The 71241-nt window shown below is 43.1% G+C and overlaps 2 protein-coding genes across 6 annotated transcripts; one reads left to right on the top strand and one right to left on the bottom strand.

Moving 5' to 3' along the window:
* Positions 1-10535: 10535 nt before the first annotated feature.
* On the bottom strand, positions 10536-24565 carry LOC118004963 (zinc finger protein 709-like). 4 transcript variants are annotated; one of them, XM_034996555.1, is made up of 4 exons: positions 24396-24565; positions 13489-13615; positions 13231-13303; positions 10536-12482 (listed from the first exon to the last, which is right to left on the bottom strand). In XM_034996555.1, the coding sequence occupies exons 1-4, from the start codon at positions 24396-24398 to the stop codon at positions 10907-10909; spliced, it is 1779 nt and encodes a 592-aa protein (XP_034852446.1). In that variant the 5' UTR covers positions 24399-24565; the 3' UTR covers positions 10536-10906. The 4 variants fall into 4 exon arrangements, with proteins under 4 accessions (XP_034852446.1, XP_034852444.1, XP_034852443.1 ...); XM_034996553.1 differs by lacking the exon at positions 24396-24565 and adding an exon at positions 18794-19560 and having other exon boundaries at positions 10536-12479; XM_034996552.1 differs by lacking the exon at positions 24396-24565 and adding an exon at positions 18794-19559.
* A 9431-nt stretch (positions 24566-33996) lies between these two features.
* Positions 33997-68025, top strand: LOC118005131 (zinc finger protein 791-like). 2 transcript variants are annotated; one of them, XM_034996887.1, is made up of 4 exons: positions 33997-34031; positions 63756-63882; positions 64065-64125; positions 64736-68025. In XM_034996887.1, the coding sequence occupies exons 1-4, from the start codon at positions 34014-34016 to the stop codon at positions 66387-66389; spliced, it is 1860 nt and encodes a 619-aa protein (XP_034852778.1). In that variant the 5' UTR covers positions 33997-34013; the 3' UTR covers positions 66390-68025. The 2 variants fall into 2 exon arrangements, with proteins under 2 accessions (XP_034852778.1, XP_034852779.1); XM_034996888.1 differs by lacking the exon at positions 33997-34031 and adding an exon at positions 45262-46040.
* The last annotated feature ends 3216 nt before the right edge of the window (positions 68026-71241 follow it).

Here is a 71241-nt window from a genome sequence, read left to right as displayed (position 1 = left end):
CACTCATGGACCTGTGACCCTTGCTTACAAACACACTTAAGGGTGGCTCAGTTGTTAAGCGACTGCCTTCGGCTCAGGTCATGGTCCCAGGGTCCTGGGATCGAGCCCCACATCGGGCTCCCAGCTCAGGGGGAAGCCTGCTTCTCCCTCTCCCACTCCCCCCCGCTTGTGTTCCCTCTCTAGCTGTCTCTCTCTGTGTCAAATAAATAAATAAAATCTCCACACACACACACACACACACACACACACACACACACTGAAAAAGACCTCACCTTGGGGCTCTAGGGTGGCTCAGTCTGTTGAGTGGTGGGATTCTTGGTTTTGGCTGGGTTCCTGAGATCCAGCGGGGAGGCCGCTCCACGCTCAGGGCAAGTCTGCTTGAGATTCTCTCTCTACCTCCCTCTCTATCCCTCCCCTTACTCTCTCTCTAAAATAAATAAAATCTTTAAAAAAAAAAGACCTCACAACACGCAATAAAGAGTCTGGTTCCATTTTGATCTTTGATGACAGCTCTGAGGCTCCACCCATTCCTTCTCCACTCCCTCCCCTGTGGGACTGTTACCTAATTCAACGAGTCCATTCCCTCCCAGAGTGTGAGGCAGTAACATGTCCCAGACGTACAGTCTGGTGTAGAAGACTTTTATTTACAGCAAATAAAGAGAACACTGGGAGTATTTCCCAAAGCAGTGTTTTAATGCAATTATCTTTTATTTAGTGTGCTGAGGAGGCAGGGGCAGGAAGCTTGCATATGCGTGAGGGAATTTACACATATTCTATTACTTAGGCATTTTAGGTTTATCACGCATGCTTAGTGTGTTCACATGCTAGTACATAGGTCGCAGTTCAAAAAACGGTGGAACACCCCTGCCCCTGGAAGATTTTAGTATTAGCAATGCACTAAAGGTAACTTAGGCAGTTGCTCGGGACTTCTGCGCATGCTTCAGTTCTGGTCTGGCTCAAACTGGTTGTGCCTTAGTTTTCGCCCAGGACCGGTGATTCCTCTTCTAATGGTGTCAGTGAGTTTTTTAAAATTTTCATGTGTTTTTTTCCAAGTTGGGATCTTGCAAAACATCTCATGAAAACAGTTTTATATACCTCAGAGTAACGGTCTACACAGTAACTGAAGAATTCCATGGGCTCCGGGCACCTGGGTGGCCTAGTCGGTTAAGTGGCAGCCTTCTGCTCAGGTCATGATCTCAGGGGCCTGGGATCGAGTCCCGCATGGGGCTCCTTGCTCAGCAGGGAGCCTGCTTCTCCCTCTGCCGCTCCCTCTGCTTGTTCTCTCTCTCCCTGATAAATAAAATCTAAAAAAAAAAAAAGAAAAGCACTCCGTGGGCTCCCACGCACTTGGCTCTGGTGGCAAGTTTGAACCCCACAGCCCGAGCCTTGGCACACAGACTCTTCAGTGACCATTCATAAGCTACTCTTCTCTGACCAACCAGATGTTGCAAGTTGTGTTCAATAAAGCCCTAATGCATTTATTTACTTGAATAGCTTTAGTGAGATAGAATACAAACACCATAAAATACATCCCGTTAGTATGTACAATTCAGAGGTTTCCAGTATATTCACAGATAATGCACAATCAGCACCACAATTTTTCAACATTTTTGTCACCTCAAAAAGAAAGTCCTGTAGCCCTTAGCTTTCACTTTCCCATCTTCCCATCTTCCTACCACTTAATCTTACTACCAGAAATGTTAGTCCTACCACTTTGTTTTTCTTTTTCAAGAGTACTTTGGGTATTCTGATTCCCTTGCAATTCCATATAATTTTAAAAACCATCTTAACAATTTATATAAGGGGGATAAGCTGGGATCATGATAGGTATTGTGTTGAGTCTCTAGATCATTTAGGGGCTAGTGCCATTTCAACAGTGTTAAGTCTTCTGATCCACTTTCCCATTGATTTACACATTTATTAATTTCTTTCACTCATGTTTTATACTTTCTGAGTATTCATTTTTTTAAAATTTTTTATTTATTTATTTGAGAGAGCGAGAATGAGAGAGAGCACATGAGAGTGGGGAGGGTCAGAGGGAGAAGCAGACTCCCCGCTGAGCAGGGAGCCCGATGCGGGACTCAATCCAGGGACTCCAGGATCATGACCTGAGCCGAAGGCAGTCGCTTAACCAACTGAGCCACCCAGGCGCCCTCTGAGTATTCATTTTGTACCTCTTTTGCTAAATTATCCCTAAGTATTTTATTCCTCTTGATTTCATTGTAAGTGCATTTCTTAATCTCATTATTGGATTGTTCCTTACAAGTGTACAGAACTACAATTCATTTTTCCATATTGATCTTATATCCAACCAACTTGCTGAACTCAGTTATCCATCCTAAGAGGGTTTTTTTTTAGTGGGTTCTTTAGAGTTTTCTAAAAATAAGATATATCAATAGGAAGAGAGATAGTTTTACATCTTCCTAACCAATCTTAATGCATTGTTTCCTTTTCTTGGGTAATAGTTTTGGCTAAAATAGCCAGTACATCCTCAAACATAAGTGGCAAGAGCAGATATTCTTTTGTTCCTTACTTTCAGGGGGAAGCATCCAGTCTTTCATCACTAAAAATAATATTAGTTTGGATTTTCCACAGATGCTCATAATGAGGTTAATTTCCTTCTTTTCCTGATATACGGAATGCTTTAATTAAAAAAGCGTATTGGATTTTGCCTTATTTTCTCTGAGGCTATTGAGAAGATCTTGCCATTTTAGTTTTTACTCTGTTGATATCCTTCATTATAACAATAATGGATTTTCAGATATGAACCCAAGTTTTCATCTTTGGATTAAATCCCACCTGGTCATGTTGTAGAATTCTCTTATATAACGCTGGATTGGGTTTGCGGGTTCACAAAATAAGTGTGAGGTATTCTCTATAACTTTTTTTGTACTTATCCAATTTTTTTCTTTTCTTTCTTTTTTTTTTTTTTAAGTAGGCTCCACATCCAACATGGGGCTTGAACTCATGACCCTGAGATCAAGAGTCACATGCTCTACCAACTGAGCCAGCCAGGTGCAGCTGTACTTGTACAATTTTTTAAATTGAAGTATTGTTTATATATAATTTCAGGTGTAGAACACAGTGATGCAACAATTACATACATTACAAAATGCTCACCCAGAAAGGTGTAGTTACCATGTGTCACCATACAAAGTTATTGACTTATTTCCCTATGCTGTACTTTTCATCCCACTGACTTATTTATTTTGCCACTGGAAGTTTGTAGCTCTTAATCCTCTTCACTTATTTCACCTGTCCCCTCAACCCCCTCTATTCTAGCAACCATTGGCTTATACTTTATGAGTCTGTTTCTTTTTTTTTTTTTTTATGGTTGGTGTTTTATTTTTTTATCTTTATTATCTTTTTAAGATTTTATTTATTTATTTGACAGAGAGACAGCGCGAGAGGGAACACAAGCAGGGGGAGCGGGAGAGGGAGAAGCAGGCTTCCTGCTGAGCAGGGAGCCTGAATGGGGCTGGATCCCAGGATCCTGGGATCATGACCTGAGCCGAAGGCAGACGCTTAACGACTGAGCCACCCAGGTGCCCCTATGACTCTGTTTCTCAACAACAAAAAAAATGTCTGTTCATTTTGGTTTTTTTTTTTACATTCCACATATAAGTGAAATCGTATGAGATTTGTCTTTCTCTGACTTATTTCACTTAGGATAATGCTCTGTATGTCCATCCATGTTGTCATGAATGGCAAGATTTCATTTTTTATTATGGCTGAGTATTATTTCATTGTGTATATATGACACATCTTTATCCATTCACCTATTGAAGGACACTTAAGTTGTTTCCATATCCTGGCTACTGTATTTTTTTAAAGATTTTTTATTTATTCATTTGAGAGGGAGAGAACAAGAGCATGAGCAGGGGAGGGGGTCAGAGGAAGAGGGAGGGGCACACTCCCCGCTGAGCAAGAAAGTCCAAGGCGGGGCTCGATCCCAGGACCCTGAGATCATGACCTGAGCCAAAGACAGACGCTTCACTGACTGAGCCACCCAGCCGCCCCTCTGTTTTAATTTTTAAAAGAGATGTGAAGGATTGGTATTAAATAATCTTTGAGTATTTTGGAGAATTCTGTGTTGAAGCCATCTGGGCCTAGGCTTAATTTGTGGTGGTTCTTCGTTTACTAATTCAACCCCCTCACTTGTTACAGAGATGTTCAGATTTCCCATTTATTCTTGAGGTAGTTTCATTAGTTTGTTGATTTAAGGAATTTGTCCATTTCATCTGAGTTATCTAATTTGTTGCTATACAATTGTTCATTAAATCCTTTTATCATCCTTTTCTTTCTGTAATGTCGGTAGCAATGTCCCTCTTCCTGATTGTACGCATTTGAATCTTTTCTTTTTATCTAGATCAGTAAGTGATCAATAAATCGATAAATGTAACTCTAAGTGACCTATAAATCAATATGGGTAATGTGAACAAATATGTGGATAATACAGACTTTTTTTTCATGAATTGTTTATTGTGATTATCAAGTTTAGAAACTTAGCCTGAGATGTAGACATGTACCTAAAGACACTCCCAGCATGTCTTCTGGCATTGGCATCTAGTTTCCCCATGCTCCTGTAGATAACAACATAATCTGTTTCTTGTCTTTTCAGCGGTTATGTAAAAAGGAGCAATTTAAAGTACATATTTTTCTTTCTTCTCTTTGATATGCAGAGGTGACGTGGTTTACATTTTGAAATAAACTTTGCTCTCCTGTTCATTTAAGACTGTATCTTGCACCTGTTTTAATATCCATGGTAGCACAGCGCCAGCACATGTGATAGAGAACATGGGACAACTGCTCTCTGTCCTTAACCAGGCCATCCCTGATCAAAGACAGGACCCAGTGGGCAGGAGGATTAATTATACTTCAGAAAATCATGCTGGAGGAGCTCCTGGCCAACAGTCTACTTTATCTTCACATTTTTACAGACCTTTAGGCCATTGCCCATGATCTAGCTGCCTGGCACCAAGAACTCCTTATCTAAGGTCACCCCTTTGGGATAAAGGACTCTAGGATAATTATGCCCCGTAACGACTCGAATACAACAGAGGGTCACATATGTCTTTGCACATAATAAAAGTCAAACTGGACAGACTCATTTCAATCGTCAGGCTAATAAATTACTTCAATTTTTGGAAACATATACTGACACTTCAGTTCCACTCTGGAGCAGAGAAAACAAACGGGAGCAAAGTGAGGTGGGCTGTGCAGTATCAACTTGGTGAGGTGCTCCTGTAAGCCATGGGGGTATGTGAATGGCTTATTTGAATAACTCCATGGACAAACATGGTAATGATACCCATTATGCTACTAACACTAAAATACTAGTCTGTAAAAGTATACGCCGTACCATATTGGATGATTTTATACTATATACAACATTATAATACAGTACACAAATACTTCCTTTTAATGTACATGAAAAAAGCCACAACAAAATACTAGTAAACTGATTCCAGCAATATATAAAATGACCTAAACATCATGACTACTTGGGATTCAAACCATGGAAGCAATGTTGGTTTTACATCTGAAAATGAATTAATGCAACGAACCATTAATAGAATAAATGTCAAGAACTACAGAATCATCTCAACTAACACAAACAAGCATTTGACAGAGTTCAACCTACCTTCACAAGGAAAACACTCAATAAACTGTGATAAACTACCTCAAAAAGCTATGTCAGCATGAAATAGGTAATCAATGAAAAACCCAGAGCTAACAAATACTTGATGGTGAAAAAATAAAAGTTTTTTTTTTTAAAAGATTTTATTTATTTATTTGAGAGAGAGAATGAGAGAGAGAGAGCATGAGAGGGGGGAGGGTCAGAGGGAGAAGCAGACTCCCTGCCGAGCAGGGAGCCCGATGTGGGACTCGATCCCGGGACTCCAGGATCATGACCTGAGCCGAAGACAGTTGCTTAACCAACTGAGCCACCCAGGCACCCAACAATAAAAATTTTCTAAGATCAGAAAAAAGACAAAAAAGTTTGCTCTCACCAGTTCATTTCAATGTGTAATAGAGGTGTTACAAGGGCAATTAGGCAAGAAAAAAAAAAATGAAAGCATTCCAGGTTCCAGACAACATATATGCATACCTTCCCAGGCTGACGTATGGAATCACAGACTGTCGTGGCACATTTGTGTGGACACACAGACACCCAAATTCACGAACCCCCAGAGATAATGGCCCAGAGGCACCCAGCCCAGGCCCTCTGTACTCCCCTGAAGCTTTCTCTCCCTCCTTAGGACTAAGCACCACCTGATACATTACGTATCTTACTTGCATGTCTTGTTTCTGGTCTCCTAGAATGTCAGCCTCAAGGGGACAAGGATATTTGCTTCATATCATTCACTGCAGCACCTACTAGAGAGCCTGTTACACTGGAGATCGACCCTTATTGACTAACTGGCCTTACAGACACTCACACACCCCAACCTCATCATAGGAACCATGTCTGCTTGTCTTGATCATAGCAGAGTGAATTGTTCTCATCTCCTTCCCATGTGACAGAGAGGTCTCACCTGGCCCCCAAACAAACCCCCAAAGGAGGATCCATGTGCCCCTCCTGATGGTCCAGTGACTTCACACTTCCTGAGCAGAAACCATACAAGGCCATCTCTAAAAGAACACAACTCAGGGGCGCCTGGGTGGCTCAGTTGTTAAGTGTCTGCCTTCGGCTCAGGTCATGATTCCAGGGTCCTGGGATCAAGCCCCACATCAGGCTCTCTGCTCAGCGGGAGGCCTGCTTCTCCCTCTCCGACTCCCCCTTCTTGTGTTCCCTCTCTCACTGTCTCTCTGTCAAATAAATAAATAAAATCTTTAGAAAAAAGAAAAAAAATAAAAATAAAAGAACGCAACTCAGGAGCCTCAAGAGGTGAGTTGGGGCCCATGACAGCTGGAGCCACCGTGTGCCAGCCCCTCATGCTGCTATAATTGCATCCAGAAACACACCCCTCATGACATTACATGTCCTCATTTTGCTTTTTTTTTTTTTAAGATTTATTTATTTATGCTAGGGTGGGAGGGGCAGAGGGGGAGAGAGAGAATCTCAAGCGGACTCCCTGCTGAGCACAGAGCCCCATGCGGGGCATGATCCTATGACCTGAGATCATGACCTGAGCCGAAACCAAGAGTCAGACGCTTAACCAACTAAGCCACCCAGGTGCCCCGCATTTTGCTTTTCTTTGGTGGATTCATGGAGGGGAGCACAGATTGGTATCTCCCCCCTCAGCTGCCATGTCCTCTGCTGAGTTTTCCTCAGTATGGTATCCATGTCCGCCTGAGGTCTCACCTGTGTGCAGACCTCGCTCTGGTCAGCCGTGTGGGCCCGTCCTCACTGAGGCCACGATGTCTATCCTAGTTAACGTCTGCTGGTGGGGAGCGTGGCAGCCTCAGGACCTAGACCCCAGGTCTCACAGCCACAGAGAGATCACTTTGTAAGCTCAGGAAAGCACTGGATGCTGTTGCAAGACCATGTCAAGATGTTCCACAACCCGGGCGCCTGGGTGGCTCAGCTGGTTGGGCGACTGCCTTCGGCTCAGGTCATGATCCTGGAGTCCCGGGATCGAGTCCCGCATCGGGCTCCCCCTGCTCGACGGGGAGTCTGCTTCTCCCTCTGACCCTCCTCCCTCTCATGCTCTCTGTCTCTCATTCTCTCTGTCTCAAATAAATAAATAAAATCTTTAAAAAAAAAAAGATGTTCCACAACCCATTTCTGCCTCTTCAAGAATCAGACGGTGTGGCCTCTGACAAAGGAGGGCACCACCTCCTGCACCTGGAGCTTTCGGGAAGGAGGGAAACCGCCGTGTTCCTGCCACTTTTTTAACATTGGACCCTGTTGCATTCTGGGGGCCATGTTTAAAAAGGGAAACTCAGGGCTATGGAGGGTCTGTCAGAGACCTCCATTTCCCACAGACCACCAGCCAGAACTCTGTAGAGTGAGTCCTATTCCAGAAAAGGGTAGGCCTGGGCCTTGGGGGGTTAGCTCCAAACTCACTCTGGAGGGAGGCTCTTAGGCGAGGGAAACTGGGCTTAGTCAGCATATGGGCAGCTGAAACCTCAAGGTGGCCTGGGCCACAGAACTCAAGGCGGGAGGTTTAGGGACAGCAGGGCACCTGATGTCCTCGTGGGACTAGAACAAAGCAGGGTTCTCTTTTTTGACATCCCTGGAGGTTTTGAGACTATTGTGAAACGGTGCTTGTTGGTGCATAGCTGATGTTTATGGGGCAGTAGGGATTATTATGCTTGAGGGGCCTGTGCCTCCTGACCTGCGTTCTGGGTTCTTCCACAGCTTCACTTCACAGTCACCTGGGGTTGCAACCAAGAACATTTCCAGAGTAGTACAGGTGTTGCATTAAACTTAAACCTGGGGGGCACCTGGGTGGCTCAGTCGGTTAAAATCCAACTCTTGATTTCGGCTCAGGTCATAATCTCAGGGTCGTGAGATCCAGCCCAAGGTGGTGCTCTGTTCTGGGCATGGAGCCTGCTTAAGAGTCTCTCTCTACCTCTCTCTATATATAATATATATAAAATATATAATATAAATTATATATTATATACGTATATATGTATATATATATTATATATATTTATATATATATATATGACTTAAACTTGTTTCTCAGCAACCTGGCACAGAGAAGGCAAGAAGGTAAGAAGGTAAGAGATGGGAAACTTAACATCTGGAAATGGCCTCAAGACCCACTCTCGGAGGACTTGATGCTGATAACCAAAGATTAGATTAGGATAAACCCAGGCAGCTCCCACCAGCATCTCTGTTACATGCACTTTTGTTTCAGGAAACAGCATTCTCAGGATATGATCTGAGAATCCTGCTGTTAAAGGTGGCACCAGGAGAGTCTTACCACTTTCTTACCAGTTACATGTATGACATGAGGGTAAGTGTAGGCCTGTAGTGTGTTTTCTAACTCTAGGCTGTGTTCCAAGACAGGTCTATAGTGGCCTATGTCCTTCTTCCCCACTTCTTAGACTACTTCCTAAGAAGGACCCCATGCTGGAGGATGTACTGCACACAAGAAATCAAAGTTAGGGTTTTAACATTTTCCTAGCATGTGAAACCATTTTTACCATTTTCTATTAATTGCTTTTAGTAAATATACACATATAATTTAAGAGTAGTTATGTATTTTCTTTTTTCTTTAAGATTTTATTTATTTATTTGACAGAGACAGACACAGCGAGAGCCGGAACACAAGCAGGGGGAGTGGGAGAGGGAGAAGCAGGCTTCCCACGGAGCAGGGAGCCCGATGCGGGTCTCAATCCCAGGACCCTGGGATCATGACCTGAGCTGAAGGCAGACAGTTAACGACTAAGCCACCCAGGCACCCCTATGCATTTTCACAAATGCATAATTATAACACTCTCAAGAAAGAGAACACTCCATCATCCCAAAAGTACACAGTCAATAGTGGTGTTAACAGAAAAATATGTTTACTATACAAATTAGACTTTATATGAATAAAATCTAGAAAAGAGGGGAGTAGCACTTCAGAGAACATTCTCAACCATAACAATCTAAATCTGTGGATACCTGAGGGCTTGCAGGAAAATTTAAACCCATGCTGGATCTTTGATGTAGAACTCTGGAGACAAGTGTAGAAGCCTACTGCTCAGATCAAATGGAAGTCAAGCAGTTGTTGGTGGTTTTCAGATTATTCTTGATTGCCAGGGGAAAAAATGAGGAAAACAGGCTGGGAGCACATGTCTGTGAAGGTGTATGCTTCTACCTACCTCTCTACAGGTGGCTGAGAAATGTGCTTAATCCTATTTCACTTCTGTATTCCAAGTTTCATGTACATTAGGCTTTGGTGAATTCTAACATGAAACCATAAATGCAACAGATTCTAGGAACAGTAGTTCACATTACTGACTTTGACATTAACAGCACCAAGGAGGGTCATCTCCAACTCTAGATTTATTATTCTATCTCACACAGGCCTCTGTTCTTAATGTAACTCTATACTCCAAGTCCCGGCCATAACCAATGACAAAGAACAAAGGACAAAAGAAGAAAATAATAATTCATGTGAGAATATACTGTATGATGAACTTTGCATACTCACAACTATATGGCAACTATTTAGGAAAACAGAATAAGGCTCTTCAGGCCAATGAGAAGGGAACTTTCTGATAATAAAGAAATGCAGAATATAGAAATAATGGCTAAAGCATATTGAGTACTTGCCCCACAGGAGGGCACCAGGGAAAGGGAAGTATGAAAGTGTTACTTCTCAACATTCCTTTCCTTACAGAATATTAAATATAAAAATTAAACTTACTTGCATATTAGAAATATACTTCAATTACCCATGGACCCAACAGACTTCAAAATAAGAATACAAAAATATTACTAAGGAAAAATTTACTTTCTAAACTTAGGAACTCTCGCTTTAAAAGTACCTACATAATTATCTCACTTCAGTATCTGCTTGCAAAAGTAAGTGGAAGTCCATGGTACAAAGAATTACTTTAAGAATGAATACCTGATAAAGACCATATAACATTACATTTCTTTAATGTTGTAGATTTTCAGAAGTATTCTACATGAATTCATGTTCACAAAGCTTACCCATATTACTTATTTCTTTCCCATATAATTTCCACACTACCTTGAAAATATCTGTAAAAATTATAGTTTTTGTTAGCTCTATAGTATGAATTCAGTGAATAATCTAACCTGGTTTTTCCGTGATGTGAGACAAATGAAGATTTCCTACATTGTTTACCACCAATGGAATTCTCTCCACTGACTTTTTTGGTAAGTTCTGAAAAAAACAGGCTTTCCTACATTCCGTACATTTCTGTAATTTCTCTCCAGCATGCATGAAAGACTATACAACAGATGACAGCTTTCTTACATTCCTTATTTTCACAGACTTTCTTTCACATGAGTTCTTTCATGATTTCGTAAAGAATTAACAAGACTGAAGCCTTTACAACAAGTTTTACATTGATAAGGTTTCTCTCCAGTGTGAGTTCTTTCATGCGTTCGTAATGAACTGGGAGAAATAAATGCTTTCTTACATTTCTTACATTTGTAAGGTCCATCTCCAGTGTGGATTACCATGTGTGATCGAACACCTGAGCGAAAAATGAAGCCTTTCCCACATTCCTTACATTCATAAGGCTTTTCTCCAGTGTGAGTTCTTTCATGTTTTTGCACATAATAGTGACTGCTGAAGGCCTTACCACATAGTTTACATTCATAGCGTTTGTCATCAGTATGAGATCTCTCATGTTTGCGTAAGTTACTTGAATATCTGAAAACTTTACCACATTTTGTACATTCAAAGGGTTTTTCTGCACTATGTGTCTTTTCGTGTATTCGAAAGGACTGGGGACAACTGAAAGCTTTTCCACATTGCTTACATTCATATGGCTTGACTCCGGTGTGAGTTCTTTCATGAATTCGAAAGTAATTGGGACAACTGAAAGCTTTCCCACATTCCTTACACTTATAAGGTTTCTCCCCAGTATGAGTTCTTTCATGATTTCGAAGGGAACTGGGATAACGGAAAGCTTTACCACATTCCTTACATGCATGAGGCTTCCTTGCAGTATGAATTCTTCTGTGTTTTCCAAGGGACCTGGGAGAACTGAAAGCTTTACCACATTCCTTACATTCATAGGGCTTTACTCCACTGTGTGTCATTTCATGACTACGACAATTTTTGGGACACCTGAAGGCTTTCCCACACTCCTTACATTTATAGAGTCCATCTCCACTTTGCTTGATCATGTATCGTCGAAATTTGGTAAGAGAATGCAAGGCTTTCCCACCTTCCTTACATTCATAGGGTTTCTCCCCATTATGACTTCTCTCATGTTTACGTAAATTACTTGAATAACTGAAGGTTTTACCACATTTTGTACATTCCTTAGGCTTTTTGGCACTGTGTATCCTTTCGTGTATTCGAAAGGACCTGAGACAACTGAAAGCTTTACCACATTGCTCACATTCACTAGGTTTCTCTCCAATATGAGTCCTTTCATGTTTACGTAAGTTACTTGAGTAACTAAAGGTTTTACTACATTTTGTACACTTGTAGGGCTTTTCCCCACTGTGTGCCCTTTCATGAATTTGAAAGTAATTGTGACAAATAAAAGCTTTCCCACAGTGTTTACATTCATAGGGCCTCTGTCCGGTGTGTGTCCTTTCATGCATTCGAATGGATTGGCGATGCTTGAAGGATTTCCCACATTCCTTACATTTATAAGGCTTCTCTTCACATTCCTGATACTCATATGGTTTGTGGCCAATGTGAGATCTCATGTGCTTGTTAAAGGATGAATGATACATGAAGACTTGTCCACACAAAGTGCATTTAGGTAGTTTTATTCCAGTAGGACTTTTCTTCTTCTGATTACGATATGGAATCTGGCTGAAGATTTCTTCATACTGACTACATTCTTTACTTTTACAGAGCCTTTCTACCATTTGACTGCTGTAAAAAATGGGAAACATATTAATAGCTTTGTTATTTATTTTGTTATTTATTAATTATGACAGTGATTTTTTTACCACCTTCAAGGAAAATGTAGGTTTTCTGCATATTTTGATTGTTTGAAAATGAACATACTGACAGCTTTACAACAGGGCTCCATCTTAGCTATTATCAAAACAGTAATATTCATAAATACTATTTCTACATGCAGTTTCCAGATATACTGTTTTTCAGAAACTGTACATCTCGGTCACATGTGAGAAAAAACTTTTGGTGAAAATATCCTAAGGATCAATGAATTTAAAGCTGGGCTGATTTATTTGCTTGTTTTTTTTTAAGATTTTTTTTTTTTTTTTAGGAGCGCCTGGGTGGCTCAGTCGTTAAGCGTCTGCCTTTGGCTCAGGTAAAGCGTCTGCCTTTGGCTCAGGTAAAGCGTCTGCCTTTGGCTCAAATAAATAAAATATATTTTTAAAAAAAGATTTTTTTTTTTTTAAATTTATTGACAGAGACTGTGACAGCGAGAGAGGGAACACAAGCAGCGGGAGTGGGAGAGGGAGAAGCAGGCTTCCCACTGAGGAGCGAGCCCGACGCGGGGCTCGATCCCAGGACCCTGGGATCATGACCCGAGCTGAAGGCAGATGCCTAAAGACTGAGCCACCCAGGCGCCCCTATTTGCTTGTTTTTAAAATTTCATGACATCTCTAGATTCTCTAATGAAACCTTGTTTTCTCATGAGAATGCTACTCACCTTAGATCTGTCCCACGATTTTCATTCTGATCTTCACTGTCATGGATTTCCCATTTTTCTTCTGAAATACACACTAGGAAAAAGCAGTATATATTATAAAAATTTATAGAAAAATTGTTAGAATTCTAGGTCCATGATGAGTTGTGACCATGGCAGGTTTATTAATGAAAATATTCCCTTTCCATTTTTTTCCCTTGAAATAGCAAGTTACATTGGATCTCTAATTGATTTAGTAAGTAAGAATGTTGTCATTCCTACCTATTGAGGCCAGGTTCCTGAAGGTTTCCTGCATCACATCTCTGTAGAGTTTCTTCTGGGACGGATCCAGGAGAGCCCACTCCTCCATGGTGAACTTTATAGTCACATCCTCAAAGGCCACTGAGTCCTAAATAATCCCATATATATGTATATAGGATGGGTGAGATGGACCACTGAAGACCTATACTCGATTTATAAGTAGTTCACATATGATTTCCAGAGCCTAAGTAAACTGGGGGGACAAAGGTATTTCTTTCCTTCCTGTTCCAAAGGTGGGGCATTGTAAGGATGATAGGGTTTGCTCACTCCTGAGCAAATATGTGGTATTTGTTCCAAAGCCACTTCTCCAATTCTATGTCACCAAAAAGGTGTCCAACAGTTCACTTCTAACATAAACTACCCAGAATTTAAGTCAGATTCATAGTTTAAGAAGTCAGTCCCAACACTGCCCCTATTTGTGATACCAGCTACAAATGGGGAGCCAAGTTTACTATTTCAACAGCCAACTACAAATTCAGATTCCCTCCACACTCTGTCTTGTTAATTTACTGAAATGATTTTGAGAAACTTAGCAAAATGCTTTATTTACCATTACCAGTTTACTGTAAAGCATACAACGCAGGAACAGAGAAAAGTTGCAATGCATAGGACGAGTTAAGTTGGTGGTATGGGTAAGGGTAATGGAGAAGGGGATGTGCAGAGTTCCTACCTCGCTATGGACACACCAACCTCCCAGCACTTGGATGGATTCACCAATGCACAAACTGTCAGAATCCTGTCTTTAAGAGTTCTGATGGGGGCGCCTGGGTGGCTCAGTTGGTTAAGCGACTGCCTTCGGCTCAGGTCATGACCCTGGAGTCCCGGGATCGAGTCCCACATCGGGCTCCCTGCTCGGCAGGGAGTCTGCTTCTCCCTCTGACCCTCCTCCCTCTCATGCTCTCTGTGTCTCATTCTCTCTCTCGCAAATAAATAAAATCTTTAAAAAAAAAAAAAAAAGAATTCTGATGGAGGTTTCATTACATGGACACAATTTACTAAATCATTGGCCATTGGTGATTAACTCAATTTCCAGCCCCTGTCCTATACCCAGCAGCTGGGAGCTGCAGCTCAACATTCTAAACATTTAATCAAAGCTTGCTATTTCAGGGGGCACCTGGGTGGCTCAGTTGATTAAACGTCTGACTTTGGCTCAGGTCATGATCCCAGGGTCCTGGGATCTAGCCCCACTCAGGCTCCCTGCTCAGCGGGGAGTCTGCTTCTCCCTCTCCCTCTGCCCCTCCCCCTGCTCCTCCTCGCTCTCTCTTCCTCTCAAATAAATAAATAAATAAATCTTTAAAAAAAAAAAAAAAGGCTTGCTATTTCAGGTATCCAAAACCCCATCATAAAAGCTACCTAGTAAGTGGCCAAGAGTTGCTTCATTAAACAAAACACACTTTCACCATTAACACTCAAGTAATCTCAAGGGATTCAAAAGGATTTTTGCTAGGAACTGAGGACACTTACTGTATATCTTTCTCATTATATCACAGTAAGTCAAGCCCAGGGACAAGGGCCCACTAAAAGATTGAGAGCAAATCACTGAGGTAAGAGAATACCTCCCCACTGACCCCATGTACCTCTACATCAACTGGGATGTTATTTAATATAAGTGAACTATTCTGAAAAAACTACATGCTTTCTGGTAACCTCAGGATGAAGGCAAGAATGTCCCCTCTCACGACACTTAGATGACATTATACTGGAATTCTTAGCTAATGCATTCAGACAAGGGGAATAAAAGGTAAATAATGAAAAATCAAAGGTATACATTTGGGGAAGCAAGAAATAAAACTGTCTTTGTATCATGACAAGATTGTCAATTGATAAAATGTCAAAAAAATCCCAAATAACAAAGAAAACCCCATGAACCAAGAGGAAAAAAAAAAAGATAAAAAGCTAGGGGAGCCTGGGTGGCTCAGTTGGCTGAGTGTCCATCCAACTCTTGGTTTCCGCTCAGGTTGTGATTACAGGGTCATGGGATCAGGCCCGTGGGGCTCCACGCTCAGCAGGGAGCCTGCTTTTCTCCCTCTACCCCTCCCCTCCCCTCCCTTGCACTCTCTCTCTCTCTCTCTCTAAAATAAATAAATCTTTCTAAAAAATAAATTTAAAAGTTAAGGGGCACCTGGGTGGCTCAGTCAGGTGTCTGGCTTCAGCTCAGGTCGTGATCCCAGGGTCCTGGGACCAAGCCCCACATCAGGCCCCCTGCTCAGCAGGAAGTAGGCTTCTCCTTTTCCCTCTGCCCCTCCCCCAACTTGTGCTCTCTCACGTGTGCATTCTCTCTCTCAAATAAATAAATAAAATCTTTTTTAAAAAAGTTAATATTGGGGTGCCTGGCTGGCTCAGTTAGTAGAGTGTGCAACACTTGATCTTAGGGTAGTGAGTTCAAGCCCCAAACTGAGCATGGGGCCTACTTCAAAAAATTAAAAATAAGTATGTAAAAAGTTGGGGTGCCTGGGTGGCTCAGCTGGTTAAATGTCTGCCTTTGGCTCAGGTCATGATCCCAGGGTCCTGGGATGAAGCCCCACATCAGGCTCCTTGCTCAATGGAGAGCCTGCTTCTCCCTCTCCCTCTGCCTGCCGCTCCCCCTGTGCTCTCTCTCTCTGTCAGATGGATGAATAAAATCTTAATATATATATATATATATATACACACACATATAAAGTTAATACTGAAAAGGCTATTGCTTTCCTACAGATCTACACAAATATAGTGAACTCATCTTTGACAAAGAACCAAAGGTAACTCAATGGAAACAGTCTTTTCAACAAATAATGTCAAAAAGCTGGACATCCACATGCAAAAAAAAGTTTTAAATCTACAGACTTCACACCTTTCACAAAAATTAACTCAAATTTGATCACAGATCTTAGTGTAGATTGTGTAATTTCAACACTCCTAAAAGAAAAAATAGGAGAAAATCCTTGTGATGTGGTATTTGATGATTAATTTCTTTAAAAAAAGAAAAAAGTTTTCATTACAATGAAAAACTACTCAGTGAAACAGAAGTTAACAGAATGAAAACACAAGCCATAGTCTGGCAGAAAATCTTTCCAAATCACTTATCTGATAAAGGACTGGTATTGAACACAAGCAAAATATTCTTAAAATGCAACAAAAAGAAACAATCCAAATAAAGATGGGAAAATATCTGAACACAAACCTCATCAGTGATATAGAGAGTAAATAAGCACATGAAAACAATTTCAAAATCATATCTCATTAGGAAATTGCACATAAAAAGAACAATGAGATGTCACCAGCTGCTTATTAGAATGGCTAAACATCATGAGAACATCAAACCGTCATCGCTGGTGGAAACGGAAAATGGTATACTTTGGAAGAAAAGCAGTTTCTTAACACTAAGGCTACATTTACCATACCATGCAGTAATTACGTGTTTCAAATGTACACAAATGAATTTAAAACTTATGTTCATAAAAATCCTACATGTGAATGTTTATAGGAGCTTTATGCACACTTGTCATGACTTACATGGAACCAAGATAATTACAATAGGCAAACTGATAAAAAAAAATCACTGGTATATCCCCTGGATGAAATACTCTACAGTGATGAAAGAAATGAGGTTATCAAGTGAAAAGACATGAGAACATTTTAAAATCATATTCTAAGTGAAAGAAGACAATATAACAAGGCTACACACTATGATTCCAAGCATAGGGCATTTCCCAGAAAAGAGAAAATTAAAAAGCATCAAAAGATCTTTGGTAACCTGGCCTTTGGGGTGGGAAGGAGGGTGAATAACTAGGTAGAGAACAGGAGATTTTCAGGAGAGTGAAAGTATTCTATAGGATACAAAAATGATGGAGACAAATCATTTCATATTAGCTGAGGACCTTAGATTATATAACACAGAGTCAACCTTAATATATGGACTTTCATGCATCAAAGTTGGTTCAACAAATGTAACCTATGTATTACAACAATACAAGATATAAAATATAGAACAAACTGTGTCCAGGCAGAGGGGTTATGTGGGAAGTCTCTGTACTTTCTGATTAAGTTTCCTGTAAACCTAACTGCTCTTAAAAAAAAAAAAAAAAGTCTACTAGGAAAAGAAAAAGACGGACACATTAATATTCACACCTGATAACTAACCCATGACAGGCACAGACCATCTTTCAATGTATTTCAACTTATTTCAGTAAGCCATTATGGTGCTTTATGACGTCTGCACCCTGAGACTTGGAAGAGAGGAGAAACGTCCATTGAATGCCTTGTTAGAGTGTCCAGCACAGTGTATTTTGAGAAGTGAAATGACTGCCTTTGTTACTTTCAGTACCATCTGGACTCCGACACTGATTGTATGTGTCCTGGCAAGGCCTTGTATTCTGGCCTTAATATATATACAGACAAGTGTTACTTTGATTTATATTGGGGGTAATGGAGACACAGGATTCCGTTCTTTCACCCCAGTGTGGCAACTCAGAGAATCACTCAAGACTAGTAAACAGGTGAAGATGGTGTCAATTGTCACCTCGTGCTAAGATGACTCACTGATGTATGGTAAGTTGTGACGACCCTCTGGTCTGATCCTAATTCAGACATAAGAAGCAGCAGTTCTGCCTAAACTCCATTATGTATGAATGTGGTGATTTCATACCTAAAGTCTATGAACTCCCATTGCTTTTCACTCCGGTACTCCTATGGAGCTTCCCAGAGAACCCAGGGGTCTGGGAAAAGGGGGACTTCCTCCAGCACCATGGCATCTTACAAGAGACTGAGGAGAGAGTGGGCCATGCCCTCCTGTGTGTGGCTATCCCAAAGTTCCAAGGTTTGCCCCATGTCTCAAGCTGGTCAAAGAGCAGCCTTTTTCAAGGCCATCATGGGTAACTCCAGGAGGCATGAAAGGAGGTCAATGAAGCATCCAAGTGAAGAAGTCTGTGGGCACTACCAGGGCCAGTTCAGTGGCGGTCTCAAGAATCTCCAGCCTTTTAAGGTACGGACACCCATTTGTAATTAACAGCATAAATGGGTTCAAGTAAAATTGGTAAACAAGAAGTATGTTACCTCCGGAACATAGTAGATGTTGTGGGTGCTGACAGAGAGAACAGCTTTTTCCTCATAATGTTAGAGAGGGAGTGGGTGTCAGATTATCAAACAATTTCCAGTAAAATAACAAGGTTGACCAGGCCTCACATTTTATGCACGACAATGCCCTATCCACATTTTGCTAGCTCCTTTTCTCAACGTTTGCTTCTCTAGCATGTCCTCAGAGGAGGAGATCATTAATGTAATGTGGTACCTGTGTTCTTGGAGAAACCAGGATGCAGTTCAGATCTTTGCCTTCAGTGACTGTGTGGGAGGGCAAAACTGCTGAAGATCCACGAGGATAACCCAGGAAAGGTGTATTGTGTCCCTTCAAGATGAAGGCCACTGCAGCTGCGAGGCTGTTGAGATAAGCACTGAACAGAACAGACCCCACCCAATCTGTGACCGCAGGATATTTACCCAGTTGTTGATTGGTTGAGTCAATAATTTCCATAGAGTTGGGGACTGGGTATAGAGGTCCATTGGGTGTGACCACAGTTACGGTGTACACAGTCGTAATTCACTGTAATCCACAGTCGTAATCCACTGTAATCCACAGCCGTAATCCACTGTGAGGTGTCATTCATTCGTTCAAGGTAAAGAATAAGTCAAATTCGCTGTTCAAAGGAGAAGCACTGGGAATAATCAACCCTTCACTAAACAGGTTTTGTATATGGCTTCAATCATTCAAGGGCCTATGCAATTTACATCGGGCCATATGAACCACTCTACTTAGAGGGTACAGTCCAAGAGGTCTCATTTTGTGAAGACAATTTGTAAGTGGCAAGGGCCTTATTTAATTTATGAATCATTGGTTCAGAGCTTCCTAGATCACTATGGGTTATTTTAGGACAGTGCTGTGACCATGGAGAATTTCAGGACCATAGTTCTGATGGTCAAGAAGAAACAGCTGCGGGGCGCCTGGGTGGCTCGTTAAGTGTCTGCCTTCGGCTCAGGTCATGATCCCAGGGTCCTGGGGTCGAGCCCTGCATCGGGCTCCCTGCTCCGCGGGAAGCCTGCTTCTCCCTCTCCCACTCCCCCTGCTTGTGTTCCCTCTCTCACTGTGTCTCTCTCTGTCAAATAAATAAAATCTTAAAAAAAAGAAGAAGAAGAAGAAACAGCTGTGCTGTTTGTCCCCTATATCCTATTCAGTGACCGGTGAGACCATCAAAGGTACCCTGCTTAAATGTAGTGGGATCCGGGCGCCTGGGTGGCTCAGTTGGTTAAGCGACTGCCTTCGGCTCAGGTCATGATCCTGGAGTCACAGGATTGAGTCCCGCATCGGGCTCCCTGCTCGGCCCTCCCTGCTTCTCCCTCTGACCCTCCCCCCTCTCATGCTATCTCATTCTCTCTCTCAAATAAATAAATAAAATCTAAAAAAAAAAAAAAAAAAGTAGTGGGATCCTAGGTATAACTATAATTTGAGACCTAGTATTCATTGATTGTTAAATGGTTTCTGAGTTAATGAATTACATCAGATAGCAAAATTAATCCAGAACTTATGCTGTATAGGCTGAAAAGTCTAGCAGTGCATTCTTATCTGCTGTATAAATTCTTTTTGTTGTATAAATTCTTTTTGTACATTTTGGATTTCCAATTCGGTTAAATTGTGGTCCTTTGTTTCAGTATTTTATCTATTAGTCCCATCCTTGAGTATCCCTCTTTTCTTTGTCCCTGGATATACTTTGGCAGGGGGGTGCCTCTCTACCCTGGTATTTATAAATGGTTTCCTCCTAAGAGTCTCAAATCAGGGCCCTCAGGGTTAGGAGCCTTCCCCGTGATACCTGGTTGTTTTAATGGATTTAAGGACAAGGAGCTTAAGTCAGCTTTGGACTAATCCCTTTGCTGTGCCACAGGGAGCCATGGATGTTGTCCCCAAAAATCCACAGAGTCAGGATACTTCTTGCAGAAGAGGCAGGGGCAGGAGCAGCAGAGATACTCAAAGGTCCCATTCAACTATCTGGTGTTCAGAGTGTGGACTCAGCCCACCACTTATGGGCTGCCTTTCACTCTCTCTTTCTTCTTTCTCTTTTCAAATGTCTGCTCTCCCAGGAGTGACCTTTGAATGAGGCCACCTGTTTCCATAGGGTGTACAGGGGCCAACCCAGCCTCTGTCACAGCTTCACTCTAACACAGGGAGAGAAACCAGCAAAGACATCGATGCAGGACCACTGTAAGGAGGGCCCCAATCCAACAGTCCTGCTCCCTAAAGCCTAGAAATTCTCACAACTGCCAACTTTGGTTGGCTCAATCTAAAACTGAGGCTTGCTAGGTCACCAATGCAACACAGGACAGCACAGGGCACAGCACGAGCTCCCAGCCCCCAGCAGTCCATGCCACCATGAGGCAGCGGAGCAGGTGAGCAACTTAAAGCGAGAGAAAACAGATCCATGGAAGGGTGGTCGCATGTGTACATGCTCCTCATGGCATCAACGGTCATGGCCACCTGCTGAGAAGTGGTTCGGAAGTTAAGGGGGACGGCGCTGTAGCCCCCAACAACACACACAGGCACCTAGACAGTAGGAAAAGGCTTAGGACTCACGTAACAGAGGTCTCAGGGCAAGGCTGCCTCTCAGGCAGTTCTGAAATGGCTTCAAAAGAAAGAAGAAGAGACTGGCTGGGTAAGGAGTTCATTGGGGTTAGGGAGTGGGGCAGGGGCAAGAGTTCTGCACACAGGCAGGGGCTCTTCTGGTTGGAATCTCCTGCCTGCTCTAGAGGAGAGACCACCCAGGCTTTCTCATCGGCTTGTCTAGCTGGGAGCACAAGGGGGGGGGGGCAGAGGGGGGAGGTGAGGCTTTACCTGTCAGCACTCAAACATCCAAAAATGCAAAGTCTGACTGCTCATTACAAGGACAAACATCAGCAAGAATAATATGCACTCACAATTGCTTGTTGGATATCGGAGGCTCAAGAAATTATCAAAACTGTGTACTTGGTGGTGGCTGGGCTTAACAGTGCTGGAAGGAACTAGGATATGTTCACGGTGATTTTCTTAAGTTACACTCCCTATCTCACAAATTTATTTTTAAAATATATATAAATTTGGGGTGCCTGGGTGGCTCAGTCAGTTAAGTGTCCAACTCTTGGTTTTGGCTCAGGTTGTGATCTCAGGGTCCTGGAATCTAGGCACGCATCAGGCTCTGCGCTCAGCGTGGAGTTGGCTTGTCTCTTTCCCTCTGTTCCTTCCCCCTCTCTCTCTGGAATAAATAAAATCTTTAAAATATATATATATATGTATATATATATATACACACACACGAATTTATGTATATTAAAGTATTTAACAGTCTTGATTTCATTTTAACTTTGTACACAGGAAACCATTTTAAGATATAATTCCTTTAAACACTAAAGGTTACAAAAGTGTAAACCATTTGTATGGTTTATGAAAATTTTCAAATGTCTAACTAGCAGGACATGGGGCATCACAGTTTGTCCTTCCCCTATATCACACACACGGTATTTTCCAGGAATAAGTAGCATATTACCTACATTAGGTGTTTGAGTTCAGCTCCTTACATGTACTGGATTTTCATATATTTACATAAGCTTTGGGCAGTTTTCCTCACATCAATTAAAACAGGAATTCAATGGGGCGCCTGGGTGGCTCAGTCGTTAGGCGTCTGCCTTCGGCTCAGGTCGTGATCCCGGGGTCCTGGGATCGAGCCCCGCATCGGGCTCCCTGCTCTGCGGGAAGCCTGCTTCTCCCTCTCCCACTCCCCCTGCTTGTGTTCCCTCTCTCACTGTGTCTCTCTCTGTCAAATAAATAAAATCTTTAAAAAAAAAACAAAACAAAACAGGAATTCAACTGCTTTAGCCTGTTGAATGTCAGCATTCTCTAGGGGCATGGACATGCACTAATTGATCCAAAAATAAAAAATGACCTTAAGAAAACTTAATTGAGTGCCTCTCACGTCTTGAGGTTCTCCTGCCTAAAGAGAACACAAATTCTACTTAGTTCCACAATTTTCTTGTTTTCCTCCCATTGTATCTCTCAATCAACTCACAATTTCAGAGCTCAAGTGCTAAAAGAAACTGGAGCCAAAGGGCTCAGTAACGGAACCCAAGATCAAGAAATATTAGAATCCGCACGTATGAGCAGCCTGCTTCCCACAGGACAGAAGGAAAGCCACATTCAGAACATTCCAGGGGCATCTGGCTGGCTCAGTGGGTAGAATATGTGACTCCTGATCTTGGGGTCATGAGCTCAAGCCCTACCTTCTAGACACTCCTGGTGGAGATAGAAGCCCTGTTGTGGGTCAGTACATGGAAAGAATGATACGGACACCTGAGCAGCCAGAGGAATGAACACACACCTGTAGGCGAGGCTATCCAGGAAGAAAAACTTGGCATTATATACTTCCCCTTGAAGGCTCAAGGGGGCGAGAGCTTAGAGACACGTCCTGAGGCCTCTGCCTGCCACTGACATTGCTTTGCACCACCAGTGATATCTTAAATGACGTAAACCCAGTGTTTGAACAATCCAGCAAACCACTCAGACCCAGTGTTTATGTGAAAAGGAAGGAAAAAAATTGTAAGGCACTTTACTGGCTCAACAAGAAACCTCACAAGTATGGACTGCATTCACAAAAATAAATAAATAATAAGCTGTTCATTATTAACAGGAGAACAAATTGTTTTATAAACTACTAGTCATAGTTGAACACTACGGGTCTGCAAGTCTAAGCCTTGGAAATCCATTGGAACTCATCCCCAATTTAAGAACAGACCTCAGAATATCAGTAACACACTCAAGGGAGGAAAAAAGTAAAAAATAATACCTGCAGGGTGATACTAGAATTTTTTTTTTTGCCCTGAACTCACCCCTTTCTTGACTCTGGAAATATTTTACACTGTTTTTCACGATGTGTGGATTAAATAAATTTTTATTCATTGAAAAATTTGGACTGAAGTTAATTGAATAAATCGTTTAAAGGTGACAAACTGAGGGAGAGGCCATGCTGACAGGACAGGTCACCCAAGAAAGTTTCAAAGAGGAACCTCCAGCCAAAGGACTTCCCATAGGATGTCTGTGCCCAGGAAAGATCCTGGGAGGAGGGGCACAAGGATTTCATACAACGTTGTTCCAGGGGGTTATTCGCTACTTTTCTCTTCCGTAAAATATCCAGGGACAAAAACTAAACCCGTTTAAAAACGCCATCCCCGTTTAAAAGCGCCATCCATTGACAGCGGGGGGAAAAAAAGATAAATAATTGAAATACTGGGTCTGTCTGAAATGCACCATGAAGGACGAGTAGTTCCTAGTGACGCTGTGAACTGGAGATGGGAAGTGGGCCAGGAGGGATCTGGAAATTTACGCAACGACTGGCACTCCTAGGGAGAGCTGGGCGCGGGGTGGAGGGGGGCGAGGGTGCCGCGACAGGATCGTGGATTTCCCTCGGTTTCCCACCATTTTGGAAAACCCAGGAGAAAACGGGTCCCCTCCGAAGAGAAAGGAGGGAATGGAGGCCCCGCAGACCATGGCACCTCCCGCGCACGAATTCCAGAGAGCCAGTCACGATCGTCCCCTGTCACCGGGGGTCACCGCGCAATCCGGGGAGACGCGGAGCTGCGGGCGCAGAGCTGTCCACAGACTCGAGGGCCGAAGTTGCCGCGCGCAGGGACGGGACAGGACGCCGGGATCCCGGCTGCCGGCCCAGCCCCCACGCCGCGCGCCGGAGGGGACTGAGGTCGGAGCGGCGCCACCGACGGGCTCGAGTCACAGACTTCGAGGCCAGCTCGCGCCTCGGCCATCTCAGGCCGGTTCCAACCAGCACTCCGCCTCCCTCTCTGGAAGGCCGGGCCTGCACACTCACCATTTCTAGCTTTCCTGGGTCTCCCGGCGTTCTACCTACGATTTCGGGGAAGGGACAGGTCTAAGCAAGACAGAATCCCGGGCAAAGCGAGGCGGAAGTTTTAAGCGCAGGGACCCCCGCGATCCCAACAATGGCGGGAGCCAGAAGCCTCCCGCTGAGCGCCTGCGGAGCGTCGCCCCACCCACCTGCCCTGACGTCTCCCCTGATTGGACAGGTTGCGAGACCCACCCTCCCTCCCTCGGGAGTGACAGCTGGCCACCAGAGGTGAGGTGTCTGTGGAACACCAGTTGAAACTCGTTCTCTCCAGGGATTTTTACATTGGAGGGTAATGCTGAGGGGCCACTCGTGGAACTGCGACCCTTCTTTACAAATACAGACCCTTAAGAGTCACCTGGCTCCATTTTGATCTTTGACTATTGACAGCGTTGGCTCTTCCACCCAACGCTTCCCCACCCTAACTTAACTTCACAGTTTAAAGATTTTATTTTATTTTTTATTTATTCATGAGAGACAGAGGCAGAGGGAGAAGCAGGCTCCCCGTGGAGCAGGGAGCCCGATGCGGGACTTGATCCCAGGACCCTGGGATCATGACCCGAGCCGAAGGCAGACGCTTAACCGACTGAGCCACCCAGGCGTCCCTTAAGTTCACAGTTTAAAAATCCTATTGCGTTCCAAGCACTTGGCTGTGGCGGAAAGTTGGAACCCCAGTCCCAGCTGGGTGCAGGGATTGTTCTAAAACCAACCACAAGTTGTAAAATGTATTGACTAAATTCTCAGGTATACGTTTTACAATGAAAGGAAATTTATTTCAGATCATTGTTTGAATGTATCCTTAGAGAACCGTGCTAGATAAAAGGTTATAAAACCTGTAAGTAATTTGATTAACTGTTCGGACTGATACAACCAGAAACAAGAAAAGGTTATATAAATATGGGATGTTCTTGGAAAGTATTAATGTGCTTAAGAGATTGGATTGTAAAACTTTTTTTTAAATTTTATTTTATTATGTTATGTTAATCACCATACATCATTAGTTTTTGATGTAGTGTTCCATGATTCATTGTTTGCGTATAACACCCAGTGCTCCATTCAATACGTGCCCTCTTTAATACCCATCACCGGGCTAACCCATCCTCCCCACTCCCCTTGGATTGCAAAACTCTTAATGCATTTGCCACTTATTTGAACAATTTGGGGGGGATCTTTTTTTAAAAAGATTTTTATTGGGGCGCCTGGGTGGCTCAGTCGTTGGGCGTCTGCCTTCGGCTCAGGTCATGATCCCAGGGTCGTGGGATCGAGTCCCGCATCGGGCTCCCTGCTCGGTGGGGAGTCTGCTTCTCCCTCTCCTTCTGCCTCTGCTTGTGTGCTCTCTCTCTCCTTCTCTGTCAAATAAATATATAAAATCTTTTTTAAAAAGATTTTTATTGATTTATTTGACAGAGAGAGACACAGCGAGAGAGGGAACACAAGCAGGGGGAGTGGGAGAGGGAGAAGCAGGCTTCCCACTGAGCAGGGAGCCTGATGCGGGGCTCGATCCCTGGACCCTGGAACCATGACCTGAGCCAAAGGCAGACGCTTAACGACTGAGCCACCCAGGCGCCCGGATAAATGTACTCTTTTATCCTCATCCCCTATTTCCCCCATGCCCTTATCCATCTTCCCTCTGGTAACCATCAATTTGTTCTTAATACCGAAGAGTCTGTTTCTTGGTTTGTCTTTCTCTTTTTTCCTTTGCTTGTTTGTTTTGTTTCTTAAATTCCACATATAAATGAAATAATATGGTATTTGTCTTTCTCTGACTGACTTATTTCACTTAGCATTATATTCTCTAGCTCCATCTATGTTGTTGCAAATGGCAAGATTTCATTCCTTTTTATGGCTGAGTAATATTCCATTATATATATACCACTTCTTCTTTATCAATTCGTTTATTGATGGACACTTGGACTTCCTCCAGAGTTTCACTATTGTAAATAACGCCACTTAAACATAGAGGTGAATGTACTCCTTTGAATTAGTGTTTTTGTATTTTTGAGTAAATACCCAGTAGTGTGATTCCTGTATTGTAGGGTAGTTCTCTTTTTAATTTTTGAGGAATCTCCATATTGATTTCCAGAGTGTGTGCAAGTGATGAGGGGGGCAGAAGGAGAGGGAAAGAGAGAATCCCAAGCAGACTCCATGCTGAGTGTAGAGCCTGACATGGGGCTTGATCGCATGACCCTGAGATCATGACCTGAGCTGTAATCAAGAGGTAGATGCTCAATGAACTGAGCCACCCAGGTGTCCCTCTATATTCTTGATACAAGTACTTTTCAGTTATATTATTTGCAAAATTTTCTTTCATTCTGTGGGTTGTGTGTTCATTCTCTTAAACTTTTTACATTTAAGGGTGGTAATATACACATTCTATAAAATCTTATCCATTTTTAAGTATAGAGTTAAGTAGTGTGAACACACTGTGAAACTAGTCTCCAGAACTGTTTTCATCTTGCAAAACTGAAACTCTATACATATTAAACAACAAATCCCTATTGCCCTGTGCCCCTAACCCCTGAGAACCACCATTCTTCTCTCTGTCTCTGTGAATTTGATTACTCTAGGCACTTCATATAAATGGAATCATACAGTTTTTGTCTTTTTTTGACTGATTTGTTTCACTTAGCATAATGTCCTCAAGGTTCACCCATGGTGTAGCATGTGTTAGAATTTCATTTCTTTTTAAAGCTGAGTAATATTTTGCTGTATGTGTATACCATATTTTGTTTATCCATTCATCTTTGATGGACACTGGGTTGCTTCCACTTTATGGCTACTGTAAATAATGCTCTTGCAAACACAAGTGAACAAATATCTATTTGAGTCCATGTTTTGAGTTCTTTTGGGTATACACTCAGAAGCGGAATTGCTGGATCATATGATAACACTGTAAATTAAAAAACAAACAAACATGTAAATTAACAAACAAACAAACACCTGCCATACTATTTTCCACAATGGTAGCATGAGGTTACATTCCTACCAGAAGTGTATAAGTAGAAACAAATGAGAATGGGGAGAATACTTCACACTCATTTTGTGACCCAACAAACTTGATCCAGCAATACATAAAATTCTACACCATGACTAAGTAGGATACATTCCAGGGATGAAAGCTTGGGTTAATAACTCAAAATCCATTAATGCAATAATGAAGGATATCGATAGAGTAAAAAACAAAATAGCAAGATCTCAGTAACCTCAGAGAAAATAAGTGACAAAATGCAATATGCTTTTATGATTAAAGCAGTCAGCATACTAGGAATAAAAGGAAATTAACTAACCTCATTAAGACAATCTATGGAAAACCCAAACTAATATTATTTTTAGTTGTGAAAGACTGGATGTGTTCCCCTGAAGTAAGGAACAAAGCAAAGATATCTGCTCTTGCCATTTATATTCCAGATGTACTGGATATTTTAGCTAAAACTATTATGCAGGAAAAGGAAACAAAACGCATTAAGGTTGGTTAGGATGTAAAACTATACCTACTCCCCACTGAGGTATCTTGTTTCTAGAAAACTCTAAAAAATCCACTAAAAAAAAAAACAAAACTCTTAAAACTGATAATTGAGGGGTGCCTGGCTGGCTCAGTTGGTAGAGCATGGGACTCTTGATCTTGGGGTTATAAATTCAAGCCCCATATTGGGTGTAGAGATTACTTAAAAATAAAATCTTTTTTAAAAAACCCTGATAATCGAGTTCAGCAAATTGGTTGGATCCAAGATCAATATATAAAAATTAATTTTTTTTTTTTGAGAGAGAGAGAGAGCAGAGGGAGAGAGAGAATCCCATTCAGGCTCCATGCCCAGTGCAGAGCCCGACTCGGGGCTTAATCCAACGACCCTGAGATCATGACCTGAGTGGAAATCAAGAGTCAGACGCTTAACTGACTGAGCCACCCAGGTGCCCCTCAATTGTATTTTTATATACTTGTAAGGAATAGTCTGGGGGCGCCTAGGTGGCTCAGTCAGTTGAGTGTCTGCCTTCAGCTCAGGTCATGTTCCCAGGGTCCTGGAATTAAGCCCGTGTCAGCCCCCTCCTGCTCATCAGGGAGCCTGCTTCTTCCTCTTCCTCTGCCACTCCCCCTGCTTGTGCTCTCTCTTTCTCTCAAATAAATAAAATCTTTTTAAAAAATGGAACAGTCTGATAATGAAATTAAATGCATTTATAATGAAATCAAGAGGAATAAAATACTTAGGGATAATTTAGCAAAAGATGTACAAAATACTCAGAAAATTATAAAACATGACCGAAAGAAATTAATAAATGTGTAAATAAATGGGAAAATGGATCAAAAGACTTAACATTGTTGAAGTGGCACTAGTCCCTAAATGATCTAGAGATTCAACACAATACCTATCATGATCCCAGCTTATTTCCTCTTATACAAATTGTCAAAATGGTTTTTTAAATTATATGGAATTGCAAGGGAACCAGAATAGCCAAAGAACTCTTGAAAAGGAAAAACAAAGTGGTAGGACTAACATTTCCTGATTTCACAACTTTGTAATATGCAGTAGTAATCAAGAGAGTGTGGTACTGGGTCACCTGGGTGGCACAGTCAGTTAAACATTTGCCTTCAGCTCAGGTCATGATCCCGGGATCCTCGGATTGAGCCCCATATCAGGCTCTCTGCTCGGTGGGGAGCCTGCTTCTCCCTCTCCCTCTGCCTGCTGCTCTCCCTGCTTGTGCACTCTCTGTCAAATAAGTAAATAAAATCTTTTAAAAGAGAGAGAGAGAAAGAGAGAACTACTGGTAGATTAAGATTTGAAAAATAGGGGCGCCTGGGTGGCTTAGTTGGTTAAGTTTCTGCCCTTGGCTCAGTTCCTGATCTCAGGGTCCTGGGATCAAGCCCCACATCGGCCTCCCTGCTCAGTGGGGAATCGGCTTCTCTCTCTCCCTCTGCCTCTCCACCCTCCCCATGTTCTCTCTCTCTCAAATAAATTAATAAAACCTTTTTAAAAAAAAAAAGATTTGAGAAGTAAACCATACATCTATAGTCAACTGATTTTTGAGGGGAAAAAAAGCCAAGATTAGGGCAAGAATATTCTTTTCAGGGGTGCCTGGTGGCTCAGTCAATTTAGCATCTGACTCTTGATTTCGGCTCACATCATGATCTCAGGGTTTTGAGATCGGCCTCGTGTTGGGCTCCGTGCTGGGCATGGAGCCTGATTAAGATTCTCTCTCTCCTTCTCCCTCTGCCCCTCCTCCCTGCCTCTCCCGCTCTAAAACAGAACAAAAAAGAATATTCTCTTCATAAATTTGGCTAGGTCAACTGGATAGCTATATGCAAAGGAAAGAGGTTTTATCCTGACGGGACACCACATACAATAATTTAACAGAAAGGATAAAGACCTAAACGTAAGAGTAAATTGTAACACACTTACATAAAACATAGGAAACAATTCTTGACTTGTATTGGCAAAGAATTGGTAGCTTAGACACCAAGAGCAAGAATGGGAAAGAAACAGGCTTCATCATCATCAAATTAATGACTTTTGTTCTTAAAGGACACTATCAGGAAAATGAAAATACTCTTTGGAACCCTTGTTGCACTATTGCTGAGAATATAAAATTATGTTGATGGTATGAAAAACAACATAACAATTCCCCAAAAACTACAAACCGAGTTATTCTCTAGGAATTCTCTCTTGGGAATTGAAAGCCGTGATTCAAACAGCCTTACTCGGGTCATTGACAGGGGTCTATGCCCCACTGGAGTTGCTTGGGACCACCATTATATTTTAAACAACACAAACCAAGTGTTTGAACAAAATCACTCAAACTCAGTGTTTATGTGGAAAGGAGGAAAGAAACTGCAATGCACCTTTACTAGTTCAACCAGAAAACCCCAAATATCTATTCCTTTTGGGGAAAGAAAGATATCAGTTAATTATTTTTCATGGCAAGACATTGTTTTGCAGATAATTAGTCCTGCTTGAATACTTCCACTCTGCACGTCTAATCAGATTTGAAATCACCCAGAATTAAAGAATAGGCCTCAGAAACTTACAACACACTCTCAGGAGAAGGAAAAGTGAAATCAAAATCCTTAACAAATGGAATGTAATACTAGAGTTGTTTTTTTTTTTTTTCTGAAATTCACCACTTTCTTACCTCTTTGGAAATATTTCATACTTTCTTTCAAGCTCTATTAATTAAATAAATTTTATCCCTATTGGAAAAGGAGAAATAAATTAGTACATCTTTTCAAAGTGACAAACCCAGGGTGGGCAGTGCTAACAGGACAGATCACCCAGAAAAGTTTCAAAGAGGAAACTCTACCAAAAGACTTCCCATAGGATGTTTGTGCCCAGGAAATACACTTACGGAAGAGTCACAGGGATTTCATACAGGATATTGAATGTTGCCCTGTGCAATTGAAACATTGAGTCTGTTCGAAATACACCATGGAGGACAAATAGTTGATAACAATATCGATCAGAGAAGAAAGTGACATTTGGTAACGCAAAGGTGATCTCAAAATTTAGGCATTTATTCCAGTTCTCACATTGATTTCCCAGCCTCATGCCAACCCCAGAACACCCTCTAGTTCCTGTCTGGCCTGGCATGGTCTGGTCAGGCACCCCTCTTGCTCTGAACAAGGGCGTCGCTCCACTGGAAGGGACTCTGGGACTCCCTGCGCACACCTGTGTCCCCACGTTTAGAGGAAGCTGCAGGAAGACGCCACTGTCCCTCTAGAGCCTGGACCAAGTTTGGTCTAAAAGCAAAAGTCCAAGGAGGGGACGGGTTCCCCACCACCCGCAGAGACTGCTGCGCCTCGGCAATCGGACCTCCGGCCCTGTTGTCACTCAGGAGCAGAGGGGCGGGTCCTTGCGAGCTGTCCAATCAGGGGCGCAGCAGGGGCAGGTGGGCGTGGCGACGCTCCGCAGCCGCGTGGACGCTTGCGGTCTTGCTCGCGGTCAAGTCTCACCTGCGCTTAAGGGTCCCAGGTGGCCCTGCTGCCGCGTCAGTGGCGCGGTGACCTGCACCGGCTGCGGGAGCCGTAGGGACGACGCCGGCGGACCGAGAAGCCGGGAAATGGTGAGCGTGCGGGGCCGGGTGTGCCAGGACGGGGCGGAGGGGCCGGCAACGGGCCGCGGCGTGACCCGGCCTCCCGCGGGAGCCCCGGAGTCTGCGGAGCCGAGTCCCCGGTGGCGCCGCTCGGACCTCAGTCCCCTCCGGCGCGCGGCGTGCGGGCTGGGCGGGCAGCCGGGACCCCGGAGTCCTGTCCGGTCCCTGCGCGCGGCCGCGTCTCCCCCGATCGTGCAGTGACCACGGGGAGGGTCGTCGGGGGACAGTCCTGACTCGGTGTCCGGGTTTCGTGCGCGGGAGGTGCTGTGGTCCGGGGGCTCCAATCCCTCCTTTCTCCCGGGAGGCACCCGTTTTTTCCTGAGTGTTCCCGATGTTTGGGCGGCAGAAGGTCAAATCCACGACCCTGTCTCCCAGCCTTTCCTTTCCTCGGACTGGCAATAAATGCTTGTTTCGAAATCCCGCCCCGCCTCCCGAGACGCCAACTTCCCCTCTTCAGTTCATAGCATCAGTACCAACTGTTTGTTCTCCGCGGTGCAATTCAAACAGACGCAGTATTTTAATTGTTTATCGTTTTCACACAGTCAATGGATAGCTCATTTTAAACTTACAACATTACATTTTTTGTCCGGGTATTTTACATGAGAGGCAAGCAGAGAATAACCACCTGGAACTACGTTTTTATGAAATCCTTTGCCTCTCCTCCCAGGATCTTTTCCTGGGCGCAGACATCCAATGGGAAGTCCTTTTGGGGGAGGTTCCTCTTTTGAAAGTTTCCTGGGTGATCTATCCTGCCAACACTGCCTGCCCATGCCTAGGTTTGTCACCTTGATAAAATTTATTCACTTTTAGTTTCCAGCTTTCAAGTAAATGTAAAATGTATTTAATCGATAGATTGAGAAAGACAGTATTAAGTATTTCCAAAGAAGAAAGAGAAAGGTGAATTTCAGAAAAAAATCTAATATCACATCGCATGTGTTAAAATTTCTTGTTTCTCATTTTTCTTACCCTGAGAAGGTGTAGTAATAGTCTGAGGTCTGTTCTTTTTGTGTGTCTGTGTGTTTGTGTGTATGTGTGTGTGTGTGTGTGTGTGAGGGGGAAGGGGAGCAATTTCCAATATAATTCCAGCAATTATAGTATTCGATGATTGATTATAAGAATTTCTTGCCATGGAAATAATTATTTACTATCATTTTTCTGAAAGTAATAAATACTTGTGGGTTTTCTTGTTGAACTAGAAAAAGGCCTTACAATTTTCTTCCATCTTTTCTACATAAACATTGGGTTTGTGTGATTTTCCTAGATTCTTTATATACTGGGTTTGTGTCATTAAAAATATCAATATAGTCCAAAGCTATGTGACTGGGAGCAGAAGGCTATGATTAGTGACCCAAGCTAGGCTCCTCACCCCCTTCCTCATTGAGCCTGCAATGGAAAATACCTTCAAGACCCTGGCTGGTTCTTCCTGAGGAGCCTCTGCAGGTGTCCTACCTGCTTATACCCACCACTAAGGAGCCTTTATATGAAGAGAAGCTACAGAGCCTGGAAAGCTGGGGATGCATGTGCACAAAGGGCTAGGGAGGTTACCCCTTCCAAGGTAACTGTGGTACCTGGTGCCCGTGTCTAGACATAGTTTGGAGCTTTGCATTCCCGTGCAGGTGCACTCAGTGTAATTTGTTTGTATTGAGAAAGTCTGTGAAAGTCAGGAGTTCTGTATCTGGGTTCAGGTTCATGAATTTTGGAGTTCATTTAGGTAACAACCTAAAACTGAATCCAGCTGAGGGTTTCTTCACTTGTGAGAATGGAAGGCTTAGGGAGAGAGGGGTTCCATTATGCCCCAGGGAGGGGAGGACGTGCAGGGCTCCCAGGGTTCATTCCTGTGGCTGCTCAGGTGTCCCTTTCTCCCCGCCCCAACCTGCCACTTTCCCAGGGATCTACCAACACCAGGGCTTTGGTCTCCACTGGGAGAGTCTAGAGTGTGTTTAACTCTCTGAATGTGGCCTTCCTAATGTCCTATGAGAAGCAGGCTGCTCACCTGTGCTGAATCCAATATTTATGTTTCTTTTCTCTGGATTCCTTTATGGATTGAGTATTGCAGCCCTTTGATTCTTGTTTCCCTTAATACTTTGTTATTTATTTATTTATTTACTTACTTACTTACTTACTTACTTATGGAGGGAGGGAGGGAGGGAGGGAGGGAGAGAGAGAGAGAGAGAGAGAGAGAGAGAGAGGGGGGAGGTGCAGAGGGAGAGAGAGAATCCCAAGCAGGCCCTGCGCCCAGCGCGGAGCCTGACACAGGGCTTGATTTCACAACCCTGAGATCATGACCTGAGCCAAAATCAAGAGTCGGATGCTTAACCAACTGAGCCACCCAGGCGCCCTAGTACTTTGTAGTTTTATTCCCTGTGGGAGAGATAACATTTTTTGCTTCTTGGGCTTGAAAATGTAAGTTGATTGAGAGAGATGATGGCAGTAAGGCAAGAAAACTATGGAACTAAAAAGAATTTTTGTTCCTTTTAGGCGAAAGAACTTCAAGATTTGAAATGAATGTGCTTAAGTTTTCAGGTACATGTTTTCATTTTTACATTAGTGCTTGTATGTGCATGTCTCCAGAGGACTCTGACATTTAAAAGGGTAAAGAAAGTGAATTCTTTTTTTTTTAAGATTTTATTTATTTGACAGAGAGAGAGAGAGAGACAGTGAGAGAGGGAACACAAGCAGGGGGTCTGTGAGCGGGAGAAGCAGGCTTCCCACTGAGCAGGGCACCCGATGCGGGGCTCAATCCCAGGACCCTGGGATCATGACCCGAGCCGAAAGCAGATGCCTAACGGCTGAGCCACCCACGCACCCCAAGAAAGTGAATTCCTATTTTAACTGACGTGAGGAAAGCTACTCATAGCTTATTAAGTCTTTGAAAATCCAGTACATTTAAGGAATTAAGCTCAAACCCCTGTTGCATTAGAAGATGCTACTGATTTCTGAAAATACCCCCAGGCTGAACTAGGGGAAGGACAAATTATGATGCCACATGTCCTTCTAGTTAGGAAAAGATTTGAAAATATACACTTTCTATGGTTTTCATTTTTGTAACTGTTAGTGTTTAAAGGAATTAATTCTGGGACACCTGGCTGGCTTGATCGGTGGAGGCTGTGGCTCTTGATTTCAAGGTTGTGGGTCCGAGCCCCCACACTGGGTGTAGAAATTACTTAGAAATAAAATCTTAAAAAAAAAAAAAAAGGAATTAAATCCGAGAATGGTTTCCTATGTACAAAAGTTAAAATTAAATAAAGATTGCTAAATAGTAAAATGTGGTATATACAAACTTCTGTTTATTTGAAGTAAATCAAATCTGTGAGATAAAGTCTAACTTAAGAAAACTCACTGCTCAGACATCCCGCTCACTTCCAGTGCTAAAACTCCAGCCATCTTCAAATACACAGTGTTGATCATTTCGTGAGCTTCGTGCCAAGAGTTCGTGTTTCTTTATATAGAAACCAAGCCATTTCAAATGCATATTTTTCTTACCCACGTGTGTCCTTGTAATGAGCAACCAGACTCCACATCTTTTGATGTTTGCTGACAGCTTACTCCTCACCCCTCCCTCTTTCCCTTATCTCCGCACTTGGACAAACAGACAAGAAAGTCTGGAGACTCCCTTATATGGCACTGGCTTCAGATTCCAAGCACACAAGCCCCTGTGTGCAAAATTCTTGCCCTGGCCCCACCCCCGACAAAGATTCTTTGCTTGACCAAACTTGAGTCAGGCTCCTGAACCTTCTTGTTAAGTCTGTCGGGGTAGCTCCTTGTTAAATCCAGTTTTAGCAAGAACCCTGCTAAGTCAGTTGAACCAGAATCATCCCCATCCCCATCCCCTCCATATCTGATTACCCTTGATATATGATCAAGTTCCTCCCCCCATCATCCCCCAGATGAATGGGATCACCCTAGCCTATCTTCAGTAAGAATCCTGTTAGGTCATTTTAGCCAGAACCCGCATACCCCTGATTTTTCTCTTAGTAATTTTCCATCCACTGACCTCCACCCTGTTCTCTGGCCATAAACTCCCACTTGCCCATGCTGTATTCAGAGTTGAGCCCCAACTCGTTTCTCACCCATTGTGAAATCCCATTGCCATTGTCTCTATACCTGGCACAGTGGTTCTGAATAAAATCTGTCGGGGTATGTCATTGCATATTTTTTCTTTAACCCCCAGGCATGGTAAAAACCCATGCTGGGCTCCTTTCCTTGCTTTCTGAAGCCATTTTAGAGCTATTTGAGAGGCTGACTTCTCCTCCTCTGGATCTCACTTAGGAGAGTCCTAAGCCTTTTCCTACCCTCTTGGTGTGTGTGTGGGGGGGGGGAGCAGGGCATCAGTCTTAACACAGGAGACTGTGTTAAGGTGACATTAACAGTCGGCTGTGAACAGCATTTCCAGATGAAGCCACCGCACATGGGTCTGTCTTACTCTGACTTGCTCACCTGCTCTACCTGACGGTGGCATGCACTGTCGGCTGCTGAGTCCTCGGGAGCTCATGTTGTGTGCTGTGCTGCCCTGTTTTGGTGACCCTACCAAGCTAAGTTCTAGAATCAACTGGCCAGAAGTGGTAGTTCTAGGATTCCTAGGCCTTTCAGAGCAGAAGTATGGGATTGGGGCCCTCCTTACAGTGGTCCTGGGTTGATGTGTTTGCAGGGATTTATCTGTGTGTTAGAATGAAGCTAAGATAAAGGCTGGGACTATACAAGAGGAGGGCATATCAAGGGGTCACCCCTGAAACAGCTGTCATTTAAAAAGAGAGGAGAAAGACAATCATTAGAATGCAGGCTGAGTCCCGACCCCAAATACCAAAGGACTCATCAGGATCCTTAAATACCTCTGCGGCTGCTGCCCTGCCTCCACGGCAGCAGTGATTCTGACCTTCAGGATTATGGAGGCCAACACACAAGGCCTCCCTGTGGCACAGCAAAGGTATTTGTTTAAGCTGACGTAAGTCAGGGATCTTCAAATCCTATAAAGCAACCTGTTGTCACAGGGGAGTCTCCGGTTCCTGATGGCATGGATTTGAGGCTCTCTGGAGGAAAAAATATATAAATATCAAGGTAGAGAGGACACTTCCTTCCCTGAAGTTCATCCACTGACCAAAAAAAAAAAAAAAAAAAAAAAAAAAAAAAAAAAAAGGGAAAGGGAAAAAAGAAAAAAAAAAAAAAAGAAAAAAACTGAAAGAAAGGTTCACAACTTCACCCAACTGGAAATCCAAAATATACTAAAGGAATCTACACAACAAAAAAAGATTACAGGGCACTGTTTAAATCCTTTAAAAAACAGGGGTGCCTGCGTGGCTCAGTTGGATAAGTCTCTACCTTTGGCTCAGGTCATGATCCTGAGGTCCTGAGATTGAGCCCTGCTTCTCCCTCTCCCTCTGCCTACCGCTCCCCTTGATTGTTCTCTCTCTCAAATGAATAAATAAAATCTTTAAAAATAAAATAAAATAAACCCTTTAAAAGACAAAGGGTTTGGGGGCCTCTACAACAGAGATTCCGAATTTTGCCATCAGCTTCAATGCACTAATTCAGAAACCTTCATGCAAATAATACTAGGGTTCAAATTATAATTATATTGGGATTCCAGAAAATTTCAGCAAGTTACCCCTGATAACGTAGGGAGTTACTGAATACAAAATAGGGGACAAATAGGTATGTCTCACCTTAATGCTCTCCTCAGTTCCTTGCTGGATGCCATCATTCTGCAAGAAGTCACTTTTCTGCATTCAGTATGATGTTAGCTGTGCATTTGTCATATATGGCTTTTATTGTATTGAGGTACATTCTTTCTATACCTAATTTGTTTCATTTCATTATTAAAGGATGTTGAATTTTATCAAATGCCTCTTCTGCATCTGTTGAAATGATCATATGACTTTTATCTTTAATTTTGTTAATTTGGTGTAACACATTTACTGATTTGCATATGTTGAACCATCCTTGCATCCCAGGGATAAAGCTAACTTGATCATGTTGTCTAAGCCTTGTAATGGTGATGTTGAATTTGATGTCCTAGTATTTTGTAAAAGATTTTTGCATCTATGTTCCCAAAGGGATATTGGCTTGTAATTTTCTTTTCTTGGAGTGTCCTTGTCTGACTTTGTTATCATTGTAATGCTGGCCTTGTAAAATGATTTTGCAAGTGTTTCTTTCTCTCTGTTTGTTGCAAGAGTTTGAAAGCATTGGTGTGAATTTTTTTTTTTTAAGTGTTTGATAGAATTCACCAGTGAATCCATCTGGTCCTGGGCTTTTCTTTGTTGGGAGTTTTTTGATTACTGATACAATTTCCTTACTCATTACTGAGCTTTTGATTTCCTATTTCATGATTCAGTCTTGGTAGGTTATATGTTTATAAGAATTTATCCAATACTTGTAGGTTATCAAATTTGTTGACATGTACTTATTCATAGTAATCTCTTATGATCCTTTGTATTTCTGTGCTATCAGTTATAATTTCTCCTTTTTAATTTCTGATTTTATTTAATCTTTTCTCTCTCTCTTTTTAAAGCTTTTATTTATTTATTTGCCAGAGAGAGAGCTAGAGGGGGAGTGAGAGGGAGAGAGAGTGAGAGTACAAGCAGGGGGAGCCGCAGGCAGAGGGAGAAGCAGACTCCCTGATGAGTAAGGAGCCCGATGTGGAACTCGATCCCAGGACCCTGGGATCATGACCTGAGCTGAAGGCAGATGTTCAACCGACTGAGCCACCCAGGTGTCTCTAATCTTTTCTCTTTTTTCTTAGTCTAGTTAAAGGTTTGCCAGTTTTGTTTATCTTTTCAAACAACCAACTCTTAGTTTCTTTGGCCAGATAGTTTATGCTTTCATATGTTTTCATGTTACTAATTAGTATCCTTTCATTTCAGCTTAATAAAATTCCTATAGTATTTCTTTCCTCTTTTTTTAAAGATTTTATTTATTTGAGAGAGTGCACAAGGGGGCGTAGGGGTAGAGGGAGAGGGAGAAGCAGACTCCCCACTGAGCAGGGAGCACAACATGGGGATCCATCCCAGTATCCTGGGATCATGACCTGAGCCGAAGGCAGATGCTTAACTGACTGAGCCACCCAGGCACCCCCTATAGCATTTCTTGTAAGGCAGATCTAGTGGTGATGAAATTCCCTTAGTTTTATTTATCAAGGTAAGTTTTTCTCTTTCCTTCCTTTCTGAAGGATAGCTTTGCCAAGTAAAGCATTCTTGGTTGGCAGTTTCCTTTTTTTTTAGCACCTAGCATAAATCATTTCACTGTCTCATGTCCTCAAGGTTTCTGTCGAGAAATCAGCTAATAGTCTAATTGGGATTTCTTTGTATGTGATGTTTTGCTTTCCTCTTGCTACTTTCAAAATTCTCTGTCTTTGATTTTTGATAAATTGATTTTAATGCATCTTTGTGAGGTCTTTAGGTTCAACCTATTTAGGGATCTTTGAGTTTCGTGTACGTGGGTGTCCACATCTCTCCCAAGATTTGGGAAGTTTCCAACCATTATTTGTTTATTATTATTTTTAAAGATTTTATTTATTTGTCAGAGAGAGAGGGTGAGAGCAAGAGAGCGAGAGAAAGAGCACAAGCAGGGAGAGTGGCAGGCAGAGAGAGAAGCAGGCTCTCCACTGAGCAAGGAGCCTGATATGGGACTTGATACCAGGACCCTGGGATCACAACTTGAACAGAAGGCAGATGCTTAACTGACTGAGCCACCCAAGCATCCCTGTTTATTTTTTTTTAAGATTTATTAATTTAGGGTGCCTGGGTGGCTCAGTTGGTTAAGCGACTGCCTTCGGCTCAGGTCATGATCCTGGAGTCCCTGGATCGAGTCCCGCATCGGGCTCCCTGCTCAGCAGGGAGCCTGCTTCTCCCTCTGACCCTCCCCCCTCTCATGTGCTCTCTGTCTCTCTCATTCTCTCTGCCTCAAATAAATAAATAAAAATCTTTAAAAAAAATAATAAGATTTATTAATTTATTTTCGAGAGAGAGAGCATGAGTGGGAGGGGCAGAGGGAGAGGAAGAGAGAATCTCAGGCAGACTCCATGCTGAGCATGGAGCATGATGGGGACTCAATCCCACAACCCCAAGACCAGAGTCGAAACCAAGAGTCAGACGCTTAACCCACTGCACCACCCAGGCACCCCCAGCCATTATTTCTTTAAATAAGCTTTCTTTCTCTCTTTTTTTGGAATTTCTATAATATGCATATTATTTATTTTACTGGTGTCCTCTAAAATTCATAAGCTTTCTTCATTCCTTTTCATTCATTTTTCTTTTTACCTCCTTCATCTGTATAATTTCATCTGTAAAATTTCAAATGACTAGTCTTCAAGTTCACGGATTCTTTCATTGTGAGGAATTTCACAATTCCTCCCTCCCTGTCCCTTGTAACATTGCGGTCATTCATTTTGTTTATCTATAAGCTATAATTACTGAAAACATTGCTATTATGACTTTGAACAAAATGTTGTCAGATTAAATAAAAATAGCAAAAACGAATCATTGTATTTTACCTTCATTGATTCCTTCTCTGACACGCTCCCTTTCTTTATTATTACCTCCTTCCTGATGAGTTTCTTTTAACATTTCTTGGGAAGCAGGTTTTACTGGTGACAAATTCCCTCAAGTTTTGTTTGTCTCAGAAAGTCTTTTTTTTCTCTTACTTTTTTTTTTTTTAAAGATTTATTTATTTGAGAGAGCGAGAATGAGAGAGAGAGAGGGAGTACATGACGGGGGGAGGGTTAGAGGGAGAAGCAGACTCCTCGCCGAGCAGGGAGCCCGATGCGGGACTCGATCCAGGGACTCCAGGATCATGACCTGAGCCGAAGGCAGTCGCTTAACCAACTGGGCCACCCAGACGCCTCTCTCTCTTACTTTTGAAGAATTATTTTGTTTGATACAAAATTGTAGTTGGGTTTTTTTTCTTTCGACACTTCATTTAACAAAACTTTCTTCCTGCTTGCATGGTTTCTGAAAAGAAGTCTGACTTAATTCTTTTCTTTCTTTCTATATAACTAAGTTTTCTCCCCCTAGTTTCTTCAAGATTTTCTCTCTTTTTTCCTCAACTTTGAATATGACATTTCTAGGTGTGCATTTTTAGGCTTTTATCTTCTTTGGTGATCTCTGAGCTTCCTGGATCTATAGTTTGGTGTCTAACATTAATTTGGGAATATCTCAGTCATTATTGTTTCACTTACATCTCCTGTTCCTTTCTTCATGTTGTCCAATTATGTTATGTTACACTTTATGTAATTGTCCCCAATTTCTTAGATTTGTTTTGCCTTTTTTGTCTATTCTCTTTGCATTTTAGTTTTGGAAGTTTCTATTGACCTTTCCTCAAGCTCACTGAATCTTTCATCACATATTTTCACTGTATTGATGAGGCCCCCAAAGGAATTCTTCATTTTTCTTCTATTTTGTTTTTTCATTTTTTGCATATTTCTTTTCGTTCTTAGTTTCCATCTCTGAGTAAAGTACCTACCTCTCTGTTTTTGCACATTATCCACTATTTCCATTAAAGTGCTTAGCATATTAATCATGGTTGCTTTACATCTCTTGTCTAATAATTGCAACATATTTGCTACATCTGAATCAAGTGCTTTTACTTGTATTATTTCTTTAAACTGTGTATTTTAATATTTTTGTTGTTGATGTTGAATGCCAGTCATGATGTACTGTGAAAAAAGAACTGAGGTAAATAGGTCCTTAGCTTGAGGGTTCATGTTTATCTGATTAGGGTTTAGGGTATGTTTACTATCTGCAGCTGTCAAAGGCTAAAATATCCTCAGGCATCCTTGCTTTTGTCATCCATGTCATTTTGGGGGGTACTATAGAGACTTCTCAAAATAAGTATGAAATGTATATTTCTTTCAGTTTATTCCACTGTTATTAAATGGGGGTCATCCTGATGTAATGGAATGTTGTGGATGGAGAGGAAGTGTTCTATAGTCTTGATTTGGTCTCAGTATTTTAATGAGCATGTGTCTCTGAGCTGTGACCTTTGATATAATAAAAAAATGGTTTTTAAAAAAAAATTTTTTTTTTAAAGATTTTATTTATTTATTTGACAGAGAGAGACACAGCGAGAGAGGGAACATAAGCAGGGGGAGTGGGGGAGGGAGAAGCAGGCTTCCCGCCGAGCAGGGAGCCCGATGTGGGACTCCATCCCAGGATCCTGGGATCATGACCTGAGCCGAAGGCAGATGCTTAACGACTGAGCCACCCAGGTGCCCTAAAAAAAATTTTTTAAGTAGGCTCCATACCCAATGTGGGGCTTGAACTTACGGCCCCAAGATCAAGAGTCACGTGCTCCACCAACTGAGCCAGCCAGGCACTCCCCACAGATGTCTGTTTTTTGTCCATAGTTCCTAGTAAAGACCACCCAAGTCCTTGGACTTTTTTTTTTTTTTAAGATTTTATTTATTTATTTGACAGAGACAGAGCACAAGCAGGGGGAGCAGCAGGCAGAGGGAGAGGGAGAAGCAGGCTCCCCACTGAGCAGAGAGCCTGATGTGGGGCTCGATCCTAGGATCCTGGGATCATGACCTGAGCTGAAGGCAGATGCTTAACTGACTGAGCCACCCAGGCGCCCCTCCTTGGACTTTTTGAATGAGAAAGGTGATAGAAGCATCTTATATTCAAAGAGGTGACTTTTTGTAAGCCCCTAGATAGCTTCAGGATTGGGGTTGGTCACCAGGAAGACCAAGATTTGATTAGAGGCTTAGAACTTTCACCCCAGCCCCCAACCTCTGGGGAGTGTGGGAAGGAGCTAGAGATTGAGTTATTCACCAACCACCAATGATTTCATCAGTCATGCCTGTCTATGTAAGGAAACTCCATCAAAATTCCTAAACCTCAGGATTCAGAGAGATTCTAAGTTGGTGAAGACCTCAGTGTGGCAGGAGGGTGTTGTATCTGGTGAAGGCATGGAGGTTCCCTATCTCCCCCACCTACTTTGTCTTATACGCCCCTTCCATTTGGCTGTTTCTGACTTATACCTTTTATAATAAATCAGTAATAATAAGTAAAGAGCTTTTATTAGTTCTAATAGTGTTTTTACTGAATTAACAAACACGGGAGTGTTTCTAGGGAACCTCCAAGGCCTGGGCTTCCCATCTACAGCTGGCATCTGACACGGGGGTGCCATTTTGTGGGATTGTGCCCTTAAACTGTAGAGTCTGGTATTACCTCTGGTTAATGTTAGAATTGAACTGTAGGCCACCCAGTTGGTGTTGGAGAGTTGGAGAAATGGTTTTGGAAAACACAACACATTGACTGTGAGCAGTGAAAAATGACCTGTGAATCTCACAAGTGTATCTAAGTTCCCCCACACCCTCAACTTAGGTCAGGCAGAAAGGCTGGAGGGGCTCAAGTTGGCTATTTCCCTTCCTGCCCCCATGCAATTCTTGAGAAACAATCTTTTGAGGACAGGTCTTGTTAAGAAGAACAAAATATTGTAGGAATATTTCAGATTGGCTATTATTCTATTATTCTATGTCTCCAATTTTGGAGACAGCAGTTTGTACTGTGACCTCAATTCTTTGATAGATTTAAGAAGAATCATTGATTTAAATTTGCTTGCTTTTTCTGGTAAGGATAGAAATGTCACCTTCTAACTCCTTCCATGCCAGGGAAGAAACCAGAAGTCTCTGACTCCATTTTTAAATATTTGACTATTGATATGTCAAGAAAATCCAATATTATTCCTGAGTAGAGAAAACCCAGTTCTTTTCTTCTATATATCTCCTTTATATTCACCCAGAACACTTTACTTCTGACAGTTCTGGTCACCAAATGTGTGAGGGTTTTTCCCCCACAATTGTGACACCAGCAGGGTGTCCTATAATTTAACTCAGTCCTAACATTATCTACCTGTAGATAGTGTAGATCCTACAGGTTAAGGGCTCAGTCCCACAAGATCCCTCCTACCCCACTTCAGACACCAATCACATGTAGTAGGTGCCAACAAGGTTACTCACAACTTCCGTTTGACTTGCCACAAATCAGAGGTTCTCACAATCCCTTCCTTAGGTTCGATTTATTTGTTAGAACAGGTTTCAGAACTCAGGGAAACACTTACTTACAGTTAGCAGTTTATTGAAGGATATGATAAGGAATACAGATGAACAGCCAGATGAAAACATATGTAGAGAGAGTTCTTGGAGGGCCCCTATGGAGTTGGGGTATGCCACCCTCCTGGTACATGGATGTGTTCCCCAACCTGCAAAGTCTCCAAACAGCATACTATTGGGATTTTACGGAGGCTTAGTAATGTAGAATGATCATTTTTTTAAAAGATTGACTTTATTTTAGAAAGAGAGAAGCGAGGGAGGGGCAGAGGGAGAGAGAATCCTCAAGCAGACTCCCTGCTGAGCATGGAGCCCAATCGGGGCTTGATCCCAGGACCCTGAGATTATGACCTGAGCTGAAATCAAGAGTCAGATGTTTAACCGAATGAGCCACCCAGGCACCCCTCCCTAGACATGATCAATTATTAACCCCATTTCTAGCTCCTCCCCCTCTCAGGAAAATGGGCGGATGAGCTAAAAATTCCAAGTTTCTAAGCGTGGCTTGGACTTTCTGATGACCAGCCCCCATCCAGGAGCCCACCCAGAGTCACCTCCTTAGAACAAAAGATGCTTCTAGTGCTTTTATCACCTAGGAATTTACATGGTTTCAGGAGACCTGTGTCAGGGACGGAGTCAAAGACCAAATATTAGAACAAGACTGGCTCCTAGTGCTCTTATCTCTAGGAATTTACAAGTGCCAGGAATTTGGGACAGAGAGCAGTATGTGTATATATTTTCTATTATCTGACAGCTGACTACTTTAAAGTCTTATCTCTCCCTCTTCCCTTTGTGCTCCACATCTGTGCAAGGTGATAAGAAAGCCTGGGTGCTCAGCTTTGACCCTGGCAAGAGAGTCAATCACAGAAGTCCCTACCCATGTGCACAAACTCTCACCCTAGCCACCCTCCAACCAACCTCAATAAAAATACACATCAGTCTCCCATCCTTGCTTTGTCAAGGCATTCCCACCTGCTTGAGAGGCCTGCCTTGTCCTCCCCAGAAACGTCCATTGTGAAAGTAATCAACCCTTTCGTATATTCCTAGTAGGTGTGTTTTAGTCTCCACTTCTCAACCAAACCTTGGGGGGAGGGATGGTGGGGAACCACCTATCTCTACGGGTTACAGAAAAGGTAACATGGTATATATATTGCAATATACTTATTTGTTCTATTGATAAATGCTCCAGATCTTTTCATATCAATACCTTTGGGTTTTTTTTGTTTGTTTGTTTGTTTAAGATTTTTTATTTATTTATTTGAGAGAGAGAGAGTGAGAGAGAGAAAGAGCACAAGAGGGGGGAGTGGGAGAGGGAGAAGCAGACTCCCTGCTGAGCAGGGAGCCCTATGCGGGACTCGATCCCAGGACTCCAGGATCATGACCTGAGCCGAAGGCAGTCGCTTAACCAACTGAGCCACCCAGGCGCCCCACCTTTGGTTTTTTTAAGTACATGTGATGATGAGTTTATGTAACTCATTCTTTCTAAAGACAGTTGGCTTGTTTACCAGTTTTTCTGCCAAAGCTGAGAATGAAAACTCACATTGCCACATTACAGAAGAAACAAACATACGAATTCAATTCTTTTTCAACCTTAATTACTTCTTAAAATTGTTTATCATTAAATATATTGAGGAAAGAATGTAGAAAATGTTTTGCAGTAGGATTTGCTAATAATATAAACATCCTTGAAGTCATCATCAAGATTCCTAACTGTGGGCAGTAGGCAGGGTCTCCTCATGTTCTGCTCCCTGGCTCACCTCTGTCCTGCCCCATAGATGACCACTGTCCTGATACTTTGTTTATCCTCGACACCTTTACCATCTATCATTTTTCACTAAGCAGAGTTCTTTCGGCTTTCCTCCTTCAGCCTTTGAACAGGTAAGTATCAATGGGATTACACTGAAAGGTTTTCCAGTGGTTTTTTGCCTCCGTCTGTTTCTCACATGCGAGCCCCGGAGGCTTCTGGGCTGGTCTAGGACCGTGGGCTTCAAACCCCCCACCAAGCCGAGCGGCCCAAGGCGTCGCGATTCTTTAAATACAAATGAGTGGGGTTGGGGGGCGTGGTGGGCAGACGACTCCCTGCTGGAAGATGGTCGAAGATCAAAATGGAACCGGACTCATCATGACCCTCGGTGAGGTCACCTTTGTCCGTGTTTGTGAAGAAGGGTCACGGACCTCGGCGAGAACAGGTCGCAGCCACTGCCCAAGCAAGGTCGGCTCAAAGACGTGCCCCCCGGCCTGCTGTCACTCAGGCGGGCGGGGGCGGGGCCGTGCGAACTGTCCAATCAGGGGAGTCGCCGGAACCGTACGTGCGGGCGACGCGCTGTGGACGGCGGGGACTGTGTGCCGTCGCTGCTGTCCGGCCGAGGTTCGCGTCCCCTCTCGCTGTCCGGAGAGGCTTCGGGAGCTTCCGCCACATCCTCTGTGGCCGTGGCCTCCGCCGGCCACGGCAGTCGTATGGTGGCTCGACCCGCCACCCCAGAAAGCGAGCAATGGTGAGTGTGCGGGGCCGGGAGTCGGGAAAGGGGCGCGGCGGGGCCGGCTGGAACCGGCCGTGGCGGGACCTGGCCTCCCCGCCGTGAACTCTGCGGACCCGAGGCCGCCGGTGGCGCGGCACGCAGCGCGGGGCCGGGCCGGCGGCCGGGACCGCCGGCGTCCTGTCCTGTCCTGTCCCTGCGCGGCCGCGTCTCCCTTGGGTTGGGCGATGACCACGGGGCGGGTCACCAGGGGACAGTCCTGCCTCGGTCTCCCGGGTTCGTGCGCGCGAGATGCTGTGGTCTGTGGGGTCCCCATCCCTCTCCCCGGGGCACCCGCTTTCTCCTCACTTTTCCAAACGTTTGGGGAGTAGGGTCTCAAAGCCGCGACCCTGTGGCCCCTGCCTAGCTCTTCACAGGACTGGCAATAAATGCCTAAATTTCCAGATCTTTCCCTGCATTCCGAAACGCCATCTTTCCTCTCCAGTTCATAACATCATTATTAACTATTTGTTCTCCATGATGCGTTTCAAATTACGCAGTATTTTATCATTTATCCACAGAGCCATGAATGGCTCTTTTGAAAGATTTATTTTTTGGCCTGTGGATATTTTACATAAGAGGAGAGCCAAGAATAACTTACCTGGAATATGTCGCGTGAAATCCCTTTGCCTCTCCTCCCTGGGCACCGACATCCTATGGGAAGTCCTTTGGGTGGCGGTTCCTCTTTGGAGACTTCCCTGAGTGTTGTCTCCTGTCAGTATTGCCCCTACCTGAGTTTGTGACTTTATTCAACTTCTTTTAAGCCTGCTTTTTCAGTTAAAATGTATTTAACCAGTAGATCTCCAAAGTATAAAATTTTACAAAGAGGCAAGAAAGGGGTGAATTTCAGGGGGAAAAAAATTCCATTATTACATTTATTAAAATTTTTCTTTCCTTTTTTTCTTCCCATGAGTGTATGTAGTAACGTCCACAGATTTGTCCTTTTAGGTGATTTGGAAATGCAATATCAGGACTTAGACTTGTAATACCTAGAAGTGTTTTTTGTTTTTTTTTTAAGATTTTTAAAATTTATTTGACAGAGAGAGACAGCGAGAGAGGGAACACAAGCAGGGAAAGTGGGAGAGGGAGAAGCAGGCTTCCCGTTGAGCAGGGAGCCCGATGCGGGACTCGATCCGAGGACCCTGGGACCATGATCTGAGCTGAAGGCAAACACTTAACGACTGAGCCACCCAGGCGCCCCTAACTGACATATTTTTTGAAAGGAGTAGATATTTGTGTGTTTTTTTGTTGAACTAGAAGAATCTTTACAATTTTCTTTCCTCCCTTACACTTAAACACTGATTTGGTGATTTTGTCCAAACACTGGGCTTATCATTTTTAAATTATTAGTGGTGCTTCAGAGCAACTTGGTAGGAAGCAGAAGCCTGAGGTCAGTGTTTCTAAGGTAAGGCCCCCGCCTTGAGCCTGTGAAGGGAAGTGCTTGAAGGCCCACTTGGTTCTTCCTGGAGAGCCTCCTCCCCCTGCAGGTGTCCTACGTGCTCAGACACTACAGAAGGAGCTGAGAGAAGCTACAGAGCCAAGGAAAGCTGGGGATGCCTGTGTACATGGGGGATGGGATTAGAAGGCAGGGCAGTGCTGCTCTTTCTGAGGTGGTAATTGTGGTTTCCTTGGGCCTGTTTCTAGACATAGGCTTGAGCTTTTCATCTACAGTGTAGGTGCACTCAGTAATTTTTGTACATTGAGAAAGTCTGTGAAGGTCTGGGGGTAGGTCTTCTGGACAAAAAGTTTGTGAACTGGGGAGTTACTTTGAGTCAGATCCTTACATTGAATCTGGCCAAAAGTTTCCTAACTTGTGAGAATTGAACCCTGAGAGAGGAATGTTTCCATTATGCCCCAAGAATGGTGTGTACGAAGCTTCTAGACTTCATTCCTATGGCTGCTCGGGTCTCCCCCCACCCCCAAACCTCCGCCCTGACTCAGGGGTTATATCCCAACAAGTGCAGTCTGGACCACAAGCTGGGAATATGAGTTTTCCTTCTGAGCTGTGGGGAGGCATGCTGCTTATCTCACCTGATTCCAATATTTGCATTTCTTTCCTTGTATGTTTGTATATAGTATATTGCAGCTCTTAACTTTAGGTAGCTTCCCTTAGCCATTTGTGATTCTGTTTTCTTTGTAAGAGCATGAAATTTTTAGTTCTTAGACTTTGAAAATATAGTTCGATTTAAAGATACAATGGAAGTAATGCAAAGAGTCCTGGTACCAAACAGTATTTGTTCCCTTTAGGCAGAAGATTCTCAGGATGTGAGATGGGGATATTTGAGGTTCTCAGGTAGATTTTACATTTTAGGTCAGGTTTTTTTGTGTAGAGAGAGCTTTGGAAATTTGAGTGCTATAATATTGTTAAAGTTTAAGGCAAATTAATTCCTCTTTTAAGTGATATAAGGAAAAATACTCAAAACTTGCATAAATCTTTGATAATTCTTTTTTTTTTTAAGATTTTATTTATTTATTTGAGAGAGAAAATGAGATAGATAGAGCATGAGAGGGGGGAGGGTCAGAGGGAGAAGCAGACTCCCCGCCGAGCAGGGAGCCCGATGCGGGACTCGATCCCAGGACTCCAGGATCATGACCTGAGCCGAAGGCAGTTGCTTAACCAACTGAGCCACCCAGGCGCCCAAATCTTTGATAATTCTAATACATTTAATGGATGAAGGCCAAATCCCTAGTGTATTATATAATATGCTACTTAATCTTAAACCCCAGTAAGAGTTAATAAGGAGAAACTATGCTGCCTTTTGTTATGCAAAAAGATTTGAAATTTTTTGGTTTTTATGGCTTAAACTTTTAAAAGTGTTCTTTTAAAATTTATTTTATTATTATTTTTTAAAGATTTTATTTATTTATTTGACAGAGAGAGACACAGCAAGAGAGGGAACACAAGCAGGGGGAGTGGAAGAGGGAGAAGCAGGCTTCCCGTGGAGCAGGGAGCCCGATGTAGGGCTCGATCCCAGGACCCTGGGATCATGACCTGAGCCGAAGGCAGATGCTTAACCGACTGAGCCACCCAGGCGCCCCTTAATTTATTTATTTTAGAGAGAGCACACACACGAGCAGGGGGAGGGACAGCGGGAGAGAGATAGAGAGAGAGAGAAAATCTCAAACAGACTCCCTGCTGAGGATGGAGCCCAACACAGGGCTCAATCCCACAACCTGGAGTTCATGACTTGAGCCAAAATCAAGAGCTGGACACTCAGCCGACCAAGCCACCCAGGTATCCCTTAAGTGTTCATGTTTCGAGGATGAAATCTTAGAACGGTTTCCTGTATAGAAAAAAATTTTTTCATTAAATCTTAAAAAGCAAAATAAGGTCATTCAAAATAAAGGCTATTAAAAAGAAAAAATGTGGTTTATATATATTACTATTTACCTTAAATAATAATGTATGCAAGGGTTAGCAAAAATATGTAAAATACAGTCTAAAGAGACTCAGTGTCAGAACAGCCTGGTCTACTCCAGACTCTTGCTTCAGGCACCCCCCAAAATGAGTATTGGTCATTTCTTGAGCATCCTATTAGTGTTTCTTTATATGAAAACAAGCACTTGCAAATGCATGTTTTTCTTAACCACGATTTTCTCCTTGTATGAGCAATCAGGTCCATATTTTGGATGTTTGCTCACAGTTTAAACCTCCTCCCTCCCTCTTTCTCTTATGCCTCCCACTTGGTCAAGCCGATGAGAAAGTCTGAGTGGTATCTCCTCTAGAGATGGCAAGAAATTAAGATCACACAGGCCCCTGCCCCTGGGCAAGAATTCTTGCCCCAGCCCCAGCCCCCAGCCACAATGAACCCCAGACCAGGCTCTTTTCATTGCTTTCTGAAGCCTGATCATAGCTGCTTGAGGGGCCAGCCCTGCCCTCCCCAGAGACCTTCATTATGTGATTTGTAAACCTTTTCCACACATATGTGTATGTGTGTCCCCGTGCCACACTGACCTCAGTCTCAACATGGGCACCACGTCTCTGCCGGTGACCATAATTACTAGCACCGTGAGCCACGTCCAGGCGTGACTGCTATGCTGTGGGTCTGCTTCTCTTGCTCTGACTTGCTCAGCTGCTCTGATGCTTGATGGAGGCATGTTCCGCGGGCGCTCGGGGCTGGGGAGCTCGTGCTGTGACCTGTACTGCCCCGTGTCGCATGTGTGACCCTCCCAAGCCTCAGTTCTGTGTTCGGCCGGCCAGAGTCGGCAGTTTACAGAAGCCCTAGGCATGTGAGAGCAGGAGTGTTAGATTGAGGCCCTCCTTCAGGTGGTCCCCGGCTGATGTGTTAGGGTGACGCTGTGACAGAGGGTGGGGTGGCAGAGAGGACTCTGTCCTGTGCAAGAGGGGGGCCCACTGGGTGGTCACTCGTGAAATAGCAGTCATTGAGTTAGAGAAAGAGGAGAGTGAAGGGCAGCCAGTAGCTGATGGGCTGAGTCCACACTCCCAACCCCAGGGACCCTTCAGGCCCTCTGCTGCTACCCCTGCCTTTACTGCAGCAAAGGTCTGGAGCCTCGAGTTTAGGGGCGACACTCATGGTCCCCCTGTGGCACAGCAAAGGGATTAGTTCAAACTTGACTTAAGTCCAGGGTTCCAAAACCCTGTAAAGCAACCAGTTGTCATGCGGGAGGCTCCTAACCCTGCAGGCGCTGCTTTGAGGCTCTCTGGAGGAAAAAATGTATAAATACCCAGGTAGAGGACACCCGCTCCCCTGAAGTATATCCAGTGATGGAAAAAAACAAAACTGGAGAGGAAGCAAAAGAAAAAAATGTTGAAACTGATGCAGAGAGGCCGGCTCTGAAGACCCAGAGGGGGTCCCACAGGACCAGCCAAGAGGGTCCTTGGCTATGCACAGGATAGAAATCAAATGTAAGCCAGCAGGAAGTGAGAGCAGAATTTATTGAAGATACAGAGGGAGCGCGTCTGGGAGACTCAAAAAGGAAAAGGAAAATGAGTCTCATCTTTGTTTGAGGTCTGGAGGTTTTAAAGAGCATTTTTTTAAGACTTTATTTGACACAGAGAGAGAGAGAAAGCACAAGCAGGGGTAGGGGCAGAGGGAGAGGGAGAAGCAGGGGCTCCATCCCAGGACCCTGGGATCATGACCTGAGCCGAAGACAGGTGCTTAACCAACTGAGCCACCCAGGCGCCCCCTGGGTCTGCAGTTTCTATGGAGAATGGTGGTTTGGTGTACATGTCCTCTCAGGTATCTGGGAACTGGTGTCCTCCAGACCTCACTTATGCCCTGGAGCCAGGTATTTTGGCGGCAAGGTATCTGGAGTCAGCGGTCTTGGAAAAGGTATATGATGACCCCTCCAGGTCACTCCTTAGATGTTATCTCTTGTGCTGGAAAACTCCAAAGAAATCATTAACTCCTTGATCTTTACAAGGAGGACATACATTAAGGCATGTGTAAGGGGGCGCCTGGGTGGCTGAGTCAGTTAAGCCTCTGACTCTTGATCTCAGCTCAGATCTGGATCTCAGGGTCATGAGTTTGGGCCCTGTGTTGGAACCTACTTAAAAAAAAAAAAAAAAGAGGCATGTGTAAGGCCGGGGTGCAGGTACTAGCAAGAATGGAAGCAGGAAAAGGAGCGAAGAAAAAAAAGCCTTTTTATCATGAGGTCCCTTCAGTTTTCCTCTCTCAAAATCAAGGTCTGCAATTTGACCAATTGAAAATTCAACATATACTAAAAGAATTTACACAGCAAAAAAGATAAAAGTACACTCCTTGGTGATTTGGGCCTCTACAACATGGGTTCTGAATTAATCTTGCCATCTGCTAGAATGCACTAATTTAGGAACCTTTATGCAAATAATACTAAGGTTCAACTTGCAGTTAAAGCTGGGGACCCCACTATACTTAAGCAGGGTACCCCTGATAATCTTAAGGGAGTTGCTGAATATAATGCAGAGGACAAATAAGCATGTCTCACTTGAACCATGAGAACCGTGATCTTACTAAAAATCCGTCATGGTCTTAGCGCTCCTTGTCTTTTTTTATTATTATTATTTTAAAGATTTTTATTTATTTATTTGACAGAGAGAGACACAGCGAGAGAGGGAACACAAGTAGGGGGAGTGGGAGAGGGAGAAGTAGGTTTCCTGCTGAGCAGGGAGCCCGATGTGGGGCTCGATCCCAGGACCCTGGGACCATGACCTGAGCCAAAGGCAGATGCTTAACGACTGAGCCAGGTGCCCCTTTATTTTTTTTTTATTTTAAAGATTTTATTTATTTATTTGAGAGAGAGAATGCACAGAGGGAGAGGGAGAAGCAGACTCCCTGCTGAGCAGAGAGCCCCATGCAGGGCTTGACCCCATGAACTTGAGATCATGACCTGAACCGAAGACAGACACTTAACCAAGACACCCAGGCACCCCACACCCATTTTCTTTAAATATCCCATACTGAACAGGGAAAGGCTGAACCCAGTGTGTCATAAATTTCTCCCTCTCCTCCCCTCTCATGCTCTCTGTCGCTATCTCTGTCTCTCTCACAAATAAATAAAATCTTTTTAAAAACCTTTAACAAATTTTCACATTTTGTTTTTGGCACTTCCAAATTATACTGACAAAATGGGACCCCACCGACCTTTTACTGCACCACCCCCAGTTAAATTACTTAATCGGACCCAGTGTAATTTAAACATTTGAAGGAATCAGAACCATTGATTGAAAACCCCCTTTTTTAAAATGAAGAAGTGGTTATTCCCTCTGGTTCTCCTTTTAACAGCCATATTTGTCCTATTCTTTAAATCTGGAAAGAATGAGTGACACCTCAGTGGATTCCTGCAACCTTGGGGCTGTGGCTGCACCCCATAAATCCCTATTCCCCGCCCCCACCATTATGGAAATTCCTGACTCCATCCATTCAGCAACAGATAAATATCCTGCCGTCACAGATTTGACCAAGTCGGTTTTGTTCAGTGCCTGCTTCAGCAGCCTGTCAGGTGCAGCTGGCCTTTACCTCTCAGGTGATAGGATCCACCTTCACCTGGTCCCTGCAGGGGGTCTCCACACCGCAGCCGGTGCACACAGCCTCCGCAGGTGGGGTCTGAACTGCGTCCACCTTGCTCCAGCAGCGCAGGTATGACATCACACCAGTGACATCCTCCGCTGAGGATATTTGGGACATAAAAATTTTGATGAAAAGAATGCAGGCGGCAGGAGCGGACGCAGGCGCAGGCGGCGGGGCGGGAGGTGTGGACAACGGCTGGGACGGCCATGACTGCCACGGTGGCCGCGGTGGCCCCGGCTTTCCCGGCGGCGGGGGGGCGGCCTGCCGCCGGCAGGGCCCAGCCTATCTCTCGCCCACAGCACGTCCCGGGGCCAGGCGGAGATGCTGCTTCCAAGATTCCAAGGCCGGAAAGCCGAATACACGTATTTGCCCTCTGCGTGCCTTTCCCGTCCGACTTGGAGGCGGAGATCGCCTGTGGGTCCCTGGCCCCAGATGCCGAACCCCACAGAGGGGCTGTTGAGAAGCAGCTCACAGTGAGTGGCAGCGTCGTGGCCGTCCGCTGGAGAGCTAAAGATCCTCGCCTCCTCCGAATTTCCATCATCACCTTCCTTGATCAGCTTTCCCTGGTGATGCAGACCATGCGGCGCTTTGGGCCCCCCGTTTCCCGCTAAGCCTGGGCTGGGGAGAGGGGGCTAAGGCCTAACCTCTTGTCCCTTCCCAAGGCACTGCGTCCTTCCCTGGGGCAGTCATCCCTGTAGTAGTAGCTGCAACGGTGTTAGGGGGGCCTGATCCTCTGCCGCTGCTGGCCCTAGGGCACTCAGGGTCCATTTGTTTTGTTTGATGCTTAAATGTTTGTTACTGCAGAAAATAAAACTGAGCTTTGCTTTTAAAAAATTTTTTTTTTTTTTATAAAAAGAGCTCATAAAGGGGCGCCTGGGTGGCTCAGATGGTTGGTCTCCAGGTCCTGGGATCAAGCCCTGCGTCGGGCTCCCAGCTCAAAGGGGAGCCTGCTTCTCCCTCTCCCTCTGCCTCTCCCCCTGCTCATGCTCTCTCTGTCCCTCCCTCTCTCTCAAATGAATAAATAAAAATTAAAAAAAAAAAAAAGCTCGTAAAAAGGGGATAGGCCATTGCCATATATATGCCAGGCCCTGGCGCCTTGTTTAAATTCTTAAAAATTGAGGCACCTGGGTGGCTCTGTTGGTTAAGTGTCTGCCTTCGGCTCAGGTCATGATCTCGGGGTCCTGGGACTGAGCCCTGCATCAGGCTCCCTGCTCAGTGGGAAGTCTGCTTGTCCCTCTCCCTCTGCCTTTGCACCCCCCCCCCGCTTGTGCTCTCTCTCTCAAAGAAAATCTTTTAAAATAAAGTTCTGGGGTGCTTGGGTGGCTCAGTCGTTAAGCTTCTGCCTTCGGCTCAGGTCATGATCCCAGGGTCCTGGAATAAATAAAAATAAAATAAATAAATAAATAAAAATTAAAAATCTTTTAAAAAAACAAAAATTTTTTTAAAGATTTTATTTATTTGACAGAGAGAGACAGCAAAAGAGGGAACACAAGCAGGGGGAGTGGGAGAGGGAGAAGCAGGCTTCCTGCCGAGCAGGGAGCCTGATGTGGGGCTCGATCCCAGGACCCTGGGATCATGACCTGAGCCGAAAGCAGATGCTTAACAACTGAGCCACCCAAGCGCCCCTAAAAAAAATTCTTAAAAATTATTTGGTAATCTGGAGCCTGTTTCCTCCTTGACAAGGTGAAGAAGTAACTCTTGTCCCTCTCAGCAGCCACAACACTGCCTAGATTGTTTTGGTGTTATGGAGGCAACATACTCCTTTCTTAAAGTTTTACTTGAGCCCATCGATGCTGTTACTTGTAAAATGGCCCACTCTGAATAAGAACCCCATTCACCAACAAAACAGGAAGGCTCTGGACTCTGGTCAAATTGCCGCGCAGCAGGCACACCTGTGAGTGCCCTCCAACACTGTTTCACAATAGAGGCTTCAGTGATCTCCTCTCGTGCTTCCTGGGGTTGCCCGTGATGGCCTTAAGTCGTCCACAGGCATCTGATGCAAGAAGTGGCCCTAGAGCCCAAACTGTATGCCATCAGTCAGTCATCTTAGCACTGACCAGCAATGGCCTCAGCTATGTTCATAGACTCTTGGGTGATTGTCTCTGAGATGCTCCTTCATGGTAAAAGAATTCTGGGACTCTCCGGCCTCACAGATATCTCCAGCATATAAATCAAGGTAACATTTATCCCCACATGTACTAAGGTCTCAATGTAAGTCCTTGCCTGGACACTCCGTGTCCACTTCAGAGTTCCAGACACTACTGAGAGTGATGAAGGCATTCATTTCACTTCTCAGGACATAACAGTGGTGAGCTCTCAAGAAGACATTCAGTGGAAATTTCTGCTCTCCCACGTCTCAGGGTTTAGACCTCATAGGGTGCCATAATAGGTTATTGAATAAATTCAAATCAATTGAATGAACAGTGGCCTTTTTCAGTTGTCAGTCATCAGGGATGAATATTAATGCATTTGTCTTCCTCTTTTTTTTCTGATGAACTTCTTTACAGCAGTTTTAGGTTTACAGAAAACTTAATCACAAAGTACAGAGAGGGGGTGCCTGGGTGGCTCAGTCAGTTCAGCGTCTGCCTTCAGCTCAGGTCATGATCCCAGGGTCCTGGGATTGAGCCCCGCATGGGACTCCCTGCTCAGCTGGGACCCTGCTTCTCCCTCTCCCTCTGCCCCTGCCCCCACTCGTGTGCACGGGTATGTGCGCATTCTCTCTCTCTCTCAGGTGAATAAAAAAAAAAACTTAAAAAAAAAAAAATACAGAGATCCCACATAACCCCCCCCCGCTTCATATAGTTTGCCCTATTTTTTATATTTTGCATCACTGTGGTACAGTTGTTATAGTCAATGAGCCAATATTGATGCAATAAAGTCCTTGGTTTACAATAGCCAGACTCTGTGTTATACAGTCTCTGAGCTTTGGCAACATAAAATGATGTGTGTCTATCATTTCTGTATCAGGTAGTATACTTCCACTTCCCTAAACATTCCCTGTCATCCCATCTGTTTTCATTCCTCCTTCCCATCCCCAAATCTCTGGCAACTCTAGCTCGTTTACTCTCTCATAGTTTTGTGCTTTCCAGAACTATGCTTGGAATCATATAGTGTGTAGCCTTGTCATAGTCTCTGCTTTCACTTAGCAATATGATTTTGAGGTTATTCCATGTCTTTTTGGCTTGATACCTCATTTCCTGTTATCACTGAATAATATTTCATCATATGGAGGTTCCAGTGATTTTTTTTTTTTAAAGATTTATTTATTTATTTGAGAGAGCGAGAATGAGAGCGAGTACATGAGAGGGGTTAGGGTCAGAGAGAGAAGCAGACTCCCCGCCGAGCAGGGAGCCCGATTCAGGACTCGATCCAGGGACTCCAGGATCATGACCTGAGCTGAAGGCAGCCGCTCAACCAACTGAGCCACCCAGGCGCCCTGTTTTTCTATTCACCTGTTGGAGGATATCTTGGGTACCTGTAAATCTTGGCAATCATGAATAAAGCTCTTATAAACATTTGTGTGCGGGTTTCTTTATGAAATTTCTTTATGAGTTTGCAGCTCATTTGGGGTAATAGGAAGGATGGTGATTGCTGGATTTAGTTGTTTAAGAAACTGCCCATCTTCCAAGGTCGACATAAATTTTCCATTCCCATCAGCAATGAATGAGGGCTCCTGTTGCCCCACATCTTCACTATTATGTGTTATTTTTTTCTCAATGTCTTGAATTTAGCCATTGTAATAAATGTCTGGCTATATCTCATTCTATTATTTGCAGTCCCTACGTATCTCTTCCATTGGACTGTTCCTAGGTTGTATCTCTTGTCATAAACCAATAATTGTTAAGTCAAGTGCTTTCTTGAGTTCTCAGAGTTGTTTTAACAAATTGTCAAACCTCAGGGGGTTTCAAAGGCATCTGTGGATTTGTAGGCAGCTGGGTGGAAATAGACAAGGCACCCCCTTTATGGCTGGCATCTGAAGTGGGGCAGTTTTGTTGTAGTGAGTGCTCGATCTGTGAAAGATGCTGAGTCTGGATAGTGTTAGTATTGAGCTGAACTACCAGACACATAATGGGTGAGTCAGAGTCGGAGCAGGTGGCGTTAGAGAAACCGCCACGTGCTTTATGTCAGGAAGGGAAAATCCTGTCACTGTCCCAAGTGTTTCTCTGTCCACCTCCTCGGGTCAGTCAGACTCCAAGAAAATCCCAGTCAGTCATGCTCTCGTAAAACAGATTTTGAAAGGACAGGCCTTGTTAAGAACAGAATATTCTGGACATATTTTTAAATGGCTACTTTTTCGGGGCGCCTGGGTGGCTCAGTCGTTAAGTGTCTGCCTTCGGCTCAGGTCATGATCCCGGGGTCCTGGGATCGAGCCCCACATCAGGCTTCCTGCTCGGCAGGAAGCCTGCTTCTCCCTCTCCCACTCCCCCTGCTTGTGTTCCCTCTTTCACTGTGTCTCTTTCTGTCAGATAAATAAATAAATAAATAAAATCTTTAAAAAAATAAATGGCTACTTTTTTGTCTGACTTTGGAGATAATAGTTTCCCTGTGACCTCAATTCTCTCATGGATCTAAGAAGAGTTGTTGATTTTAGTGTGTTGGTTTTTTTCTTTCTTATGAGGACAGGAATACCAGCATCTAAACTCCTTACATGTTTGACCGGAAACCAGGAGTCTCTGAAGTTGTTTGAGGTTTGTCTGTTGACAGCTTTCAGCCTTCATCCCTCCTTTCCTCCCCTTGTGCTCCACCTCTGTACAAGACAGCCTGGCTCGTCACTGCTTTGGCTCTGGCAAGATACTCAGTTCACTGAAGGCCCTGCCCCTGTAGTCTCACCCTAGCCCACCCCCAAATCCCAATAAAAAACCCAACCAGGCTCCTTTCCTTGCTCTCTCAGGGCATTTCTCACCTGTTTGAGAGGCCTGCCCTGCCCTGCCCTCTTGCATTATGGAAGAAACCTTTTCATGCCCTGTTGGCATGTATGTGTTGTCAGTCTGGACATCTGAATCAAATCTTAGGTGGGAGTCCACCGTCCTCTGCAGTTGACTATTAGAGTTACAGAAAAGGTAACCTGGTGTATATATTGCAATGCATTTTACTTAATTATTCTATTGATAAATCCTTCACATCTTTCCGTACCAGTACGTGTCACCCTTTGTTTATAAGAGGTCTGTAACCAATTCTTTCAAAATAAACACTTGTTACCAGTTTTTGCTGCCAAAAATCTGTGAACTAGAATTCAGATTTCTACATTACAGGGCAAAAAGTAAAAAATAAAAATTGCATACTTGTTCAAAGTTGATTCTTTTTTTTTTTTTTTTAAGATTTTATTTATTTATTTGAGAGAGAGAATGAGAGCGAGCACATGAGAGGGGGGAGGGTCAGAGGGAGAAGCAGACTTCCTGCCCAGCAGGGAGCCCGATGCGGGACTCGATCCAGGGACTCCAGGATCATGACCTGAGCCAAAGGCAGTCTCTTAACCAACTGAGCCACCCAGGCGCCCCTTCAAACTTGATTCTTATATTTTTATCATCAAGTGTATTCAGAAAATGATATGCATAATGCTTTTTGAGAAGATTTTTGTGGTAATAACAACATAAACATCTTTGTAATCATCAAGATTTATAAGTGGGCATTGGGCAGTTGTTTGTCTCCTGAGGTCCTGACCTGACTTCTCTCCATCCTGCACCGTATTATATGACCTCTGTCTTAATTCTTTATTCTTCATAACCTTTACTGTCTTTTTTTTTTTTCACTAAATGGTATTCTTTTAGTTTTATCTTTAAATAAATGAATATAGGGGTGCCTGGGTGGCTTAGGTGGTTGGGCATCTGCCTTTGCCTCGGGTCATGGTCCCAGAGTCCTGGGATCGAGACCCACATTGGGCTCCCTGCTTGTCAGGGAGCCTGCTTCTTCCTCTCCCTCTACTGTTCCCCCTGCTTGTACTCTCTTGCTCTGTCTAAATAAATATTAATGAAATTACATTCAAAATGTGTTTTGGTTGGTTCTTTGCAACAGTATGTTTCATAAATGTTTGTATCTTGTAAATGTAGGCCATCCAAGTTACTCATCCATTGCTATGGTTATGGTATTTGGGCTTTTTCAAATTTAATTTTTACTCTCATTAAAAATACAGCTCCTGGGTGCCTGGGTGGCTCAGTCGGTTGGGCATTTGCCTTTGGCTCAGGTCATGATCCTGGGGTCCTGGGATCGAGCCCTGCATCAGGCTCCTTGCTCTGCAGGGAGCCTGCTTCTCCCTCTCCTCCCCACTTGTGCTCAAAATTAAAAAAAATTAAAAAAAAAGTACAGCTCTTTTCATTCTTGTATCAGACTCCAAGTGCAAATACACAATAAATTCTCTGGACATTGGAGAAAAATTGTAGATCATGATCAAGTTCAAATTGACAAGAAATGGCAATGAAGCATACCAGTTAACCTTTCCTCCATTCGTGCATGATTTATGTATTTGTTGACTGGTCATCAACACATGGCATTATTAAATTGACTAATTTTTGTCCTAATCAGTATGAAATGTAATGTGCTTGGTCTTTTTTTTTTCTTATTAGCAGATGGGCTTTTTTTTTTTTTTTAAGATTTATTTATTTTAGAGAGAGATGGCACAAGCTAGAGGGGCAGAGGGAGAGGTAGAGAGAATACCAACCAGACTCTGCACTGAGCGTGGAGCCCTCAGATGGACATTTTTTCATATGTGGTCTTCCATCTTCTGTTAAATATGTTTTGATTAGGGGCACCTGGGTGGCTAGCAGTCGTTAAACGTCTGCTTTCGGTTCAGGTCATGATCCCAGGGTCCTGGGATCCAGCCCCGCATCGGGCTCCCTGCTCCACGGGAAACCTCCCTCTCCCACTCCCCCTGCTTGTGCTCCCTCTCTCTGTCAAATAAATAGTAAAATCTTTAAAAAATACATGTTTTGATTATTTTCTAATTTTTAAACTGTTCAGTCTTACTCTGCACACTATTTTTTAAAGTATTTTTTTTTAAGATTTTATTTATCCATCTGACAGAGAGAGCGTGGGCAGGGGGAGCGGCAGGCAGAGGGAGAAGCATATTCCCTGCTGAGCAAGGAGCCCGATGCGGGGCTTGATCCCAGGACCCTGCGATCATGACCTGAGCCAAAGGCAGATGCTCAACCAACTGAGCCACGCAGGCGCTCCCTAATTCTTTAATATTGCATGTTAATACAGATATTTTCTTCTACCTTGTTTTTTCATGTCCTTAGTTTGATTATGAATTGTTCAGTCTCTTGTTTCAGGTCTTACTCTTTCCCTTATCTGAGAAAATTCTCCCCATTTTTGGATCAATGAAGCATTTATTTATGACTTCTACAAGTGTCCTAGTTTTATCTTCCACATTTAAATCTACAATGAATTGGCTATTTTCCATGGAATAGAAGTGAATACAGTGTATTTTTCCAGTTAGATAACAGTTTGTCTTTGCCACACGTATTAAAAGGGTTTCTGGGGCGCCTGGGTGGCTCAGTTGGTTGAGCGACTGCCTTCGGCTCAGGTCATGATCCTGGAGTCCCTGGATCAAGTCCCGCATCGGGCTCCCTGCTCGGCGGGGAGCCTGCTTCTCCCTCTGACCCTCCCCCATCTCGTGCTCTCTCTCTCTCTGTCTCATTCTCTCTCTCAAATGAATAAATAAAATCTTAAAAAAAAAGGGGGGGGGTTTCTGATGTCTGCCACTGCTCTACGATGCCCAATCTGTCCTTGACCAGCTTTCAGTATTTAATGCTGGCCCAGGGAAGATATTTTCCTTTCCCTTGGTCTGTTTTTCTCTGTGCTAATAGTATGCTGTCTGGAATGCCATAGTTTGAAAATCTTTGATGTATATTAGGCAAGCCACCCGTTTGTCCTTTAGAAGACCTTGACCATTTTTTTGACATTTGTTCCTCATATTAGGTTTGGAGGAATAGTTTTTGTTGACCCCAGAAAAAGTCTGTTTTGGGGATTGATGGGATTTTGTAAAAGTACATTTGGGGAGAGGAAACATCTTGGGAAATTGAGTTATTTCTAAGAACATGTACCATATTTTCACATTTTTTTCATTCTCCTTTGATACGCAATAAAAATTTAATTCTTGGGACGCTTGGGTGGCTCAGTCGGTCAAGCGGCTGACTTTGGCTTGGGCCCTGATCCCAGGGTCCTAGGATCGAGTCCCGCATCAGGCTCCTTGCTTGGCAGGGAGCCTGCTTCTCCCTCTGCCTGCCTCTTCCCCTGCTTGTGCTCTCTGTTTCTCTGTCTCTGACAAATAAATAAAATCTTAAAAAAAAAATTTTTTTTGTAATCTTTTTGGGTGCCTGGGTGGCTCAGTCGGTTAAGCGGCTGCCTTCGGCTCAGGTCATGATCCCAGAGTCCTGGGATCAAGACCCAAACATCAGGCTCCCTGCTCAGTGGGGAGCCTGCTTCTCCCTCTCCCTTTGCCTCCTGATCCCCCTGCTTGTGCTCACTCTCTCTCTCTTTTTCAAATAAATACATAAAACCTTTTAAAATTTAAATCTTTTTCTATTAGAATAATTAAATATCATTCATTAGTCTTGTTTAGTATTTAATTAAATTTGTTGGGCGGTGGGGTGCCTGGCTGGCTCAGTTGGAAGAGAATGCGCCTCTTGATCCCGGGTTGTGAGTTTGAGCCCCACATTGGGTATAGAGATTACTTAAAAATAAATAAATTTTAAAAAAAATGTATAAGTAGTGGCACCTGATGGCTCAGTCGTTAAGTGTCTGCCTTCCGCTGAGGTCATGATCCCAAGGTCCTGGGATCAAGCCCCGCATCGGGCTCCCTGCTCAGCAGGAAGCCTGTTTCTCCCTCTCCCACTCCCCCTGCTTGTGATCCCTCTCTCGCTGTCTCTCTCTCTCTGTCAAATAAATAAATCAAATCTTTAAATATATGTAAATTTGTTCTGGAGGAAACCAGATGCAAGCTTCAAGGAGATGTTATCTCCTATTGTAATCCATAGGATGGGTTCAATTCCCCCAAGCAACAGGTTGTGACAACACATGTAAAATATTGTCTTCCCGGGAAGCTCATTAGAGACTCAATGCCTAGGTCACATAGGCACCCTGTGCTGTGCGTAACGAAAGTTCAGACTCTCAGAAGGAAACTAGAGTTTGGAATATATCATATTCTTTGTATAAACAGTTTAGGCACACTGAGTCACTCATCACATTGGTGGGGCCCCTCCTACATCTTGGCTCCCAGATACCAATGAAGGACAAATACTGTGAGCAGGCATTTGTAAGGATCAGCAGTCTCAAGCCTGCTTAATGTTCACTCTCTTCTGCACACTAGTTAGTGGGACACTGTTACGAGCGAGTGCTGCGGGTCCACTACAGAAAGAGTCATTAGAGCCAACCCAAGGAGCTCATTGGATCTACTGAGAAGTGTGGGTTTCCTATTCTGTTTTCTTAACCAAATGGGCAAATTCTGCCATCCAAATTACTGTGTAGGAGCCTTTCCTCTATCACCTGCGTGTAGACATCAGTGGGTTAATGATCTTTTCAGAAACCAGCATTTGGGAGAATGAATTAGCTGAGGAATATCTGTGCCCAGAGGTTAGGAAGTCGTACTTCTGTGCCCCACGTGAGGGCACAGAAGTGAGAGAAATGGAAGGGCAGCCTCTAGGGCAGCTGGTGGAAAATCACTGCCTCCCGAAATTGGAGAAGGGAGGTTTTTATGTTCTTTTAGAGGAAAACACTGCTGAATCCTTTGTGTGTTTTATAACAATGGGTGCATTCACCATCAAACCATTGTAGCTTTCAAATGAACCTCTTTGCAAATTGCAACTTCTTTCCAGTTCCTGTAGCTCAGCAAGGCCTGAGGTACACTGTTAATGGTTCTGCCAGGAAAAGCTCTTCTAGCATCTTATCATCCTAGTAGATGTGCGTATATATGCTAAAAACTGGTGAGAAGCAGCTCTGAAACTCATTAGTATAGGGATTTTGTGGAGTTGTAAGTTGTGATGCTTTCTTTTTTTATACCTGAGCTGTAATTTCTGAGTAACTTTGGAAATGGGACAAATAGAAAGGAGTAACTGAATCTCTGACAAATATTTTTATAGACAAGTTAAAATTAATGCTCTCTACCAGATATTTTCATTTCATACCAGATGTATCTGACTACTACTAATGGCCTGGAGTACTTCAGGACAATAGGGCTAGCCGGTCCTAGTTATGAATTGGATTCCCATGGGCCCTCTAGCCTTACATGTTTGGCAGTGGAAATAGAAAGAAAAGCTCCCAATGTTTCACTATGTTTTTATTCATTAAAACTTCATGAAGATGTGACCCTGTGCTTCATGTGCTGTGTGATAATGGTGTGTAATAAGGAAGGAGCTGAGGTTTTTTTCTCACAAGGAATTGATGGTCTTAAAATGGAAATGTTTCTTTCCTTTGTGTATCATTTATTTCATTCTCTAATGTGCTTGGGACTCTACCATTAGAGAGCAATGAGACTTGAAGTGAAACTAGTAAAAAAGTAGAAACAATTTTTGTGTGTTCATGATGCTCCTAAATTTATGAGGAAATGATTACATATCGAGAGTGAGAATTCTGATGACCAAGTCATGGAATATTTTGAGATTACAGAATCATGTGAACTTCTTATGAATTGACTATAGATTTCTAGTGCTGTCTCATTCATCCTCCTCTACACATATGTGGGATGTTTTAGGACCCAGTGGCCTTTGAGGATGTGGCTGTAAACTTTACCCTGGAGGAATGGGCTCTGCTGGATCCTTCACAGAAGAAACTCTACAGAGATGTGATGCGGGAAACCTTGAGGAACCTGGCCTCAATAGGTAAGGATGACACCTTACTTTCACCTTGTCAATCAGAAGATGAGTGTTTCTTGCCCATCAGTGTTCTTTGATTTGGAATGGATAAAAGGAATACTTTGGTAAATCAGGCATGGTCAGAACTCATCATGGATTTGTAATAATTCTTCTATAATTTATTGTTTTTTTCTGGGTTTTAATTGTAGAGAAAAAATGGAAAGACCATAACATTGAAGATCAGTACAAAAACCAGGGAAGAAAACTAAGGTGAGTTGCATTCACGATGGAAAGGAGTGTCCCAGGGAATCTTTGTATGTTACAAAAATTTAAAAGCAAACAGTCACAAGACAGCCCAACTTCAAATGTATTTTTTCCTAGAAAATTTTCACTAAAAGCATTTTCTTAAATGTGACAACTCTGCAGTATTTGCAGAATAGTTCATTTGGAAATATTATTCAGAAACTCCATATATGACAATCACTGTTTTCATATAATAGTTAACAGTTGAGCCCTCTTACAGAATATTCATTTTCTTTTTTTTTTTTTTTTTAAAGATTTTATTTATTTATTTGTGAGAGAGAGAATGAGAGACAGCACATGAGAGTGGGGAGGGTCAGAGGGAGAAGCAGACTCCCCACTGAGCAGGGAGCCCGATGCGGGACTCGATCCCGGGACTCCAGGATCATGACCTGAGCCGAAGGCAGTCGCCCAACCAACTGAGCCACCCAGGCGCCCCAGAATATTCATTTTCAAACAATTCAGACAGGACAGAAAAACCTACCCTTTTCCTATTTGTAAATGGTAACAATGTAATTCTAGTATTTACTGATAGATAGGAAATTACAAATCAGTAATACCCTTCTGATTTTTTTTGCAGAAGTCATATGGTAGAGAGGCTCTGTCAAAGTAAAGAAGGTAGTCAATGTGGAGGAAACTTCAGCCCTATTCCAAATCTTAATCTGAACAAGAAAACTCCGACTGAAGTAAAACCATGGGAGTGCAGTGTGTGTGGAAAAGTCTTCATGCGCCATTCGTCCCTTAATAGGCATAAGAGATCTCACACTTCACCTAAACCATACAAGTATCAGGAATATGGAAAAAAGCCTTATAAATGTAAAGAATGTGGAAAAGCTTTCAGCTATCTCCAGCCTTTTCAAAAACATGAAAGAAATCACAGTGTAGAGAAATCTTACAAATGTAAAGAATGTGGGAAATCCTTTAGATATCGCCAGTCTGTTCGAAAACATGAAAGGACTCACACTGGAGAGAAACCCTATCAATGTAAACAATGTGGAAAAGCCTTTAGATATCATCAAACCTTTCAGACACATGAAAGAACTCACACTGGAGAGAAGCCTTATCAGTGTAAGCAATGTGGTAAAGCCCTCAGTTGTCCCAGTTCCTTTCGAAGTCATGAAAGAACTCACACAGGGGAGAAACCCTATGAATGTAAAAAGTGTGGTAAAGCCTTCAGTTGTCCCAGTTCTCTTCGAAAACATGAAAGAACTCACACTGGAGAGAAGCCCTATGACTGTAAGGAATGTGGGAAAGCCTTCATTTCTCTTGGAAGCTTTCAAAGACATATGATAACGCATACTGGAGTTGGACCTTATAAATGTAAGGAATGTGGGAAAGCATTCAGTTGTCCCAGTTCATATCGAATACATGAAAGATCTCACACTGGAGAAAAACCCTATGAATGTAAACAATGTGGTAGAGCCTTTAGTTGTTCTAGTTCCTTTCGAACACATGAAAGGACTCACACTGGAGAGAAACCTTATCAATGTAAAGAATGTGGAAAAGCCTTCCATTGGCTGACCACTTTCCAAGTGCATGTGAGAACTCACACTGGAGAAAAACCCTATATATGTAAGCAATGTGGTAAAGCCCTCAGTTGTCCCACTTCCTTTCGAAGACATGAAAGGACGCACACTGCAGAGAAACCCTATGAATGTAAACAATGTGGGAAAACCTTCAGTTCTCCTCTAGGTTTGCAAATACATGGAAGAACTCACACTGGAGAGAAACCCTATAAATGTGAGGAATGTGGGAAAGCATTTGTTTCTCTCACAAGTTTTCGAAGACACATGATGACCCACACTGGAGATGGACCTTATAAATGTAAGGAATGTGGGAAAGCCTTCAATTGTCCCAGTTCATTTCGAATACATGAAAGGACTCACACAGGAGAGAAACCCTATGAATGTAAAATATGTGGTAAAGCCTTTAGTTGTTCAAGTTATGTTCAAGTACATGAAAGAACTCACACTGGAGAGAAGCCCTATGAATGTAAGGAATGTGGGAAAGCTTTTATTTATCGTACAACCTTTCGAGGACACATGAGAGTGCACACTGGAGAGAAACCCTATAAGTGTAAAGAATGTGGGAAAGCCTTCAGTCGACCCAGTTCATTTAGAAGCCATGAAAGAATTCACACTGGAGAGAAACTCCTTGAATGTAAACATTGTGGGAAAGCCTTCAACTGGCCCACATCCTTACATAAACATGTGATGAGAATGCACAGTAGATAGGTAAATTATAACTGAAAAATACAGGAGAGTTTTCAATCTTAACAAATACGAAGTCATGTAAAAACACCACTGGAGAGAAATGCTATAAATGTAAGTAATAGGGGAAAGTCTGATACAAATTAAATCAAGCATAATACTCCAGAGAATTCACTACATGAAAGAAATGCTTCAAAAGTTAAAAATAATGAATTTCATTCTGAAACTCAGTCTCTGGACTATGGACAACTAACTCCAGTTATTGCTTTTCAGCTGAACATTGAGTTGAGACAATTCTGTAAGCACTGTTTAAGCAATAGTACATAAGCTTAGTAGGTAGTGTTTTTCCTTGAATCAGCTTATAAAATGTTGTCTTTCCATTTTGAAGTCTGTTGGATCTATGGGTGAGTTAAAGTGTATTTCTAATATATAGAAGGGTTAATTTTTATATAATTTTTTAACTGTTCAGTAAGTGAAGGGGCCATGGAATAATGACATTTTGGTATTTGTTGGGATTTTCCTATTGACCTCGTGTCACAGGTACTGGATATTCCTTATCTGTTATAAATATTCCTCCTTTCATATGAGAAAAGGTTTCTTTTTCTTTCATCAAAAGAGCCTTATTTTCCTGGCTAATAAATAGTTGGCATAAATTTGTAAGTATGCAGAGTTTATCATAGAGTATTATCTCATTAGAATTGCTATTTACATATTTTCCCTTTACTCTTTGTCATTTCTTCTGTGATTTGGATATTACACTTTAAGAGACCTGTGATCAGACAAAAAAAAAAATGTAGAATTGGAGATGGCTCTCCTGGAATGTGTTAGGTCAACATGGGTAATGTTTTGACCTAATTCTCTAGAATCTGTTTTCTTTATAGTTTCATGTTAGAATTCACTAATAGCCTCACTTGCATGAGATTTGAAAGGCAGAAGGGAAGATGGCCTTCGTTTTTGGAGTCACAGTACATGCAGTGATAAGACCAGAGGAGTTTTGCATACATCGTCCAGCCCATTTTGCTGATTCTTTGTCCTGCCAGTCAAAAGTATCTTCCGTACCACCACCAACTACTTGACTTCCATTTTCTCAGAGCTGTGGGTTTCCACAGATTCTCCACAAATTCCACAGCAAAGTTCGATGCCATTTGGATTTTCCTGCAAGCCATCATGTGTCCACCAGGCAACACATTTAGACTATCATGGTTGAGAATGTTCTTTCAAGTGCTGACTTCCCTCTTCTCTGGATTGTATTTGTATAAGGTCTACTACATGTAGTAAGCATCTTGTTCTCCTAAACTCCTAATGACTGTGGGTTCCACATTCTACCAACACGGCTACAGTGATGCAGTCAAAAGGAACCATGTGGTGGTTTGTTTCTCTACTGCATTGTACAGTGACTTCTGTGACCCAGTCCTTTCTTGTGAGAATAAGCACCTTCCTCTTACAGGCAGATTGTGGGTGTTTCTAACTACTCACAACTGAACCTAATTCTTCGGTGCATTTTCAATTCTGTTTGTATGTGATTTACAATTTTTTTTATCAAACCAATGTTACTGTACATGTTTTTTAAGGTGTCTTATTAACTGTTGTATACTAACAAATATTATTTTCTCCATTTCCTGATAGGATATATTAAAACATGCCATTGCAATTGTGGATTTTCAAGTCAACTGGTAATTTTGTCATCATTTTACATTCTGAGTCTATATTATGTGCATACAAGTTAAAGTATTTTTTCAATTTTTTTTATTCTGTAGTTATAATTTTTGTAATTAAACAAATGTCTCATCATTCTTAATTCCAAAAACTTGCATCATGGTTTTGTCAGTGCCTTCTTTCCAAAGACTACCAGAATGACATCTGTAGTCAAAAAGAGAGAGGTAGAATGCATTGTAGTAATTAAAGATGACCACAAACCATAAATAACAATGGATATCGGGCACCTGGCTGGCTCAGTTGTTGGATCATGTGATTCTTGATCTTGGGGTTGTGAGCTTGAGCCCCACATTGAGTGTAGAGACTACTTTTTTTAAAAGATTTATTTTAGAGAGAGAGCACGTATGAGTGGGGAGAGGGGCAGAGGGAGAGACTCTTCAAGCAGACTCCCAGCTGAGTGTGGAGCCAGACCCAGGTTTTGAGCCCATGACCCATAAGATCATGACCTGAGCCAAAACCAAGTGAGATGCTTAACCGAGTCACCCAGGTGCCCCCAAAATAAGTAAAATTTTTTTAAAAAATGGATTGTATCAGTGTGAATTTGCTCAAACGGTCTAGGATTTGGACTTGTGAGACTCCTACAGAAATTAATACATTGAAAAGCAGACATGTAAAAATATTTTTTTTTTTTAAAGATTTTATTTATTTATTTGTGAGAGAGAATGAGAGACGGAGCACGAGAGGGAGGAGGGTCAGAGGGAGAAGCAGACTCCCTGCTGAGCAGGGAGCCCGATGCGGGACTCGATGCCGGGACTCCAGGATCATGACCTGAGCCAAAGGCAGTCGCTTAACCGACTGAGCCACCCAGGTGCCCAAAAAGAATTTTTAAAAAATAAAAAATAGGGGCGCCTGAGTGGCTCAGTCGGTTAAGCGACTGCCTTCAGCTCGGGTTGTGATCCTGGAGTCCCAGGATCAAGTCCTGCATCGGGCTCCCTGCTCAGCTCTGCTTCTCCCTCTGACCTCCCTCTCATGCTCGCTCTCTATCATTCTCTCTCTCAATAAATAAAAATCTTTAAAAATAAATAAATAAAAAATAAAAGAGCATGTATACAGGGGAATGGGGGGGGAAGCACACCCACAGACCGAGGGGAGACCCAAGCCCAGAAAAGGCCCAAGAATACCTTAAGTCTTCATGCTAGGCTGGTAGTGGAAGTCTTTCTGTGCAGGGAGCCATTCTGCAAGGAGTTCAGATGCCCAGGTTTCAACATAAGATCACAAGGCATACAAAGATACTTGAAAACATGGCCCACTCCAAAACAAATTAAATCATAAATCTCCAGAAACCAACCCTAACGAAGCACAGGCTTCAGACTTAGTAGACAAAGATTTAAAATAATACTCTTGGGGCACCTGGGTGGCTCAGTTGGTTAAGCATCCAACTCTTGATTTGGGCTCAGGTCATGATCTCAGGGTTGTGAGATCAAGCCCCATGTCAAGCTCCGTGCTGGGCATGGGATCTGCTTAAGATTCTCTCTCCCTCTGTACCTCCTTCCACTTAAGCGTGTGCACACACACTAAAAAAAAAAAAAAAATTATATATATATAAACATACACATACACATACATATACATACACACACCCACACATATATACACACACACACTCTTAAAGGGTTTAAGAGGAAAATAAAGTCAGGAGAAGAATAGATGAAGAAATTGAGAACATTAAAGATAAATTATTTTTTTTAAGATTTTATTTTACTTATTTATTTGGCAGAGAGAGCAGGAGAGCACAAGCAGTGGGAGCGGCAGAGGGAGAGGGAGAAACAGGCCCCCTGTCGAGCAGGGAGCCCCATGCAGGGCTCGATCTCAGGACCCTGGGATCATGACCTGACCTGAAGGCAGTCACTTAACCAACTGAGCCACCCAGGTGCCCGAGGAATTTTCAAACTAAATTGAAAAAACTCACTCGAGGGATCAAAAGCAGATTTGGAACATGCAGAAGAAACAATCTGTGAACTTGAAAACAGGTCATTTGAAATAAGTCTGAGGAGCAGAGAAAAAAAGAATAAAGGAAAGTAAGCCAAGGAACTTCTGGGATACCATTAAACCGAGCAATATTCACATTATGGGAGTCCCAGAAGGAGAAAAGGGAGAGGAAGGGGCAGAGAATTGATTTGAACCAACAATGGTGGAATATCCTCCTTTCTCTGTCTTCTCGGTTTGCTATTCCCATTATGCATATATTTTTTGTACTTAGTATTCCACGTTTTCCAAGGACTCTTTTCATTTTTCTTCATTCTTATCTGTTCTTTAGATTGCATAATCTCTCTCCATCTGTAACTTCTCGTTGATATTCTTTAATGTGACATCGTTATCATACCCTCCTTTACTTCTTTAAATATGGTTTCCCTTAGTTCTTATAATTATAATGGCTGCCCTGAAGTCTGTGTTAAATCTATCTAGATAATCTCTCAGGCAGTTATCTGCCTTTTTTCTGTTTTTAAGCCGATCATTTCCATTTACTTACATGTATTATACATTTTCAGGTGAAAATTGGACATTCTAGATCGTATACTTTTTTTTTTTTTTTAAAGATTTTATTTATTTATTTGAGACAGAGAGAATGAGAGACAGAGAGCATGAGAGGGAGGAGGGTCAGAGGGAGAAGCAGACTCCCTGCCGAGCAGGGAGCCTGATGCGGGACTCGATCCCGGGACTCCAGGATCATGACCTGAGCCGAAGGCAGTCGCTTAACCAACTGAGCCACCCAGGCGCCCCTAGATCGTATACTTTTCAGGACTGCTTGTTTTATTGGTTTTGTGATTAGCTGACTTTTTGGTGACATCTCTTTTTTCCATTGTGAGCCTCAGATGTTGCTCTCCAGAGGGCACAGCCCTGGGCTTGCTTACAGTCACAATGGGATGACTTGTTTTGACAGGGCTCTCTCATTGACTGTCTCTTTTCTCTCATCACACTGTTATGGCAGACTGGTTGCTTTATTGTTTTTAACAGTACCCTGGGACATAAATTGCTCCAGAGCCTGATCCAGTTTCATTCCTGCCCCTTTGTAGAAGTAGTTTTTGAGGCCAGGGTTTGAGGTTTGTTCTAATCCCAAGTGGGCTTTCCTTATCTTTCCCTGGTTCTCTAGTAAACTAGCTGGCTGGCTTGTTTCATATAGTGATCTCATGAAGCTACTAGCTTCAGCTTCGTGGCTTGC

The sequence above is a fragment of the Mirounga leonina genome, unplaced genomic scaffold (assembly GCF_011800145.1).
Source record: "Mirounga leonina isolate KUSES-001 unplaced genomic scaffold, KU_Mleo_1.0 Mir_94, whole genome shotgun sequence".
NCBI classification, from domain to species: Eukaryota; Metazoa; Chordata; class Mammalia; order Carnivora; family Phocidae; genus Mirounga; species Mirounga leonina.
The sequence above is the reverse complement of the archived record's forward strand: the minus strand, read 5'-3'. Positions and strand labels throughout refer to the sequence as shown.

Excerpts from the sequence above, each read along its gene's own strand:
- LOC118004963 (XM_034996552.1), bottom strand. The coding sequence starts at position 19,033 with ATGGAAATTATTGACTCAACCAATCAACAACTGGGTAAATATCCTGCG. Across the intron at positions 13,304-13,488 it reads CAGGAACCTGGCCTCAATAG|TGTGTATTTCAGAAGAAAAA; the intron begins GTAGGAATGACA and ends GCTTTTTCCTAG. Across the intron at positions 12,483-13,230 it reads AATCGTGGGACAGATCTAAG|CAGTCAAATGGTAGAAAGGC; the intron begins GTGAGTAGCATT and ends CATTTTTTACAG.
- LOC118005131 (XM_034996887.1), top strand. Across the intron at positions 63,883-64,064 it reads GAGGAACCTGGCCTCAATAG|AGAAAAAATGGAAAGACCAT; the intron begins GTAAGGATGACA and ends TTTTAATTGTAG. Across the intron at positions 64,126-64,735 it reads AACCAGGGAAGAAAACTAAG|AAGTCATATGGTAGAGAGGC; the intron begins GTGAGTTGCATT and ends TTTTTTTTGCAG.